The 72,089-nt window shown below is 34.9% G+C and overlaps 2 protein-coding genes across 2 annotated transcripts; both read right to left on the reverse strand.

The window, feature by feature from the left end:
- Nucleotides 1-14,554: 14,554 nt before the first annotated feature.
- LOC131859903 (secreted RxLR effector protein 78-like) lies at nt 14,555-14,953 on the reverse strand. The gene has a single exon (XM_059214165.1). It carries the CDS (start codon nt 14,951-14,953, stop codon nt 14,555-14,557), a length of 399 nt encoding a protein of 132 aa, XP_059070148.1.
- Nucleotides 14,954-20,337: 5,384 nt separating this feature from the next.
- LOC131066118 (uncharacterized protein At4g15970-like) lies at nt 20,338-27,902 on the reverse strand. The gene is made up of 3 exons (XM_059214168.1): nt 27,564-27,902; nt 20,717-21,070; nt 20,338-20,610 (listed from the first exon to the last, which is right to left on the reverse strand). The coding sequence occupies exons 1-3, from the start codon at nt 27,900-27,902 to the stop codon at nt 20,338-20,340; spliced, it is 966 nt and encodes a 321-aa protein (XP_059070151.1).
- Nucleotides 27,903-72,089: the final 44,187 nt, after the last annotated feature.

Below are 72,089 nucleotides of genomic sequence, written 5' to 3' on the forward strand. Positions count from 1 at the left end.
GGGTCTGCAAGCCCCCCCTGTCGCTCCGTGTTATTTTACAACGTATAATTTCTGTAGGTTTTGATGTCCACTACCTACCACCCACCTCGTACAGCTATCACACTCTGTTCTCCGAACCCTATCGCCATTGCAGGCTCGTTCACTGCTCTGGCTCCGGTAGCGCCCCAACCATCCCGACGTTGTTTTCAATCGGTTGGATTTTGCCATTGCTGTCAACCAGTCAAATCCACGGTAGTTCTCACACTTGGCATCCTACCTCACCTCTACAGTGCCCATTCATTTGCTCGGTCACTCACCACACAAGACAACATTGTACACACATGTGTCATCATCTTACTAGGCCACGTAAAAGAATAATTGGTAGTACGACTTGCCATGCAGATCCCACCTAGTCAGCAATCCAGTCAACCATCATACTGTGACATGTCATTGACACATAAGAAACCATACACTACCCAGACACACACTTCAACTTCCGTAGGACACATGGCATAACCGTATTTGTCCATATAATCTGTTTGTACAGTACGGACACCACACTAGTAGGGGAGGTGAAGTTTTTCGATGGTCACACGACCATCAAATTTAATCATGTGATCTATTGATGTGATCATTTTTTGAAATTTTTTGCCCCCCTCACCATTGAGATTTTCAATTTGGCAGTTCAACTTTGGAAGGTGATATCTTACTCATTTTTGCTCCTTTTTGGGTGCAATGTTTTTTCAAATGGGCTAACTTTTCATGTACTTTCATGTGGTGGTGTTATTTTCTGATTTTGGTGGACATATTTTGCAGAAACTTCAGTTTTTGTTGACTGTACCTATCCAATCCTCGATTCTACAATTTCCAAGACTCCGTTCGGGCTCATACGAACTCATTTTCAAGTGTCATTTTTTTTTAAAGTGCATGATTTTTCATCTAATTTCATAATATGCTATCAGTTTGTAGTGATTTTGAGTGGAAATTGTACTTTCAACATATGGTCTTTTTTGGCCAATTTGGCACTTATATTGCATAGATTATCTTGTTGGTCTTTTGCATTGTAGTTCTAAGCCTATTGGGGCAGTTGTAAAACAAAATCAGAAGTCCACCTTGCCATTGTTTGCAAGTGGCCTATAATACACGCACTACATGTAAAGTGCTAAAATCATCATTTGGGGGGAGGGTACTTTGATTGAGTGAAGTCGAGGGGGTGTCTCTTATGCTCTTGTTCTCTTGTGTTCTTTCATTTTTCTACTATGGGTTATCCTAAGTTTCCTCTCTTAACTCCTCATAATTATACTACTTGGAAAATTGATGCATGGAGTAAACTAATGGAGAAAGGGTTAACTCGTTACATTGATAGAACTATTGTTGCTCCCGCTAATCCTAAGGTTGATCCTAATGCACACTTGGATTGGATCACTAAGAACATCATGGAAATTGGTACCTTAAGAGAGTATGTATCAAAGGATCTCATCTTTCATATTGAGAAATGTACTACAATTAAGGATGTTTGACAAAAGTTTCAAGACTTGTATGGTCAAGTTGATGAGATTAGGGAGTATCAAATTGATAGTGATCTCACCATGTTAGATCCCAAGAACTTTGATACAATACAAGATAATGTCACTAAGGAAAAAGAGTTGAGGGCACAACTCAAGGATTGTGGCATTGAAAAGAAGGATACTCAATTGATCTTTAATTTGATGGGAAAACTTCCACAATAATATGCAACATTTGTTTGTAGTTTCTAAACCCATAGGATGACAATGGGTTCAAGCTATACAATGCCTACATTTTATACTTTCACTGACATGTTGATGATGGATAAAACTAAGTTGATAAGCATGGCCATTGTTAATACTTCTAAGTCTCAAGCATATGTGGAAACTCAAGGGAGCAAAGGAAATCAAGGAAAGGACAACTCAAACAAGAAGAAAGGGAAATCAAATCCTAAGGACAAAGCACAACCTTCTCCACAACAGGAGATTCATTCTCTTCCAAGGAAAATTCACCAAAGAAGAGAGACCCAGTTATGGCTATTGTAAAAAGGTTGGTCATGAGGAGCGTCGTTGCCATTCTAAGAAGATTGATGAGCTACTCCATATCCTTAAAAAGCACAACATCGATTTGCCTAATTCCTGCAACGAGGATTCATCACCTTCCACTTCCTCACAATCAAAGAGGAAAGGGAAATAATTCATAGCCTCAACAAGTGGGTAGACTCACTCTTTTGGGACACAAAAAGGACAAGTTCTTTGTGCTACTACAAGTCATGATTCAGGAGCTTCTCATCATATGGCATCTTCACAGTCTATGTTCTCTTCATTTGAGCCTTGCACCATGCCACAGATTTTGATGGGCAATCATACATACATGGATGTGATTGGGAAAGGATATATTGCCATTGGGGATAACTCCTTCAATAATGTGTTGTGTGTACCCCATTTAACAAACAATCTTCTTTCCATCTATCAAATTTCACATGGGGAAATAATGAAAACTGTGGATTTCACACCTGAGCCAATTATCATTAGAGACTTGGAGAGTAGAGCTATCATTGCGACTAGGGTTGTGGATCATGCATCTTGGTTATATTCCTTTTCAAATTTTGTTCCTATTGATGAGGATGATTTTAGATATGATGATCACACTTCTTGTGATGATTCAGATTTTGAGGAGAACTTTGGGTACTTGAACTTGGGGATTATCACATATGACCCCATTCTTGAACCTTGCATTTCATCTCCTCCTCTTGATATCACATCACCTATTTCACCTGATGATGTGGATATCATGACATTTTTTCCTTCTTGTGATTCAGTGAAGTAGGATATATCTTTTCTTCAAGCTTCAGTTCATTGGGATGACTACTTGACAGACATTGCAGGTTTGTTTGTGGAATCCTCCATTTTTTAGATTTGGGAGACATTATTGATGATATTAATCTTCTCATTGATTAAGATGACCCTTCTTTGATTATTGCGAGGGAACACTCTAACCCTCTTATTCATTCTCTACATGATTATTCTTTCGAGGTTGACATGATTATGGATTCTAGATTGAGGGGGGGCTACCTAGTCTCTCTTCTTCTTCTCTCATATGGGGGGGACTTTTTCCTCACATGGGGTTTTATTCCTCGCATGCTTCCTTGGGAGTTCTTTGTATATTTTTCATCTCTTTTTTGGGGGAGGGTTTTTTCCCATTGTGTTTTTCTCTCTTTCCCCGCTTTATGGGAGATTGCATTTACATTTGTACATGGGTACCTAACATGGCCTTGTCGTCGGGACCCATCTTGCATTGCTTAGTTGCATTGTAGACTTAAGTGCATTCCCTTAAGTTGCACTTAACAGGGGGTGGTGTAATTATTTATTCATCTTGTATATAATTACACTTTACTTGAGTTTACATAGGTACATGCATAACATTGTAGTTTGCATATGAGACACTTAGGGAGATGTGCATACATTGGGAGTGTGTATGTAGGAGAATTTTCACCTTTTATGGTGTGAAATTGTTGTTACTTTATCATATCCACTTATTGTGGGATGATAGTTCCACCTTCAGTGGGTGATCCACCTCATTTGGAATATTTTACTATTTCTCCTACCTACCCCTACCTACCCTTGCATCTCATTGAGCCACATGTCATCTTAGCCTTGCCTTTATAAGTAGGCTCATCTACATTGTATGTAACAATATTGATGAGCCAGTTGATCTCTTTTGCATCTTGATAGGAATACAGTTTATTCTTGTCATATTTTATCTCTCTTGTTATTGTGCTATCTATTGGTCTCTTTGATCTTGGTTTCTTCAAGCATAACCTCACAAGAAAGAATTGATTATGATGAAACTTATGCTCCAGTTGTGAGGATTGAAGCACTAAGGCTATTTCTTGCCTATGTTGCACACAAGAACTACAAGGTATATCAAATGGATGTCAAATGTGCATTCCTAAATGGAGATCTTGAAGAAGAAGTCTACGTTGTGGAGCCTGATGGATTTTCACTTTCAGAGGATAAGGACATGGTTTGTAAATTGAAGAAAGATTTATATGGGCTGAAACAAGCCCCTAGAGCCTGGTATGCTAGATTGGATAAATATCTTTCAAAGATCAGATTTAACAAAGGTAATACTGATAGCAATTTATATTATAAGATTGAGCTTGATGAAATATTGATCATTGAAGTCTTTGTTGATGATATCATTTTTTGAGGAGAAGAAAATCTATGCATAATATTTGTTGATGACATGAAGAATAAATTTGAAATGTCTATGATTGGTGAGATGAATTTTTTCTTAGGTCTGCAGATCACTCAAACTGATAAAGGTATTTTCATTTATCAAACTAAATATGTGAAAGAATTATTATAAAAATTTGGACTTGAATACTCAAAACTAGTTGGAGCCCCTATGATAACTAGTTGCAAACTGTCAAAGGAAGATGAATCTCCTAGAGTGAACTTGCCTAGATACAAATCAATGATTGGTGGACTATTGTACTTAACTCAAACTAGACTAGATATAATGAATGTTGTCTATATGTTGCTTCTATATTTCAATATGATCCTAGAAGAAATCATGACATTGTTGTTAAAAGGATATTTAGATATTTGAAAGGAACAACAGATTATGGGTTATGGTATCCAAAGGATGATGATTTCAAATTATGTGCCTATACAAACTCGAATTGGGTAGGAGATGTTGATGATTGGAAGAGCACTACAGGTAGTGCATTCTTTCTTGGGGAGAAATTAGTTTCATGGCTTAGCAAGGAACAATCATGCACCTCATTATCTACTACTGAAGCTAAATATGTAGTTGTTACAACAAATTGTACTAAGATCTTATGGATGAAGAAAATGTTTAAGAATATACGGTAACTTATGATGATCTTATTGTTATTCACTATGATAATATAACTGCTATTGATATGTCAAAGAATCTGGTATTTCATTCCAAATAAAAACACATATCTATAAGATATAATTTCTTGAAGGAAAAGGTAGTAGCAAAGGAAGTCAAATTGGTATATGTGCCCACTAAGGAACAGATTACAGATATTCTAACAAAACATTTGCCTAAAAATACTTTTGAATATCTTAGAGATCAATTGGGGTTCACCACCCCTCTGGAAGAGACTTAGAGATGTAGAGATGCATCAATCCGATGAGCTTATCAAAAATATCTTCTTATCCGGGTTGATGGGATGATGTTGCTACTCAGGGGGAGTAGTTAGGTTTTGGTGGTATCAACTCTTTGTCATTGATGTCAAAGGGGGAGAGGTGTTCATGTGAAAAATAAAAAATCATGTTTTAGTTAAGGGGAGAGATATTTTAGATGTTGTTATCTTGGAGAGAGAGTTTCTTAGAGTTTGTTGGTATTTCTTGGCAATTGGATGTTTTTCACGTTCAGTGTTGCCATGAATGCCAAAGGGGGAGATTGTTAGCAATATGCAAGAATTAGTTATGTGTTGTCATTGATGTCAATAGTGCTCTGGTTGGTTGCTGACTTGTTCTAGTTGGACATGGTTTTGGTAGAGATTATTAGACATTCTTCTTCGGTCTGTTGAGATTGTTAGATTCAGTTTTGGATGGATGTTTAGGATAATTATATGTATTTCATATTTAGTTGGCTCATGATTTGGTGCTCCGGAAGCTATTGTTTATGTTTTAGTCTCCTGATTGATATTCTTGGTCCCGGTTGACAGTATCGGTTGGTGATATTTCATGAAATGGTTAAGTGGTTTTGATCTGGCTTCTATAAATGGTTCTTAACATGCTGAAGGTGTTCTTGATCGTGTCCCAAATGTTTGGTGGCTTCGCATTGGCTGGTGTAAAGATTTGGTGATCCTATTTGGGCCATGTTGGATATTCTATGTTATTGACATTAAGGGTTTCTACCGGTTGGTATATCGTGTTGTAATTGACCTTGGCAAGATTTCTAGTGGATATAATTATTTGGGAATTTGAATTAGGTCTATGCTATGTAATATAAATCATAATATTGGTCTAGTGGTATCGTGTGATGTAATTTTTGTAATTATGAGTTTTGGGTTGATGGTTTAGCTGACCTTGATAACAGGTTGATGGTTTGTATATATAGGTGATATGCTTATGTAATTTGGTATGATCGAGGTTATGTTTGCATTATCATAGAGAGGTTTATGTGTGAAAAAATATATATCTTTCAGCGAAGGGTTGTGAAGAGTTTGGTGTTGCAGGGAAAACATCTGTACTTAATCGAAACTGTAATCAAGCATTAGGAGATGCTATTTGCATAATTCATTTCCTTTAGATTGTAGTCTGATGTTTATGTAAGTCAGTGAGACTCCCCTTTTGTGTTGAGGAGTGTCCTCTAGGCGGTTGGCTTGATTGCAATTGCAATCCCCATTGTAATATTTTCACATACTACTGCAGAAGTATTATCTGACTGTGGGTAGGGTTTCCCACCATGGTTTTTCCCTTAACCGGGTTTTACACATCAAATTTTTTGGTGTTGTGTGTTCTATACTCTCATGCTTTATCTTTCAATGTGCTATTTTCATTTTTTTTTAGTAGAAGGTTTATAATCTGCAATAATTGTTTAACTTGTGGAAAACTAATTCCCCCCCCCCTCTTAGTTTTCCTCTAGTTTATTATAACAATTGGTATCAGAGATTCTAAAAAATACAACTATGGAAAGCTTCTGAAACCCAGCCATAACCAAACACTCCATGTGACCAAACATTAATCCACACATTCCATGCCATGCTTCCTTCACAAATTCTAACTTGGCCAACTGAGCAACCCAAACAACTACCCTTGTGGTTTCTTTTATAAACACAAGATCCCACAAAACGACTAAGTGGTATTACATCAAAACCATGTGCCCAAAACCATGTGAAAATAAAATACAATATCTTTCCTACCTACCCTTGACCCACATTTAGTATTGGGTACTTCATCATAATTACATTCTTTGATATTAGATAAATACAATATAATATTACCAATGTGTCAATACAACTCATGAAGTGGTTACAAGAATATTCCAAGGGGATCTCTACATGTTGCACATCCATCTAGGTGCTCCTAGGTCCAATAATACATATTACAATATAATTCCATGTCCACCTCATAAAATAATAAAATAATGCAACAATGAAACATTATTATGAAAAGTGTACAACACCATTTTCCCAATAAAAAATGCCCTAAGGCCTCAATAATTCTCAACTTAAGTCATCTAAATTTATATAATTTCAAAGTCTAACTATCCTTTCATCTTCATGTCCACCAAAAGACCCTATCATCCCTTTAAATCCTCCATAAGGTTCCTTTGCTCCTCCATCTTCATGTCCTAGTCCTCCATATGAACTCCAAGATCTCATTTCTTTTGATGATCCCATTATTCCTCCCATTCCCTCTTGTGAAGAGCTTATCATTGATCATTATCCCCCTCATGATTCTAACATGTTGGTGCAAGATGTTCATGAACCTAATACATGCACAATGGGTTTGTCTACTTTGGTCTAGTCTGATCCACTTCATGATCCCATCATTTATTTGATATCACATCCACCTCATAATGGACCCACGTCTTCTTCTTGAAGAAAAGAGAAACCTACAGGTTAAAATATTTATAAAGGCAAAGGGGTATATTTTCACAAGTAAGAACCCCTCCATATCAAAGAAAATCTTAATGGCATGTCCTCAGTGACATTCCTCAAGACGTTGGTATCCCTCCATCAAAATCAAAATATACACCTTCCCCATCATCCTTTCCATCCATTTTAGGTCTTTATATCCCTTCGTCCCCTACTCAAGGTCAGCAAAGGCACACATATTTGAGCACCTTCCATCCATCCAAAATACCTTCATATCATTCATATCCATCCATACATTCCTTTCTCTAATCCAAAGGCTTCCAAGAATGATCCAGAACAAGCTAGAAGTGATGAAATTGAAAAATACCAAAAATCAAATTTTTTGACCTATTTTCTACATTTTAGTAAATCGCATTTTCAGAGGTCTTCAGAGTGGAATTTGGGGTTGAAAGTATTGCCATTAAATTTACTTGAAAAGTTGAAAGCCATTATGTTAAGGGACAAAAATTAGTTCTCTTTGAGACCTTTCCAACGGTGTAAGCCTTTTTGAATTTCGAGTTGTGAGCTGAAAGTTATGGCTCTGCCAAGTTGGGGTACCTAAATTCCTTATTTTTTTGAAAATTTGTAATTTGTTTGTTATTTTAATTTTCCTTAGACTCTTCATTTTTGAATTTGTTGGATTCCAGAGATTATTAAAGTTCCATGTGATGTTAAAAACTCAATTTTGGATAATATTATGGGACTTTTGATGCATACAACTCTGACTTTCTAAGTTCTTGCTATTGTCCATTTTATTACACAATATTTGTAGGGTTTTGCTTACTTTGTATTGTTACAAATTCATCATTGAGTTTAGATCATTCCCCCTCCAAGAAATTTGAATTCCAAGCATAAAATTCATAAGTCCAACAATCTAAATGTATTCAAGGACCAACATGTCCCATCTAATAAATGTGTCAAAAAAACCCAAAATATGATCTAAAAAGAAAAAGAAAAATCCAAAAGGCCCACTGATCAAAAGAAAGAAAATTTTAAATCTATATGGGTTCCTAAATCCCTTGTGCAAGCAATGTGTTCCAAGGAACCACAAAAGAATGAAAAATAAAACACAACATGTGGAATCCCAAGTAGCTCATAGAAGCAAAAAAAGAAGCATTCCATCCAAACCTTCCAAATATATTCCTCCATCATCTCCTTCATCCATTTTGGGGCATTATGTGCCTAAATCCCTAGCTATTACTCCATCAAAGTCTCAATATCCATAATCCATTTTTCCTCCACCAATCCCTCACCCCTCAAGGTGTGTGCCAATGTTGATCTTGCCAACATTTCCATCCACTTAAGCATAATTTTTCCAATACCCCATCCATTATCTAATGCATATTTTCCATCCTTCCATCCCTTTGATCTAATACTTTTCATAAATCATTACCTTAGTCCCATCTCATTTCCATGTCATTATCCTACCAACGTCTATGAGCATACTTTTAATAGTCACGATCCATTTTTCAAGGCTACTATCTAGAGAACAAGATGCTTGAGTCTTTCTTCCATTCCATATCATGTGTCCATTTTATGCTAAAAATTCAAAAAAGAAAAAAAAAAGAAAAAAAAAGGTAAAGAAAAATCATTCTTCCACTGGTTAAAACCTGGCAAATAACTACATGGGGCAAGTACCATGATGAAAACCTAGCAAACAGGCATTTGTCATTGTTCTTCATCTTTTTACATTCCACACTTGGGGGTGGGTTCCATTTATGATATCTTATCATATTCTATTTCCCTTCATTGCTCCATTATCATGTCATACCCTATTTCCCTTCATTACCAAGCTATCATGCCCATCATTATCCTATCATCCCTCAAATCTATATTCCCCTTTTCACCTTTGATCTTGACAAGGCTAATGATTTTCATGAATGTCATGCGCCCTATTCACAACTTTTAGTCTTTATCCATTGGCTTATTATAGTCTTTCATCCATTTTTCTTGGCTTATTGCAACCTTTCATCCATATTCCTTTCTTATTGCAACCTTTTTTCACTATCCCTTAGCCTATTGCAACCTTTAGTCTATATCCCTTATCCATTTTTTATCTTGCTTATCCTAGCCATATCCTACCACCATCCATACACTCTTTTCTATCCATTGATCTTGATCTGACATGAGGATGTAAAATGCAAAAGATGGTTTCAAAAACCTCTCAAGACATGTTCCTCATCCCATTGCTTTACATTGTAATATCCAATCCCTTATCCTATCATGTGATAGTCCTTGCAAATTGAATCTCTTTTGTCACTATAATAAATGGCCTTTGTCTTCCCTCTATCCACCAACATTTCAACAAGCTTATTTATCCATTCATCATATTATCATATTCCTTGCCTTGCTAGACACTAGGGGCAAAATCACAAAAATTCTAAAAATTAAATAAAGTCCTGAAAAATTCAATAAAAAGAAAATAATGTCCTAAAATAATTCCAAAAACATTGAAAAACATCCTGAAATAATTCAAAAACATTTTAAAATGACCTAAAATAATCTAAAAACAATTGAAAAATGACTTGAAATAATCTAAAAACATTTGTAAAATGACTTGAAATAAGCTTCAAAAACATTCGAAAAACTGTCGTGAAATAATCCAAAAAAATAGAAAATGTCTCGCAAAAAGAACAAAAAAATCAAATAACTTTAAAACCTCTAAAAATTAGAAAACACCAAAATCCGGAAAACAATCATTCACATTTTCATTTCAGTAATAAACTGTCACTTTTGTACATAAACAAATTGTTGAGAAAACATTCAACAAAAACACGAAAAATGTTGTGCTTACTAAAATCATGTATCAATAGATGAACTATTCAATTGACTTGAGCATTCATACTAACTCATTTGTTGTATCAACTAGTGTTAGAATCAACATTATCATGGGTCTTCTATAGGGTGTGGTATACTCAAAACCAGACTATGTCCTATCTTAGATGAGGTACTGCATTCCCTGAAAAATAGACAACATGGTCATCTTACCAATGACAACATCATCCACTTTAACAATGAAGATCAAAATGACTGTTTGACTTTTTTGAATTTGTGAGTCTCATCTTTTGTTGATTTATCTTTGATCATGTTCCTATGTTGCTTGATGATGTCACCAAGTGATTTAGAGTGGTTGGGATGGTTCATGATATTTTTATTTTGTTTTATGTTTTTGGAGTGTTTTGTAGCATTCTGGGGCAAGTATATCTTGGGTGCCTGTGATGACATGTCCACATCGTAGCTGTCTCACATACCTCGACCTTTGACACACCTAATGTCTTAGGATGTTTGAATCATTCCTTGTCTACAAAGTGTCTTTCTTATGCAAAGGGAGTGCACTATTGCCCTAGCTTTCAATGCCATGGTGCATTGCATTCATTTTTTCCATAACAAATAAAGGTTCTCACCTACTTTTGTGCATTTGTGAAAGCAAGATTTCTTCATCACTAATTTTTCTTTGTCTAATTTCATCTTACTAAAATTTATTTCATCAATCCTTGCAATCCTCTTGGTCTAGTCCTAGCATTATTTTTTTCAATCAATTGGCCTCTTTTCTAGCTTTTTCCAACCAATTCCTCAAGGGGGCATGCATATAACTTTTCATTGTTTGGGGCATTATTCTTATTTGTTCTTTGAAACAATGCTTAGAATTGGATTGTCTCAAAGAGGGGAAAAATGTAGGCATCTAAAAATGGTCAACACTTGTGGCATCATAGTTTAACATGGTCGTGGGACCTTATTTTAGGGTTTTCGTACTTACTAACTCTTTCTTCTATGTCGCACATTCAATCATTATCATTTGTTGATATTTTTTCATTCTTCGTATTTTCTTCTCTATTCGATTTCAATCTCTCACATTTCAATTATGTCTTATCAATATCATTTTCAAATTGCAATCAGTGGTCGTGATCAACTTATGATGTCAATTGGACATCATCAACCCTAATCTATGTCAAATTAGGATTTTTTTCCTAGATCTTTATCATTTTTAATGAATTACCAATCATCCTTGATCAGTTATCAATCAATTTGGATCTTGTTCAATCGTCAATTGTCAATCATCAGTCTCCTTATCAATCTCAATTGGTTTGTCATTAGTCCTTGTCAATCTTTACTAATTCAACCTTCATCAAATCAACCTTTTTATCAATATTTGACCAATTCATCATTTTGTATCTCAATCAATCATCAATCCTCATCAACTTTGGGTCAATTTGTCATTAATCCTTGTTAGTTGTCATATTTGACCAATTTTTCATTGGTCTTTGTCAATCAATATCGGTTCCATATCATTATCAAGTCTTTATCAATTGTCATTTTATTGTGACCATCATGACCCTAATTAATTCCTAGTCCATCTTTTAGGGTTTTATGATTTAATCATTTAAATCCTATTAACACATTTCTAACTTAGGTTAAATAAATTTATTCAGTTATCCTAAGTTTCTTTATGAGTCACAATTAATGAATACTACAATCTCACTATAATGAGGGGTTTCTAACAAAATCTTAGCATATTCATGAAATATGTTTTTTCTGGCCTAAAAAAGGGTTTAATGTATTGTCAAATTGTAAGAGTATACAATTTACAATACTACAAATCTCTAAATCGAAGATGAAAAATATTCCACATGTCCTCTAGTGTTATTGTCATCTCTCTTGTAAGAAAATGGAATTTGTTGAGATCCTTGAGTCCTACATTTTTGTCAATGTCATGAGCATGATAGCATTACAAAATAATGGTAGAAAGTGGACCACAAATCTCACCCTAAAGACTCAATTGATTTCTAATCCTCGTTAATGAGTAGCAAAGATATCGAACTCTAAATTTTTTAGTTCTATGGTCTCTCATGTAACTTTGACTCATTTTATGATTAAAAAAATATCAATAAAAATATATCTTAAAAGCCTTTTTTGTATTGCATATAAGGAAATAAACGTTGTTACAAAAGGAGTGACCAGAATGTCTACTTGGACCATCGGCCCAAATTTACAAAATTGTAAACAGATTGTCTATTGATATATATACATGGAGGAATACAATTTTAGAACATAAAACTATAATGTTTTATACAAAAAGCCACTATTCTCAAAGCTTCCAGCCAATTATCAACACAAAATATTCTCTTGCGATGCATCTACCCACATATTCCATCCCCTGGGGCCCTCCATCCACACCACTTGCTTTCCGTCAAGTAGTTTTGTGAGCAGCTGGATTTGATCTTTAACAGGATCTCTAGCTTTGGCAACCTCTGCTCCCAGGGCCTCCAGTGCTAGGTCTACATCCCGCTTCCCTCTGATTGCCTGTTTCCATTTATATCCATTCTCTATCTCATGGAGATACATCCTTGTGTTTCCATCCTTTATGAACTGAAAGAATTTGTTCTTTTCAATATTCATCGTCACTTATACCTGCAAGAGAATTCGGTGAAGGTTGAGTCCACGAAAAGACTTAGTAATGGCCCTACCTATGCCATGAAAAGACTTGGTAAAGGCCTACCTATGCCCATGAAAAGAGGTTAGTGTCTTTTTTCAGACCCTTAATATACCCAATTATAACATCTAGCATAATAAACTGATTAGGAATAACAATACCAAATAGTAACCAGATTTCTCTAGCAATGCTACATTAAAAAAAAATGCCTAACTGATTCAGGAATCCTACAAATATTGCAAATATCACAGATGTTATGTTCTTTTCTGAGGGGCAACCTATTAATAATCATAAGCCATTTAAAACACTTTTCTTTGGGAACAACAGGGCTACACCACAGTCTTGTAAAAACCTTCTCCCATTGTTTAACTAAAAAATCTGCAAACCATAATTTATTAACATGAAAAATTATTGCTTCATCATATGTTAGTGTCTTATATATAATGCTAGCTTTAATATTAGATATAGAGATGATACTATTCCAAAAAAGTTCCTTACAACAGTCAATATCATTCTTGCACTTTTTGGGTAAGTAGAGTTTCTTGCATGCTTTTTCCAGCATGTTATAAGTCCATTTATGGGAGACTTGAAGGTTAAATCTAGCTCTGAGGGTGTCCTAGTCAAGCAACCTGCCATCCTCAATAATGTCTTTAAGACAAAAAATGCCTTTTACTACCCATGCTTTAGCAGAGCACCCCTGCGTAAGTGCCAATGGTTTGGAGGAGTGCAAGAGATTCCACCAAATGGATCTACCCCCACGAACTAGCTCATTGTTGCCGACTCTAGTATTACTAATTAAGGGCTTAATACTCTCCCAAGCCTTCCAGATAGACTTGAAGACATTCGAGCCCTATACTGAGACCGTGAAGTCTCCAACCACAAGGTCACAAAAAGGTAGGGATTTCCAAGATTTGGCCTTTTTCGGTACAACCCTCAATATGTTATTCCTAATCAGAACCTTCCAAGGTTCATTACCATCTAATGCCTGGAATATTCATTTTGTTGCAAGAGAAATCCCTTGGATTCTCAAGTCTTTTAGTCCTAGCCCTCCCAGAATCTTATCCTTATGACATCATTCCCACTTCACAAAATGCATCCTTTTGTTACCTTTTCCATCAAACCAAAGGAAGTTCCTAATGGCTTTTTGTATCTTTGGGATCTGGTAGTTGAACATCCATACTAAGGAGTAGTATATATTATATGAGGAGAGAATTTTTTGACACACCTGCACTCTCCTGGCGAGCGAGAGATACCTATTATCCCATTTGTTAAGCTTTTTTTCTATCTTGCTTCTAAGCCAATGCCACATCTCTTTGAGGGATGGAGATATGGCAAACAGAATTCCCAGGTATTTGACTATTTTATTGGGCCCTCCCCATTGGATCCCAAACTATTGTAGCCATTCAGGAGGCCGCTCCTCCCACCCAAGCATGGTAGACTTGCTTTGAGAGATTTTAGCCCCTGATATTTCTCCTAGGAATTTGATTTTTCCTTCCAGGGCCTCCATATTTTGTTTAACTGATTTTTATAAAGAGTGTCGTGTCATCAGCAAATTGACCATTGATTAGTTCCTCACCATTTGGAAGTTTGATCCCCTTAACATTAGGAGAGATGGTAGAGTCCCTTAGAATGTAAAACAGAGCACCTGCTGCAATAACGAAGAGAGCAGGGGCTAGGGGGCAACCCTGCCTAATAGATCTACCCAGAGTAATATTCTGTGACAGGGAACCATTAACTTCCACCTGGGCCGAAGCATCTTTGAGGAGAACCATCACCCATTTGCAAAATTCTGGTGGAAAGCCAAATGTTTCTAACATCATCAGAATGAATCCCCATTCTACCCTTTCATATGCTTTCTCGAAGTCTAGGAGAAACATGGCCACATTCTGTCCTGAAGTCTTCACCCATTCCATGGCTTCCCAACTGGTAATTATATTTTCAAGGATATATCTTCCTTTGATAAAGCCTGTTTGCGTGGAGAAAATGAACTTAGGAAGTAAATTCTCTAATCTGATCGCAAGAGTCTTAGCCAATATTTTGTAGGATACTTTAAGAAGTGTTATCGGTCTCCAGTTCTTGATAAGAGACTTGTCTCCATCTTTGGGAAGTAATTTGATAATCCCACTATTAATTCATTCCCCTAAGGAACCATTATCAAAAGCCTCAAAGTAAAGCTCATACAAGTCTTGACAAACCCAATCCTCATTAGCTTTGTAGAACTCTATCGTCAGACCATTCGGGCCTGAAGATTTATCATTATTTAGACTTTTAATGACACCTCTTAGTTCTTACACAGTGATGGGCCCCCTTAAGGCCTGCACATCCTCCACTGAAATCTTGGAGGGGATCATCCTTCTACATTTTTCTCTTGCCTCCTGGGAGTTAGTGGAATCTTCAGATGTGAAGAGACCTTTGTAGAATTGAAAGAATGCTTCCTTGATATCCTCTAGATCCTTTATTTCTTTGTTCTCTATCCAAATCCTACCAATTTGTTCTCTACACTGTTTTGCTTCAACATATTGAAGAAGAACTTAGATCCTTTATCCCCGAATTACATCCAATGAGCCCGAGCCCTAATCATGGCCCCTCTGGTCTTAATCTGTTGAAGATTCTTGAGGTTATCCCTAGCCAGGGTTACTTTTTGAGAAAGCTAAATATTGCAAGGATTGTCTTGGATCTCTGCCTCGCATAAGTGGAGGTTGTCAGATAGTGTTCTCTCTTTCCACCTATAATCCTTAGCTTTCTTTTGTCGTATGGTTTTGACATTCTGATTCCATCTGTCCACACTAGAGTTCAACTTTCTATTACTCTTATTTAACAGCCTAACAATCTTTACTGCATTCAACACATCCGTGTCTTTTAAAAGATTGGAGTTTAGAAAGAATTTATCTTTAGCAATTCCTTGTCCCTCAGAGGAGTCTCTGAGCCTAGTCTATGAAATGATAAGATGGTGGTCTGATAGTGTGGTCGAATAAACTGTCACTAGATTGCCATTCTTGCCAAGGTCAAAGGAGAAGTGCTCTCTGTTAACATAGAATATGTCCAACCTACAATAGATCCTATGTTTTCCTCTCTGATAGTTGCACCAAGTGTACCAAATTTTGGTGTATTCCTTCTTATTGCAGAATAGGGGGTCAAAGAGTTTCTTTCGGCTTTCCATTCTCTCCTAATGTAATTTCTCCATTCTTTTCCATTCTATAGGGATACCTCCACTTTTATCTTCACAAGTTTCGATCATATTAAAGTCATCCCCAACAATCCAAAGAATATCCGACAATGCAGCGATCCAATCCCACATTTCAGTTCTCTCTTTGTAGTCATTGGAGGCATAGACATAACAAATTCCAAATTTGATTCCATTGTATTCTAAGGAAACCCAGACCACTCTGTTACACGACAAGCATCCTTGGTTCACTATGTGCTCCTTCCATTTAGGGTAAATAAGTATTCCAACACCTCCTCTACCTCTATCATGCTTTGAGCAAACCTTGATAGAGTCTTTCCATATAAATTCTAGGTTGACTTCCAAGCTAAACTTGACAGCCTTGAGTTCTTGAAACATAATAAAGTCTGTGTTCTTATGCTGATTGACAAACTTTGTGACAATCTGCTTCCTGTCTAGAGATTCCAGACCCCTAATTTTCCAAGAGATGCACTTCATCTTAACACGATGTATTATTTCTATTCTTTGGATACCTTAAACTTGTTAAAGCATCTCAGGAGATCTTTCCTCTCCTCATTATTCCTTCTATTATTAGAACCCCTATTTTTGGATTCCAGAGGTCTACCTCTTCTTCTTCTAGGAAGTGCCTCAGAGTTTTCATTATTCGTTGTCCATTCTCCTTCCTCTCTTGTGCACTCCTCAACCTGATCCTCATCCTCAATCTCAGACGCCTTCCTATTGTCCCCCTGACTAGGGATCTCTGGGGTCTCAGAGAAAGGATCAAATGCCTTCAACCTATCAAGAGGGTCTAGATTAACTACATCACTAGATATGGAATTAGCTTCACCAGCCTTAGGGTCAGAAACAATGACCTCGATCACACAGGAATCCTCTAATTCAACAAACTTCTTTGGGGGAATGACAGAGATCATGTCAGGGGTGGGTTTAGAAAGGGAGGAAGGATCTGTCTCGAAGACATTTGGTGAGTTAGCCTCAAAGAGGACTTTTGGTGAGTCAATCTCAAAGGAAACATCCATGTCTGTCGAACTTATATGGGGAGCTTTATTCATCACCCCAGATCAGCTCCCTCCCCTACTCATCTCACCATTCACACCATCTCTATCTTTAGGATTTTGATTTCCAAAGTTATTTACACTTGAGGTTAAGTTCGAGAATTTCATCTCTGGGGGGACCTCATGCGCATCGTCATCTATAGGTGATATTAAATTGTTATCCATAGTCATTTTGTTAATCGCATAATTTGAATTATTAGGTAAATTTGCCCTAATTTTATCCAGGGCTAACTGTTGAGCATTTTTCCTCCTTCTTTTCTTAGGGTTTTCCCCCACAATCTAAAACTCATCCTGCAAATTTTCATTCATCTGTTTTAGAGCATTTGAAATCATAGAATGAGGGGTGGGGACAACTCCAGAATTACTCGCATTGAAGATTTTATCAGGTTCCCGGGGTTTAGAATTTTCTCTAGTTAAAAGATTATTAATTTTTTTACTAATGGCATTAAGGTTTTCCATGTTCAGGATATGCTTTGCATGAACAGGTTGCAGGTAATTGGATTGACTTTGGGATCTATCCAAACCCTTGAACTTTTTAATAATCGGGCAATTCTTACGAATATGCCCCTCTTTCCTGCAGAGAAAGCACACATTCACCCCTCCAAGGATTTCAATAGAGCATGTAACAACATCGGAATCTAGGTTAATGTTAACCATTTTAGGGAAATCACATCTAGGGTTGATTGAAATCAAAACCCTAGCATCCAGATGCGGAACTAGTGAGGACAAAACATCCACCCGAATAGCCTCTCCTATCAGTTCAATGATCTGTGGTATAAATCTCCGCAACAAGGGAGGCACATCTCAAATTAAAACCCATCTAGGGCACGAGAGTGCAAGTATTTCCTCATTAACCACTTCTGGCAACCATTCGAGGGCATGAAATGTGCATTTTCCGACAGACCAATATTGTTTATTAAGCACCTGTTTTTGCATTTTATGATCCTTAAAAAAAATTACAAACAACCCTTTTTGAATGAGCCTACAAAATGAGACCAAATAACCTAATTTAATATTCCAAACATTTCTAATCCAATCATCCATAAATTTATGTGCGGGACATTTATCCACATCTACAATTGCAAAGAAATTGTTGTATCTTTAAGCCTATTCTTTTTCATATTAATTTCTTTACACATTAAATCATTAAGGGAAATGGAGATGAAATCTCGAGTAGAGTGAGGGTCCTTACCTTCTCCACAGGAGCTGCCATTAAAGTTTTTAACAAACCTCACACCTTTGTCGATGGAGAGAGAGGAGAGAGTAACCACATCTTTGAGCGTTTTGGTTTTAAATGACGCTTCTTCACTGGGTTTTCCGGCACCTCCAGAAGAGCTCTTCATTGAATAACATTTACTACTCGCACCAAGAAAAGAAAGACGACGAAAAAGGACGCTGGGAGTATAACCTGCACATAAACCGAGGTATTCACTTACCTACGTGGAGGAGAACCAGCGTATTCCCCCATGTCAGTGCCTATGGCCCTGCAACCCAGAGTCCAAACCCTAGGTCTAGTTGGAGTTGCAAAGCGAGCCCCCAAATTCTCTCATAAAATCTTACTTTGAAAATGCAAAACAATGAATACTTGTTTGAAGGAGATTTTCATATCTTAAAACCCTTGAGAATAAATATAATATGAAACACTTTAAATTAAATTCTAAAAACTTATTATTTTTGTTTTGATCATTTTTCAGTCAATTTATTCTCATAGATCAAACCCACAACCATATATTTCATTTATATAGATTTATCTTACAAGTGAAAGTTTGATAAATACCTGAAGGGGTTCAAACCTACACATAGTGCGAAATAAACATATGCTAATTCTATGAAAAAAATAAAAATCTTAAAAGCTAAAACAACCATAATTTTTTTTTTAAATGGATTGAAAGATGAAATATTACCTCTAGATCATCACATTCCATATGTGCATGTATTATATCTACTTAGAACATAAAGTTTCCTTATTTGTGAATCATACTGATTGGATTGCAATATTATCCAATACTCTAAAAATTTACCAAATTACTAGTGAAAATGAAAGTAACTTTTTAATATTCACTTTATTACTCATAGTTAGAGACCCTTTTTTATTCAAGTATCATATTATTAACCATAGATTTCTAAATTCATTAATATTATTGATGATGACAATTTTTTGGTATGATGGTGACATGATAATAAAAATATAACATCATTTGACAAAGAAGCATATTTGAGCCCACTTTTAATTGTTTCTGGATTTAAACTTGTGGGCCTCTACTTTATTCCAAGCTCATTCTACCATTTTAGTTCACTTCCAAACACATCCAAATATTTTATTCTAATTTGTAAATTGTTTAGTTCCATCCCATAATTTATATTTTAAATCTTTCTTGCTAACCTAATATATTTATACGAGTCATTCAATTTAATATTATTTCAGCATCATACTTTCACTAAAAGCTTAAAGATAAACTATATTAAACAAGAAAGAGAACATGGAGATGCAAACCTAGTACCTAACTCGTGATCTTGTAAGAGAGCTTGAAACCTATAGAAATAACGGATATGAATTTGCATCAACCTAAGAAATTCCAAATCAACCATGAAAATGATCGTTTCCAAGTTTTACTCCATGACTATCCCATGGTTTCTTACTCCATGACCATCCCATGGTTTTGCAGGACAAGATTTTTAGACAAAGTTAAAATTGGAGCTTTGAGCATTTAATAAGTTATATCTTAATGATCATTATAAACAAATTTAGAATTTAACCTATAAATTTTCATGTCTCTGGCCTTTCATTAAATATTGTACACGAGATATGAATCACTCAAAAAAAAAATCTCTGAATTTCTGTTGGACAGTATCATTTTATGGCACGTGTTGATTTAAAGAATCTCTACATTTCTCCCTAGCTCTCCAATGCACATTTGTGCTATTCAATCCACTGGACTGAAAGGATGTCCAATCTTCAAGAGCTTCTGTGAGATCATGAACCTTGGCCTTCAAACCTATACAACAGGTTGAATGCATGGTGCACACTACACTTAGATCTCTGCCCGATTCACAAAACCCACTAAAATACTTTGTGTCCAACACGCGTGCTCTCAGACAACTTTATGTCATTCCAGACATCTTGGTCATTGAAGTAAGGCCTACTCTCTGAGGCATTGTTCCACATTTCCATCATCTCAACAGTCCTATTGTTTGAACGGATAAACATGAATCCTGTATTTACCCAAGTTCTTATTTCATGCGGATCACCAAGATATTTATCGGTTGGCATTTCGAAATCTGCATCTGTTGAAAATCTCTGAAATGGGTTTCTAAACCACAGTATATCTGAATCCTGTACAAAAACAGAGCATCATGAAGTTAATTACAAAATCCAAAATGCCAAAACCCAAATACATCAATATATATGGAGATAAAAAGAAAAAAGAAAAAGAACTCACAGAGAAAACAAAATGGTAGCCTCTGCGTAGCACATTGGTGAGCAAGATGACCTTAGACATGGTCATCTTCACGTAATTCCCTCTCATGTAAGCGCTCTCCCCTGAGAAATCAACTCCTGGAGTCTTTAATCGATAACAGTGAGGATGGATTTGTATGCAGGCATTGAATGCCTTTTCATCATGGGCAACAACCAGCAGATTCTTTAGAAATGGTGTTGTTCCTTTTCCGATTTCAAAGCTCTTCATAAACAAGTCAAACATGCCGCCAGGCTCCATCCACGCTGCGTTCACTGTGGTTATTATCACAGTCCTGTTGGGCATGGAAGCCCTGCTCAGAGCTAATGTCAGCTCGTCCTGTTCAATGGAATTCAACAAGATTAATAAGAAAATCACTGTAATTCATTCTTAAGAATATTGCCCCTGTTTCAAAGAATGAAATTTGGACTTACTGTATTGTGATTGTTCAGCTTTCCTTGAAATGTGAAGACATTGGAGATGAGCGGTTCGAAAAGAGGGTTATTGGAGAGCAGTACAAAGAAAAACAAAAGACAGCAGAGGAGACCTAAACTCTTCTCTCTCTTGGTTAGATGAAGATCCATATCGGGCCTCATCCAGGACCAACCAAACCGGAACTTAGTGACAGTGAGACGAGTCATGTTGAACGACTTTTGCAAAGAATTTCTGTGAATGATTTGGTTCACATTGGATTTTTGCTACTTGTATGCATTTTTGGGGGGGGTATTCACGTTAGTTTAATTAAGAAAGTTGTTTATTAATATGTTTATTTTATATTATTAGTTAAAAATGATCTACAATGGTATAAGAATCATGATATGGTGGTGTTAAATTTTTTATTTTTTTTAAAAGACTATAAAATAAGTCTTAAATAAATTGAATAATTCTTTGATAAATAAAAATAGTTCATAAATAATATTAATAAAATAATTATAAATCGATATAATTTTAGAGTGATAAATCATACATAGAAAAAGATATAGATGCAAATTGAAATACAAGACAAATTTTTGTCACAAAAATTTACACATTAATAAATGAAAAGTTTGTATTAATCCTTTAATGAATTATACCAATACATGTTTACTTTTCCATTTTTTTTCTTTTTTAGTCAACTCAAAACAAAAATCATAAAAAAAATATCATAAATCACCAATAGTTTCTAAAACTATATATTAGTAACTAATTTTAGCATTATCATCCATATCTACCCTTTTGGTGATCTTGCTTGATCTTCTTCAAGTCCAATGTAGATACTTCCTCTCATCATGATCTTTCTATTTCAACAACTCTAACATATTTTTAAATTAGTATAGTTTCATTTAAAACTACACTAACAATTAATACAAATTTACAAACTAGTGACAATTAATGCCAAAAGTGTGTATTAACAATTAAATAAATATTCTCTCACTTGTAATACATTTGAATAGAATAAAGAATACTAAAAGAATAATTAAAAATTATATTTCAAACCCTAGAAGAGATATGTCGCTTGGCCTCTTTGCATAACATCAATAAATGATATTTTTTAGTGAAAAAATATTGTTACTTTTTTTCTAATTTATGAAAAATATTAAATTTTTACAAAGTGAATGTCCATTTATGATGCACATTTCATAAAAAGAATTAACTAATTAGTATAATATATTGAATAACATTTCATATTATTAGTATTATGCCTAAGGCATTCTCTATATGACGTAACTTAAGGCGTGGGTATGCTCCCCATGGTCTTGAGTTCGAGTCCCCCACTGTGTTAACTCTATGTGTTGCTACCTTGTGAGCGGGAAGTACACCTACGTATATTTAAAGTAGTTAAACTATAATTATTTATCTTATTAAAATAATAATTGTTGTTGAATAATTATATTTTGAATTCAACATCTTTATTTTATCATTTGATAAGGATATATTTTATGTTATCTTCTTTTATAGATATTCTATCTTTTTCTTTAATTTACTTTGATCCTTCTTTTTCTTTTAAGGATTAAATTATATTAATTAAGTTAAATTTTATTTTAATTATTTATGTCTTCTTATGGAATTAAAAATAACTATTAAAATATATGAGAATTAATTGAATTAATAATTTTTTCTTTACCAAAATTTTAATATTTTAGAATAATATATTTGAATTTTTATTTTAATTTATAAAATAAATAAATTTCAACTCAAAACCTAGATTAAAAGTTTAAAGTGAGAAAGTAAGAGAGAGAGAGAGAAAGAGAGAAAGAGATAAACTAACTTTTGATTACATTTTTGTGTCAATAATTTAAGGATAACATGTGTCCTTAGTGACTTATGGTTCAGGTAACATTTCATTTGATTATTATCTCCATCTCTATCTCTCCTCCCTATCTATATATACTTATCTCTATATCGCTTTCCTCTCTATCCTTCTCACTATATATATCTCTTTATCTCTCCCTATCGCTCCTTCTATATCCTATCTACACCCTCTCTTCCCCTCTCTATCTTTTTATATAAATCTCTCTCTCTCTCTCTCTCTCTCTCTCTCTCTCTCTCTCTCTCTCTCTCTCTCTCTCTCTCTCTCACTACTCCTCTCCCCACCACTCTCTATTTTTTGTATATATCTACTTCTCTCTATGACACTTACACACACTACATCTCTCTCTCTCTCTCTCTCTCTCTCTCTCTTCCTCACTACTCCTCTCCCCACCACTCTCTATTTTTTGTATATATCTACTTCTGTCTATGACACATACACACACTACATATTTCTTCCTCCCCATCTTTATCTTTATCTCTTTATATTTCCCCCTCTTTATCTCTCTAAACCTCTCTCATTACTTGTCTTTATCACCTTTTTCCTCTGTCACTATTTTCCCCTATATCTTTATTTCTACTTGTATCCCTCCCCCTCTCTATCTATATATCATTATTTCCACCCCTCTACATATCTTTTATTCTCTCCATCTCTCTTGTACAATATATCTATCTCTCTCTATTTCTCTCCTTCTCTCTCACACTTCTCTCTCAATCTCTTTGTTTATCTTTCTATATATCTTTGTTAAAATGGTTGAATAGACAAGAATATTGAGAGGGAGGGTGAATCAGTATTCCCACACTAATAAAACTTTTACTGATAATTTAACCTTACCAATTAATCTCATCAACATGAATTAACAAATGCAGAATAAGCAAATAAAATAGCCACAACATGAACATTGAGTTTTTATTCATGGAAAACTCAAATGGGAAAAACCTCAAAGAGGGTTAACTCTCAAGATAATATAATTAGTTATATGGTATTTATAAAAAGGAGTGGCTCAGTCCTAGATGGCTCACTACCAAGATACAAAATGGCTAACTGCTAGAATACAAAGCAACTCACTATCAGAATGCTCTATTACAATAGAAATAAGTGAAATGAAGAAAATTGCATCTCCAAATGCATGAGGTCAGTTCTAATATAAGCTCAAATAAGAAAACAACTCACAATAAATCCGGTGAGGGATCTCTGCACCACTTTCTCCAACCTACTAATCACAACTGCTTGATATAGATCTAGTTAAGGATTACTGTAACACTTTCCTCTGTCTACCAATATAACTGCCAAGAGAAAATCCGATAAAGGATTATTACATCATTTATCTCTGTCCACAACTCTATTACTCGCACACTTCTTACTCTACCATTCACCATGCACACACAAACACCTCATGCATACTCATATATCCCCATATATTCTATATTTGTATATATACCAGTAAGAACATACACCGAGATAATATGTCAGCCAAAAAAAAGTGATTTACACAAAGATACATTGCTCAGATCAATAGGTAAGTGCACCAAGATGGTGTGCAAAAAGGGGGTTATAAGTGGACAATTTTTTTTTTCTGAAATCAAGTAAACCTGATCTTGGAGGAGAAAGTTAAGAGTCATCCACTCAAGATATGAAGATACTCAAAGAACAAGGATTGTAGCACTCTAAATCTAGTTTCCAAAGTTCTATTTTTTTCAAAATTGGATAAGATTAAGGGGGTCAAATCCTTCACGCACAAAAAACAGATCCTGATTTTTTTTTAAAAACATAACATATTGTCTGACGTGCGCATAAAAAAGTCATAGTTAGATTTACTATATTGACAAATCCTTTGGTAGAAATATAGTCAAGAGTGAGCACTACAAGTTGTGTATTTTTTTGTAAATTTTTGTTGAGTATTTTTTTTTTATGATTTTTCAAATTGAGCACATCTTGAAAATCAGGTACCTGTTCATGTGTGAAGCATAACTTGCACCAAAACAATCGAAAATGCAATTTTTTTTTTAAATTGTAAATAATCAAGTGCAATACAATAATATATAAAGTTTTTTAAATTATGATAAGTTTATCAAAAGTTATTTAAAAAATTGTACACATATGTCTCTAAGAACTACAAAGACACAGGTAAAAGAAATTCAAGAATAATATGTTATTGTTGTTCAAATTTTTAAAAAATTATATGGTTAGAAAGCTCAAAAGATGGGTGAAAATAAAAAATTTATGCCCTAAAAGAGGGGTATTTTTTCTTTTGGTCATACGGAGGCACTTTTTATAAAATCTTATATCGTCAGAAAGCTCTTTCCGAGCTCTATCCAGATCTCGAGGTTTGAACTTTTTATTTTGCTTTTTTGATAGTGTTTTTTTCTGTCAAAGCGAGAGGTTCTTTTTTGTACTCCGGGAGACATAACTTGAGCATCCAACTTCCATTTTTTGAAAACTTTATATTGTTGGAAAACTTGTTCTATTTTCTTTCCATTCATATGAATTTTCTTTCCAGATTCTGCTCCAAGTATATTTTATTCATTTTTTTGCTTTTTAGCACTCTAGTGAATATCTTGGATGTTTTAGGTCCTGGGATCTCTTTTTTTGAGTAGGATGTCTTGTCTTTGGTTGTTCTTTCTATATCTCTAGTCTTTTGTCTTTTCTGATCATTGTAGCATTTTATTTATGCAAACACAATGAGATAAAGTATCATCATGCATTGTATACTTGGGATCTTGCACATCTTGTGCCTTATTATACATGCACTACTTATAAAGTGTCATGGGGGGGTTGATGTTTGCCTTTGTTTTCCATATACCTTTGTCACCTGAGTGTTCCATCCACAACATTAGCCTCATGATGTGTGTCAAGTGAGTGTTCCTTCCATGACACTATGTACTTTCTCTACACCTTCTATGTTCTTGGTTCTTCGTCATGCAGTTCTTGCTGGTCGTTCTTTTCAGTGTACCTGTCTCTCTCCCTTTTCAACATTATGGGGAGGCTTTTCCTATTGTTCTAATGCTTCCATGGTTTGATTGATCAGCTCTTCAGGCTTTGGTGTTTCATGCCATCTGTATCTTTGAGTTTAGTTGTTTGTCTTTGTTTGTCATCTGATTCGAGTAGTGTCATTTGAGGGCACTCATGCAGATTATAGTCTTCTCTACCTGGTCATGTTCTATTTCAGAGGAGGTTCTTTAGATCAACAATTACTATTCAATAGTGTTTCCAGCTATTTCATGCTTCAGTGGTGTTCTGCTTGCTCTTTTTTTATTCCTATCTTCTGGAACACTCTTGTTTGGAGGCTTCTTAGTCCTTCACTTGAGCTTTCTTCTCTTCTTAGAGAAGAGTTTTGTTCCCACTGGGTTTTCTCCTTTTTCTCCACTTTACAGAGATTTTATTGTACTTGGGTACCTCATCAGGCCTAATTGTCAGGACCCATTGTTGCTTTCTTGCATTTTTTACATGCTTTTTTAGTCCTTGGTTGTTTTTTAGCTACTCCCTAAGTTCATCTTAAGGGGGGGTGTTAGAGTAATCTTTTATTAGCTAATAATTATTTATTTAATTATTAGTCTATTATACTCTACGCTTAAGCTAAACTTAGGAATCTTATAATTCTTTAGGGTTTTCACCTTTAGGGTTTTGAGTATCATTTTATAAAGATTCTCTCTTTTTTTTTTCATTAAAAACTATAATTATTGAATTGCATTCTTGTTGCACAATCAATATGACTCCTCTTTTCTGGATCTCTGAATTCTAGCCTCCATAACTTTTTTGCTTCTCTCTTTCTGTGACAGGTTTGCATGCAGGTGATCTTTGGGAGTTGTAGAGTTGATTTTTCCTCAACTCCAATATATTCTCTTGTTAGACTGTCTTTATTAATGCCTTTGAGGGAACTCCTATCCAAATCAAAAAATTTAGCTATGGCCTCTTTAGTTATATCCACCAAAACATGATCGCTAGTTGTTTTAACAGTCATGCTCTAAGGGTCCTTTTACCGATCTCTCTAATCAACACTAGTTCCACAAATATGTTTGGAGCCACCAATTTTCCCAAATTGAGTCTCCATGGGTTTGACACTGGGACTGGTTTATCTCTGTTTCCATAGAAGTAATAAAATGTGTCCCATCCATGGTCGTTAGTATACCTATCTATGCATCCTTACTCACGGTCATTGAATGTAGTCTTGAGATTCTCCTACATGGTTGAACCTTGAAACAGTTCAAGGAGATCCTAATGGAGACTCTTCACTTCCCTCTTTTTCCTCTGATCCATCTCTTGTAATTGCTCCTCCACTTCCTTGGCAACTTCCTTTGTTATTTTTGATGGGGCAAGTGGAGTTGAAGCCTATGTGGGCTACTCAAGTTGAGTAGCATCTTGCTCGTCTTCTGCAGAAGTCTATTTAGTCTTCTTAGCAGCCCTAGGGGTAGTTCTCTTGATATGATTCTTTTTCTTTTTGGGTTTTGAGGACTCCTCTTGTGGGTTTGACCCCTAAACTTGTGGATCCTCTATAGGGGAAGCTTCTATGGATGCTTTTTGGGTGATGGATTTAGCACTTACCTCCTTTCTCTTTTGAGTTGGCTTCCTATCCTTTAGGGGAGGGCTAGGGTCATCAGATGATTCATCATCTATCGAAATGACAATTACTTTTTTAGATGCTCTCTTTCTTTTGGGCCAAGGAGGATTTTTCTTGGCTAGAGAACTTGCTTCAGCCTTTGGGAATGCATGAGGAGTGGTTATGGGGGTGGACTCGACAATAGGTGCATTTTCAATTTCTAACATGGTATGGACTATGGTTAACAGGATGGCATGGGTAGTCTTAGGCATGAAGGAACTTGTTCCCGTTTCGAAGGCCTTTGCAACAGACAAGGAGGGAGTATTCTCAGCAAATGATGTCATTGTATTGCTTTTAAATAACTCGAAATAAGACACAATCCAAATAAACAAAACCCTCCCACAACCAGGGCAATAAACACAACCTTTTCTTTTAAAACTCTACCCAACAGCTAAAAATTCCTTACAGAACATAAATAAATGGCTTAGAAATGACTTACTGTCTTTCCAAGGCATAATTCAATCATTCTGGATGCAGTAGTTTGCTCTTAGCTTGCTCTTCAATCACTTTGGTTGCTCTTCGAATGTATGGTGCTCGAGAATGCCCTCAAATTTTGCTTTTATGGTGCACAGGTTGGTCACCATTAATTCCTACATGCATGGCGTATCTGGTTGGTGGCATAGAAATTCAAATTCGGTCGTTGATGAAAATATGAATGGTTAAGATCGCCCTTTGATGACCTTTGAACATGCTAACATGGTGGCTAATAAGCCACCTTTGATTACTTTTGGTTTCAAAAGCTTCATCACCCTTTAGATTTTGCTCCCACGCAATAGCATGGAGACTTTCTCTTCTCATCTTTCATTGCCCCGCATTACCTTCCAGGATTCATTTATTTTCATGGGGGGAAAGTCTCTTTATGTGTCTCAATACATCTTGTTGCCCCGCAAGGTATCATCTTTTCTTACTGGAGGGAGCGATCTTTTGGTTTTTTTTTTTACTCCTATCATCGTGGGATAGCAGGGACTATTATCTCCCCTCCTTCCTTTTATCCTGTGTCGCCCTTCCCATGCTTATGTTACCCCTACAAGATAAACACTTGCTTGTCATTCACATGTTCCTACTATCCCACAGAGGTTTCATTAGCTTTGCATACTCTGGCTTTTCTTTCCTTTGTATTACCCATTCATTTCTAGACGCGAGATGGTGGGGATTACTAAACTCCTTAGCCCTTTTCTCCCTGCACTGCTTCTCTCCTTTTCCTTTGAACCCTGTAGAGTAGAATCTCTTTTAGTTGTCACTGTTCTCGCTAGCCTACATAATATAATCATATGGACATAATAATTCTTCTCTGATCATGTGGGATGGCGGGGACTTCTTATTTCCTCCCGTCTTATTATCTCACAACGCTAAAAAATGCTGCTTGTGACTCTTGTGGGGTAAATTTCTCGATGCAATTACTTAGTTCTCGCTATCCTGCAGGGTGCCTCTGACTTTTTGCCTCCCTCACAAGTATAGATTCATACACCGCCACTTGGAGTAAGTGTCTCAATTCTTGCTGAGCAATTTCTTAGCCCGCATGAGCAATCTTTTGAATGCGAAAGATGTGCAGGGTAAACTTTCCTTTTAGTGATAACACCCGCTATCCCGCACGACTTGAAACCACGACATGTGATCATCGCGAGGTAAGAATCCTCAACACTCAAAGGTTGATCTTGTCATCCTGCACAGCTAGATGCAAGGATCTTCACTTAAGTAAAATTATTTTGCACATGGAGACTTATACAGGGTAGAGGGGGCCATGGCTAGCACATGCACTATGACTTAGAAACTTAGGAATCTTTGGTGCCTACATGCAAAAATAAACCTTGGGATTTTTAATTAAACCGACTGGCCCAATCAGCTAGGATTAACACAAGAGGTCGGTAATCACACAACCTGAAACCATTCCCACGATAACTTAAAACCAACGAACCTGCCACAAGTGATTAACTAAAGAATATAGCAAAGCCAAGGGTTTTAGTTAAAAACACAATCAGAGGCTTAAACTGTGCTAAAACCCTGCCTACCAAACCCATTAAAGAGGCAAAAAGCACACGAAAAAGGCAAAAAATTAAGACTCCCAAAATATAACTCTCTATCTTCTTTGTGAAAATAGATAATATTTTTTCCTTATAAAGAGATTAAGTTTGAAGTTAAGGATACTACTACTGGGGATAGTTTTTCTACAATATGGTAATTTTTCTCAGTGTGGTGCAATAATTATATAAAGGAAGGTGATAAATATTTATTTCTTCTCCCATAAAGATGATAGAGGCTTTAATTTAACTATAAAATGCCTTTGACATGGATACAAGCACCAATGGAGATTCTAAATTTCCTATCAACTTAAATGTGGATGTTGTTAATCAACATTTTAATATTATTTATTTCTCTATGGCTATTTGTGTTGTTCATCTATATTTAGTTACTATTATTTTGTATAACGTTGATATTAATAAGGTTATATGTGTTATCCCTAGAGAGAAAGTCAAATGTTACTCCCAAAAAAGGTATGATGGCACATCTTCTAATATGGATAAAACTATTTTCATGTTCTTATAACCAAGAAGAGGGAAACACCCTAGATCTAGGAAATGAAATACATACAATATAGGGATTGGAAATGAAATTATTGATATTGGTATGGAAAATAAAGGAAGATCTTTTGGAAGGGATTATAGATAAAAATGACTAGATTAAGAAGTATCTATAGAGACATAAAGTACCTAAGTGGACATTTTGGCATAGACAAAAATAATTATAAATAAAGATTGTATCTATAAATGTAAGGTGACTAAATAGTCCCCACAAATATAATTATCTTAAAAGTTGTATTTTTGACAATATAATCAACATTTTGACCATTTACGGAGTTAAGATTATTTAATTTGTTGTTAAGGAAATAGCATCTCATATATGGCCTAGTAATGAGTATTGCATTAGCCCCACTAAGTGCACATGTAGGGGATGTTTTGAAGTTCCTTTAGGTATAGATTGGAGGTTGAGTTTTTTTTGTTCCTTCTCAAATATCTAGTGGATTATCTTTAATGTGTATTCATTGAATACAAAACTTGATAAAAAATTTATCATGGATAGAGCTTTACTCTTCTATTCAAATAACATTGAGAACTCCTTAATGCTAGTTGGTGAACTGATAAAGTGTTCAAGATTACTCAAATAGTACGTACGAATTAATTTATGAAATATATTCTTAATATTGAACTCATGGATGTGGGTCTTAAAGGTCTACAAATAACATTGAGAACTCCTTAATGCTAGTTGGTGAATTGATAAAGTGTTCAAGATTACTCAAATAGTACGTACGATTTAATTTATGAAATATATTCTTAATATTGAACTCATGGATGTGGGTCTTAAAGGTCTACAATTCACTTGGACCAATTTAAGAATAGGGAAAAATAGTTTTCAAGTAAGGCCTGCATATTTCCCATTTTAGGTTTATAGAATATTAAAGTTGATATCTCCCTTACCTCTCTACCAAGATTTTGTTTAGACCACAACCCTTATTCCTTAGTTGTGGTGTTGGGAGGATGAAAGGAACATTTCCTAGATTTTAGTGACTATACAAGATAATGATGGGATATTTTCACTATTATGACAACCATGTTAATATAAGTAACTCAAATATTAAATAATATGAAAACTAATCTTAAAATTTAGAATCAAACTTCTTCTAGACACATTTTTTAGGTGAAAAGAAGACATCTCAAAAATGATACTTGTGTGGAATCTTATGGCTTTGGCCTAATCAAGTGAAAATTATTGTATTTAAAGTGAGTGATCTTTGTAAGGATTAGTATAATGTTTTAAATAAGGAAAAGTTCTTCTAGAAATAAAAATATAGAGTATATAATTATTAAGAAAAATTATAGAAATATGAATTTTTTCCATCAATCCACACTTATGCATAAGAGAAATAATAGAATTTATCAATCTCTATTGAAGATGGGTCAAAAACTTTATTAGGTGAGAAATTTGTGAAATTGGCTTGTCTTCTTTAAGAAACTTTTGTAGGAATACCACCCTTCTAGATGCTAACTTTGAGAATCTTCAGATGCTAACTTTGAGAATCTTCTAAATTTTATACCTCTAGTACTTATTGCAATAGATGTCAAATAAAGGACTAAATAGATTGCAAAAGAAGAGGTCAAGATCACGACTATCTCCTTTGGCGCCTTCAAATCTTCTAGCTTAGATGGCTTTCCTCAAATATATTTTCACAATTTTTACTTAGGCATTGTTGGTGAGGATGTCAATGTTACTTCACATGATTTTTTAACATTTTAAAATTTTCAAGTAACTATAAAATACTTTTATTATGCTCATTAGATAACAAATAGAGAGGTGATTTCTCCAGATAATTGTCGCTTGATCATTTAACTAGCCTCTAACATTTAGAATACAAGATATTTTATAAACTACTAGTCTTCAATATATAACCATTTCTATTGAGACCAACTTTTCCCTAACCATAAAGGATTTGTCCAAAGCTACCAAGTTTTAGATGCTATTGTATCAATGCATCAAGTGATTCACTTTATAGAGAAAACAAAATATTAAAATATGATCTTTAAGCTAAACATCTCTAAGAATTATGATAGGGTATCATAGGAGTTTTTACATGAGGTCTTGAGAAAGATTAATTTTCAAGGAAATTTGTATTAGATGATCAAGGTTTGTGTTACTACTACCAAGTTTTATGTTCTCGTTATTTAGAAATATAGAGGTTTTTCTATTTTAATAGAAGTCTTTGCAAAGGGAACTCATCTCTTTATACCTCTTCATAATCTTCAATGAGACTTTAGGTAGGATCATTTCCAAGATGATAATTGTTTGAACTATCATTGAATTTAGACCTATTTCTTTGATGTCCCCCATATCTCATCAATAGTTCATGAATTATAATGTTATTTTAGAAAAAAATAATAAACACTCAACAAATTATATATATGTTTGGATATTTGTACCACTTCTGTATGCATTTCCTATATTCTATTTCTAAATAATTAAAGCATTCTAAATTTCTAAATAATAGTAATCAAAGCACTTAAACTTATTCTTATCAAATGAATTTCTTGAACATGGCTGAAATATAGATATTTTACGGAAGAAGACTTTTCATTTGGGAAATTATTACCAGCATTTTTTAATTTCATAGAGATGTGGATGCCGCTTCTAGAGTCTTTCTCACGTTATGTCATCTGTAAATATATCTGTGCCCAATTCAAGCTGAAACTTCTCAGCTGCTTCAACATAGCCTTCTGTGACAAGAAAATTCATTATGAGCTTATTCATGTCTTCTTTTCTAATCTTTACATCATTGAGCCTCTTCTCCCATTCATCTTTTTTTATCTCCTTTCTTGCAGATGACTACATCAAGATTATGACTCGGTCAAAAGGCTTACATAAATAGTTTTTTTCTGTTATCATATAAGTATCTTGGGCCAGTTGCTTTAGAGTCTCTATAATGGTTTTTCTCAAGACCATATAATTTTTAAGTAGATACATTGTTACATATGAGTCTAGCATGATTTGATATATCTTATAATTGTTAAATATCATAATTAATAGGATTTTTTAACCAAGTTAGGGATGGTATTGATAAAATAAAATCTAATGACCCATATGCCCAGAACACCATTATTGATCAGAGACAAATGAGGAAATGAGAAGCAACTAAGCAAAACGTACTTTTAACTACAAAGGAGTTTATTGTGTCATATACTCACTGACAGAAATTCCTTCAAATCCACTTGTAATTGCAGGAATAAACCATTTTCTTGTAGCTCTGATCACATATGAGCCTCTGAGACCATAGGAATTGTGCCCTTGCATTTAAGTCGTTTCCGAATTTCATCAATGGATTGCCTATCTGTACATAAAATCAGTGAATCAATGATGAAATTACAATATTAGCTTTCACTAAAAATAAAATCAAATTGTGAAGTGATGGGTTTGGCTTCACATACTGCAACCCCTTTTAGATTGAAGATCTTATATTTTCTGTTGTGCTGTAGCATACATTTTGCTAGCAGAGCAATGTACTGCCCTGTTTTAAACAAAATTCAAAATTGTAAATACTGCCTAGTTTAGATGTCACACAAATCATAAAGTGTGTCTGCTGCAAATTTTGAAATGTATGTTTGAACAAAATTCAAAGTGGTAAATACTGCCCAGTTTAAATGTCACACAAATCAGAAAGTGTGTCTGCTGCAAATTTTGAAATGTAACATCATTTATTTTGTTGAATTTTGTTTATATTGCAAGTTTCTTATTTTTATTTTGTGCTTATGCAGTTTAAGAATATCATTGGTATTCAGCTTAAGGATACCATTGACATAGTTGTCCCTCAGTCCTCTTGTCACTTCTTCCACTACCCCTGCTTTAAAAATTAAGTCTCCAATTCAATTTTTCATTTTCTTCGTTTGATGATATATTGCTGAGTGCAACCCATAATGTCAATAAAAAAATAAGCACAACTGATTTTAGAAACAATCATTTGAAGACTACATAAACTGTGAAAACTTATGCCAACTATCATCTTTAAAAAATAAAATTGCAGAGGTTAATGAACAGGAAACAACATTATAATTTAATTCAATTTGAATTTTTCTATATACATTGTCTTTTAATTATTATTACCTGCATAGCTTTCGCCTGTTAAGTAGAGATCTCTTGTTTTGTAGGCTGGAAACTTCTTAAACCGGTGTATGAAAAAGACAAGATTATCCAGTGCTGTGAACATAACATGAGAGCCGACTTAATTACTGTTTTAGAGGCCTGTAATTAACTACTAGCCATGTTGATTATTTGCATGAATACATAACCCACCTGTTCTTCTGTCATTGACATATTCATAGAATGAAGTTGTGTGAATATGAAAACCCTACTCCTGCCGGTGACTCCAGATAAAGAACATTGGCTTCTGCAAAAACATTGTACAAGTTATAGAAAGGTTGCAGTTTTTAATAATCTCAGTATCTTGTCCTACAAACAAACTATGAGCATGATGTAATAAAATAACTTAAACTTCAATGAATTAAGAAATTTTCAAAATTGGTTCATTCCAACTATAGTCATTAAAAGGGATGAAATGTCGTGGGATTCTTCTATACGCAGAATGCCCATATTCACATCCACAACCATCCAGTCCAGTCCTGGCGCTCTGCCTCAAACACTATCTCCACAGGGCATTTGAACCAACATACAATAGGAAACAGCCAAAAACTAACATAATAAACTATATCTATCCTTTATACTTTGAGGCATTCCATCAAACTGTCCATGTGTGTTGTGTATGTCTCTATATTTTGCATACATTTTTATCAGGGCAGTTGCAACTTTAACATCTGGCAATAATTTCCCTCCCTTTATCTTTGATAGATGTCCATATCATGTTCGAAAGATCGGGCCATTTTTGCACAACCAAGCAGAAAACTGTATTTTATGCATATCCTGCAAACGTGGCGTTCCAGGAGGCTGTGTTTGATTGAGGCATTCTGTCAAACAGGTCACTGCCTTGTCTATGCTTCCACATTTTGTCTTTCATGGTTTTTCACTTCCGTAGACTGTGAATTTTAAAAGTTGAAAAACGGAGTTAAAACAAACTCAAAGCATTGCTGCAAATGCAACAAAGCAAGCAATTTGTGTGTGGATAATAAACACTGTCACACTATTTCTTACTTAGTTTAGCCAAAATAGCTTTCCTTGACAATGCTAAACCATGCAAAGGTGAGAAAGTTATTTTAAATGCACCAACCAGGGGAAGAGCTCCAATAGTCATCGTCATACTTAACTTTGTGCATCCACAGATCTTAAACGGTACATCAGATTGTGATTTTTTATTTTTAGTTGTCTTTGTATGCGACTTAGCTGCTTATAGTTATTGATCTGGCTTTTGGGTAGTAACGATGCACGTTGTGGAATCAGTTATGCACACAAATGTCAAAAAGCACACATTTCAAAGTGTCGCCTGATACCTAACTAAAGATGTTCCAATAACCGTCAACTCAAAATCACTAGTACTTGTTGACAAATGTCCCAATAGTGGCGCACAAATAGGACAAATGTTCCAATAGTTGTGCATAAATGGGCCAATTAATTACAAAAAATGATTGGCTATTGGTACAAAACAAATTTATTAATGGTGTTTTCACTATGATGGCTGGGTCAACATGACAATAAGGTGACACCCATTGGAACTATGTTATCTATGGGTGCTCTTCCCCTAACAAAAAAAATAAAAAATATGAATTTTAATTGATTGGAGGAATTGAATACTATCCTCCTCTGCTATAGTTCTGTTCTCTTTCTATCTCTATTTTATCCATTATCTCCCTCTCTTTCTCTGGTCATCCCTCTTTTAAGACCACTATATCTATAAATATTTGTTCTCTTTATATCTATCTCCCCATATTTCTTCTTTCATCTATCCCTCTATCTTTATCTAGTTATCTCTCTATCTATATCTACCACTGAATCTCCCCCTCTCTATATCACTTCCTATCTCTATCTCTATTTTTTTCTCTATCTTTCTATCTATCCGTCTCTCTCACTATTTATCTCTCTCTCTCTCTCTCTCTCTCTCTCTCTCTCTCTCTCTCTCTCTCTCTCTCTCTCTCTCTCCTTTTGTTCATCTTTGCCCATCTCTATCCCTAGCTCTATCTATATCTTTATCTTGTTTGTATCTATATCTCTTTACCAATCTCTCTTTCTCTTCCCCACTCTATTTCTCCGACTTTCTAGCCCTATCTCTACCCCTCTTTCACTCTCACTATCCATCTTTCATACTTTCTTTTGGTACCATTACATGTATACAAGGATACCACTAACCAATTTTTGTTATGGTTTATTATTCATTGATTATTTTCTCTATTCGACCCATGTTATTTCCAAGCACTATCATGTCATCTTTTCTATATTCTAGAAGCACTTTAACATTTACATATCTCCTACATGTACACCTATACTCTTTTTGTTTATCACCATATTATCTAGCAATTGAGGGTCAAGTTAAACTTATCTGAGTGGTTAACCATCATTATTATTTTTCTTGCACCCATACCATTTAACTAAACCTATCTCATCATAATTTTACACTTAATGCATCTTGGAGTCATATTAGTGATACCATAACCTTCCCCACGTGGTTGGTTACAAGGGTGTACTATATCTAATATCGTATATTTATCTGCCACCAATGACCTATTGATTTATTTTTAATCATGATGTGCATTTGTTTAATATTAATGTTCTATGTACTTGCATAGATTTTTTCTGATATTTAGGGTCACATCACCATTATGCTTTGCCTATTCTAATGTAATTTGTATTTATTTACACCTATGTTTATCCAATGTGCTTACCATACTTATCATTTCATATGCCTTATCTAATTGTCATAAATTACATTCATGACACAAATTTATCTTTTATAGCTTAAATTCTTATATGCTTAGCTTTTGTCACAACTAATTTAGATTAGGAAATTTTTCTTTCATCAAATTTTGGATGTGTTGATTTGGAACTATTAATGTTGAATGCTATTATGAGAAATGAGAAATATTACATAGAATATTTGATTTTGATTTTGATACTAATGATGACTAATTGGATAATGTTGTTTTTATGATTGCAATAGATCGACGCGTCATAAGGGAGAGAATACCATCTCAAGAGAAGGAACCTAACTTTTTGAAAGTGGCGGGTTATGATGGAATAGACACACATAAACATTTAGAAATCATTAAGTGTTTATTAGTTATTTAGATATTTGTGTGTGAATTTCTCATTTCTTTTAAAGTTTGAAAAAAATAAAAAATAAAAAATTAGAATGCATTTTAGTTAGAAATGAAAATTAATAATATTGAGAGAAAAATAGTTTTAAATTATAATTTCAGAAAGAATATATGTATTTATTTAAATCAAATTAATATTTTATTCCTAACTTGAAAAGAGTTAAACTCCGAAATTTAGTATTTTGAGGGAATTTGCCAATAATTAAATATGCTAATAATTAAAATTCTTGACTCGTAACTCGTCTTGGGAGTGGATGGCTAATGCCTTCATGAAATACTCTTAATTGGCATGGATGCTAAAACTAGCCTAATAGAGGAAGGAATCATGTGACGACTTTTAGAAGGGTATTAAGAAAGTTAAAAGAAGACTATTTGAGGAGGAGAGCATGCATGATAAAGGAGGAGAACATAGCTAGTATTCAATAGGAAAGGGAAATATATTTTTGTATATCAAGAGGATGGATGTTTTGCATCTGGTTGGATTTTCACTTGTTACAAGAGATTAAGTGAGAAGGTCTAAAGAGAGAAAGCGGAGACAAGTAATTGCACGAAAGGCAAACCTTACAGCTTGATAGATCATAATATACAAGTTAAATATTTTATTTATTATTTCGATATAAAATTGCTAAGATGCATGCTCTTTGATAAAATCTCTTCATATAAATCCATTTTGTAATCCACCTTATATCTCATGGTGTGGACTCCAACTAATGTTCTTGCCTAGGATGCTACTAACCCGGTTGTTATTGTTAAAGTGAGCTTATGATAGAGAGATGATTATTCGACTCAGTAGAACCAAAGTCTACCAAAGCATTAGTACCAATATCAGGTATTCATGACCTCTTAGTTGATTTAATCATCTTTCCTGGCTTTAGTAATAACGAAAGCTGAAATGAACATTTTCCGTTTCCGTCGCATGCTTTTTCATTTTCCATTTCTTAGAGTCTGTCGTGCGGTGTGGGCCCATTTGTCTTCTAATCTTTTCCGTTTCCGTTGAATGCTTTTCATTTTCCATTCCGCTTTTGTTCTCGCTCACATTGAACGTTTGGAGGATTTGTTTTTGGGTTTATTAAAAAAAAATTTAATCCCACATGCATTGCGTGTGAATCAAAAATAGAGAAGGGGGCTATAAGTTAAGGCTTGACAGTCAAATATGATGAAGAAATATTGACGGAATCACTACAGCTATTAAATAAACTAGCTTACAATATGGAAAACAATAAAAAAATCAAAATAGAATTATATAATATTATATTATTAATGTTTGTTGCAATAATATGTAATATTATTATTGCAATTATTATTATTTTCTATTTGTTTGTGTAATAATATTATAAAATACTATTATTATTAATTTATATTGTTTTGATTATTATGATATTATTTTATAATTTATTGAAAATAATATTCATAATATAAATTTGAAATATTTTAAATCTGTTATATTATTATTTTAATTTATTTTTAGATAATATTTTTTTATAGTTTTATTGGTAATATTATATTAATAGAGTGTTATATGATAAGTATAATACTATTATATTCTTATTTTGAAATTGTAATATCGTTTTATAGTTATTAACTGTATAATATGAGGGTTAGGGTTTAAATCTTGGTTAGAGTTAGGGTTAGGATTATGGTTAGGGGTGGGGCTATGGCAATAGATAAGATTATGATCATGATAGGATAAAAATTATGATGGGCTTTAGTTGAAGATTAGGGTTAGGGTTAAGGCTAATATCATAGTTAGGTTTATGCTTAGGATTAGGTTTTGCATTAGAGATATAATGAGGGTTAGAGTTATAATTATAATGAGGGTTAGTATTATACTTAGGATTAGGGTTAGGGTTGGGGTAAGCGTTAGGATTGGAGTTAAACTTAGTGATTGTAATTATGGTTAAGGTTAAAGATTATAATTATTAATTACAAATAAAATTAGGATTAGGGTTACGGTTAGAATTATAATTAAGATTAGGGTTAGGGTTAGGCTTAAGATTTCAATCAAAGATAGTATGTGATGATAGCTATAAGAGTTAGGGTTTGGGTTATGATTAGGGTTGGGGCTAGAATAGGGTTAGGGTCAGGGTTAGAATTATAAGATTAAGGTTATGGTTTAGGTTAGGGTTTAAGATTAGGATAAGGATTATATATAGGATTTATTCTTAGGATTAGGGATAGGATTCGAGCTATGGTTAGAGTTAGGGTTATGGTTAGGATTATTGTTAGGGTTAGGGTTTATGGCTATGGCTATGGTTAGGTTAGGGTTAAGGTTTAGAATTATGGTTAGGGTTATGGTTTATATCATGGTTGGGGTTGGAGTCAGGGTTAAGTTTATGGTTATGCTTAGGGTTGCAATTATGGCTAGGATTATCGCTAGGGTTAGGGTTAAGGGTTATGATTAGGATTAGGTTTCAGGGTTAAAGTTATGATAATGGTCAGGGTTATATCATGGTTAGGGTTAGCTTCAAGATTAGGGTTTCGTTTAGGTTTAGGATTGTGGTTATGGTTATGGTTAAGGATTACAATTAGGGTTAGGGTTAGGGTTATCGTTAGGGTTTAGTGTTAGGGCTAATTTTATGGTTAGGATTATGTTTTATTATTAGTGTTACAATTATGTGTAGAGTTTATATCAAATTTAGGGTTTAGTGTTAGTGTTAAGTTTATGGTTAGGGTTTATTGTTAGTGTTACAATTATGTTTAGAGTTTATATCAATTTTAGGGTTAGGGTTAGGTTTTAGTGTTAAGGTTAAGCTTATGGCTAGGGTTAGTGTTTATTGTTAGTGTTACAATTATGCTTAGAGATTATATCAAATTTAGGGTTAGTCTTATGGTTAGGGTTTAGTGTTAGGGTTAGGGTTTATTATTAGCGTTACAATTATGTTTAGACTTTATATCAAATTTAGGGTTATGAGTAAGATAATTTGGTTTAGGGTTAAGATTAGCATAATGGTTAGGGTTATGGTTAGCATTAGGATATACATCATGGTTAGGGTTAGGGTTAGGGTTAGTATTATGTTTAAGGTTAGGATTTATGATTATGTTTATGGTTAGGATTTACATTAGGATAAGGGTTAAGATTAGGGTCATGGTTACCTTTTAGTGTTATGGTTAGGACCATGAGGGTAAGGGGCAGGCTTTACAACATGGTCGAGTTAGAGTTTACATCATGGTTAGCGTTATGAGTAAGACAATGGTTTAGGGTTAAGATTAGGATAATGGTTAGGGTTAAAAATATGGTTTGGGCTATGGTTAATGTTAGCATTAGGATATACATCATGGTGAGGTTTATGGTTAGTATAATGTTTGGGGTTAGGGTTTATGATTGTGGTTAGGGTAAGGGTTAGGGTTAGGGTTAGCGTTAGATTTTAGGGTTAGAGTTTAGTGTTATGGTTAATATTATGGCTAGGGTTGAGGTTTATGTCATGACCAAGTTGGCCTTTACATCATGGTTAGGGTCATGAGTAAGATAATGGTTTAGGTTTAGGAATATTTAGGATTAGGGTTAGGATTATTTAGGATTATATGTTTAGAGTTAGAGTTTGCATCATGGTTATGGTTCAAGTTAGGTTTTACACCATGGTTAGAGTTAGGGTAAGGGTTGGGGTTATGATTACAATAATGACTTAAGGTTAGGATTAGGATAATGGTTAGGATAAACATTATGGTTAGGACCTTAGATTTGGGGTTGTGGTTATGGTTAGCATTAGGATATACATCATGGTTATGGTTAGATTTAGTAATATGTTTAGGGTTAGGGTTAGGGTTTACATTAGGATAAGGGTTAGGGTTAGGGTTAGGGTTAGGGTTAGGGTTAGCGATAAAGTTTAGGGTTAGGGTTTAGTGTCAGGGGTTTACATCAAGGTTAGGGTTATGAGTAAGATAATGGTTTAGGGTTAATATTAGCATAATGGTTACGGTTAGGGTTAGTATTATGTTTAAGGTTAGTAAATTTATGATTATGTTTATGGTTAGGATTTACGTTAGGATAAGGGTTAAGATTAGGTTCATGGTTAACCTTTAGTGTTAGGGTTAGGAGCATGGGGGTAAGGGTTAGAGTTAAAGATAAAAATAGGGTTAAGGTTAGGGTTTGAATTATAGGTAGATTCAATTTTATGATTAGGGTTACAATATTATAGAAATAGATTTATGTTATGGTTATAGATAGAATTATGGTTAGGATTAGGGTTAAGTTTAAAGATAAAATTGGGGTTAGGATTTGAATTATAGTTAGAGTTAGCTTTACAATAACTATTATGATTTAGTTAATAAATAGATTCAAGGTCATTGCAATAGGCCTACAAATCTTTGATGTTCTCCTCATAATAACTAAAAATACTTGATGTAAAAGTATTGTAAATCTTTGATTGGCTTCTCATATATGCTTTCTTTTTTTCTTCTCATATATGATTTCATATTTTAAGATGCATAATATGACAATCTTACATTGATTAAAGTTACATTGATTAAAGTGGTTCATAATATAAATCCATATACTCTCTAAGTTCATTGTCAAATATCAAAAGGAAATAATAATACATGACTATTCTAAGTATCGATTATCAATGCTCCCTTTTACTAACTTCTAAAGAAATGAAACCATTAATTTAAGGATCCTAATGTTTTAAAAACAATTAGAGAACATATTATGGTATTTATATTATAATCTATATTTGTTATAAATAACTTTAAAGTAGAATAAAGTAATACTTTTACACTAAATAATAATAGTAAATTAATATTATCAAATACTAATTTGATATTTCTATTTTTTATTATATTTATTCATATAAAATATGTTATTATACATTTTTGAACTGAAGTTAAACTTATGTTGTGTAGGTATTAGCATAAATCAACTAATTTTAAATAGTATCCTTTTACTTGTGAAATTTAAAAAAAATAGAAATTAATCTAGATATATAAGCAACTTTTCTATTCTATTTTTTCTTTATGCATGTAAATCAATTCAATTTCTAGAATTAAACTCAATTATTTTTTTTGATTTTTTAAATTGAATCAACAATTAGTTTTAGAATAAATTTAAAAATAAATCTAGATATAAATAGAATATTTCTAAAAAAATTGTAGATATATAAATAAGATTTCTATTCTATTTTCCTTTTTGCATGCAAATCACTACAAATTCTAAAATAATTTAAAATTTATTTTTAATTTTTTAAAACTAAAATCTAGATTTAAATGGAATTTTTCTATATTTTTCTAAATACATCAACAAAATTTCTATTTTATTTCATCTTTTTACATGCAAGACATTTCAAAATCTAAAATTAAACTAAATCTTAATTTTAGAAAGAAAATTTTAAAAAATAGAAATTAATCTAGATATATAAGTAACATTTCTATTCTATTTTTTCTTTTTTGCATGTAAATCAATTCAATTTCTAAAATTAAACTCAATTATTTTTTTTAATTTTTTAAATTGAATCAACAATTAGTTTTACAATAAATTTAAAAATAAAATCTAGATATAAATAGAATATTTCTAAAAAAATTGTAGATATATAAATAAGATTTCTATTCTATTTTCCTTTTTGCATGCAAATCACTACAAATTTTAAAATAATTTAAAATTTATTTTTAATTTTTTAAAACTAAAATCTAGATTTAAATGGAAATTTTCTATATTTTTCTAAATACATCAACAAAATTTCTATTTTATTTCATCTTTTTACATGCAAATCATTTCAAAATCTAAAATTAAACGAAATCTTAATTTTAGAGAGAAAAAAATTTATAATTGATTTTTGAGATTTACAAAGATTAGTAAGATTCTTATCATCAAATTTAAGACAATCCAAAATTGAATAATTGAATTTAAACAAAATTATAATTTTCTTTTTACCAAATTCAAGACTGTTATATATTTTTATATTCAATTTAGTTAAAGAGAAAAAAATAGAGTTATGATGAGCTACAACATCCATGAATAGTCACACTCTCTATTGAACAACTCGTATTCTTTTTTGATTATTGCACAGGTGATTAAAGAAGAACACAGAGAAGAAGATTCTACTATTGGTAATGCAACGCAGAGGATATCTAGAGGAATTCGAGATAAGGTTAGTATTGGCATTGCTGCATACATATGATAATAAGAAATGCTTGTATTGAGGGATTGATATTGAGATATGTCTATGCAGGGCTAGAAATAAATTGTTGATGATAGATAAGTTTGTACCTGAGGTCTAAGATCAAGTTTCGTTGAGGCCACCAACTCAGGGCGATCTATAGAAATGGTTGTGGAGATTACAGAGCAATCTTCTTTCCGTAGTAGATTATTGGCTGGTGTAAATCCCAATTGTATGCCTTTTTCCTAACATTTCCTTTGCCAATACATATGTGGAATGTTGTAGGAACATTCACAAATGCATTTGCAGTTCTTCTTTCCAATCGTTGCATGTAACTGTTGTTTTCAATTATAATGGTTGAATCATATCTTTGGAGGCATAGACAAGGCATGTGAACAGTTTTACATTATGGTCCATGTAGCTTCAGGTGGTGCTTGGTCTTCCATCACATTTTAGTTTTCTTTAAGGTTTACATAGAATATTCTCATTTTATTCTATCCTTCACTCCCCCTGCTGCGACTGTATAGGAATGTCTCTCGGCATAACAAATCTCTTTACAAATATAATATAAATAAAGGTCAAAAAAATTATATAAATTGAATATAAATTGAACCTAAAGAGTCCTAGCAAACTGAATAGGAATTTAACCTATTGGGCATTCATTGTACGCCCTGAATTTCTTTACTAATGAAAAATTTATGCTCATGAGTGGAATGGACATAAAGTATAAATAATTTAAAAAATATAGGAACAAATGCAACAATGGACTAGAGAAGACCCTGAGAACTTGGATGGCCTACTTTATATGCGCAGAAAAATATATCCTTTTTCTTTTCTTCTTCCTGTGTGCAGTCTGCAACAAAATGGAAGCTTTGGAATGGGATATGGGCAATCAAAAAATAATGATAGTAGCAAGCAGAAACAAAAACAATTGTAGGAAATCACACAGGACATGGCCAAGGTGCTTGAGATACTGCTTCATCCCTCTTTGACCTTGCTCACCTACAAACAACCATAGAAGGACATAGATCATCAAAACAAATGAGCCCATTTGAAGACATCATAACACAAGAGAGAAAAGAATACGACTTTGGGTAAAATAGAAGATAGCAGAAAACAAGAATATGGTAGAAAATTTGCAGTAATCGATCTGGGTAAGCGCTTGTTGAACCCTATTGTTGGCTTCGATTGCCTAGTGCTTTGCTTGATTAACTCTTTCATCAGCCTCATTGATAGCCTCCATAAAGACATTTATGTCATGAAGATAGCAGAGATAGCAAAAATACCCAAATACCCAGACATATAGACATCAATACATGGAAATGTTGGATTAACTGAGCTTATTGCGCTACTACTCATCTAGGTTTTATTCATTCAAAATCGTGCTATTTTGTTGGGCCTATGTTTCACCATTATTGAGGATTAAATCAACTTGTACAGTATACAGACAACACGCAGATACATGAAAGGCAGAGTAAATAACAGATCAAAGTCCAAGAGAACATTGCTCATTATAATTTGAAGACATCTCATATCAGTAACAACTCTCGCCACATGTATGATTTTTATTGTTGCAATTGTGATTTCCTTCATGCCCTGCTAAATCCCCGCATAAGCTTAAGTTGTCTCCTTCTTGAGCACAATAACTGCAATTTAATTTAATCAAATTTTCTCTATAATTGTGTATCAAGCGCATACAATGGTTTTGGTGAAGCAACATCATATATTTCTTCTTCTCCTTTGCTATACACAAATGACCATGCAACATCAAATTCAGAAGGGATTTTCTATAATTTTACAGATTTTTCAATTGATCCCAATGAAATAGTAAGAAGTCCACCATCCATAGATTTGTGAGTATGGGTGATGACAATGATTATCATGTCAGGCTAGAATAAGAGCTCAAAAGAAATACGAATCTGGGAGAAACATGTTTTCTACATAAGGTTTCTAATTGCACGTTAGAAACTTTGATCAATAAGGTATTAAAAACAAAACACATACATTCATTAAGAAGAAAACACATTCGCGGTTCTAATGTAGATTGCTGATGAATTTATAGAAGATGGCTAGCAGAATTCACTCCCTTGCACAGCTCAAATCTAATCCAACTATGCTCCAACTTTTTCAATCTGAGAAGAAATTTGCTCAGACCTTGACGTTTCACCAACAATCATTTCGCTTAGATCTGAAATTGATATATTGAAAATCACTCTTAACATAAGAAATACTAATCGCGCATCAAAGAATGATTGCCTAAATCTCATTTGAAGCGGCAAGATCATTTTTGAATGTAACGTCTCTACAAAGACTCTAGCTATTCTATGGCCATTGTTGACGGTGCATTTGGAACACTTGGAACGGTTACAATGCATGGCCGCAATCAGTTTTCAGTTTTCTTTAGTGTATACACGAATGCCTTCACTCCCCCCTACTGCGACTGTAGGAACGCCTCTCCGCGTAATTATGATATGTTTCTGATATTTTCGAATTAGGTGATTCAAATTAATGTCTTAAGCTGTAAATATAAGTTGGCTTTAAATATAATATGCAATTATATAGGTCGAGTTTAAAAACACAATAATATAGGTTGAGTTTAATTATATATAAATTCGGTTTAAGTTTGATATATAATTATAGGGTAGAAAATTTAGTTAAAATTATTTTATTATTTTTTATAATTTTATTTTTATATCAATTGTAAAGATAAAAATGATTTATTTATTTTTATATAATTATAAGTGTAAATATGTATAACAATGATGTTTTTTGGAAAAATGTTGCATACATAAGTCAATATTGTAATGTAAAGAAAATAATATTTACATTGATGTTATTTCACAAGTTCATATGCTTATTAATATCACAATTCTATATACACGTGTATCCATATGCTTGATGTATTCATCGAATTATCTATAGTTATATATGCATTGTTTCCAAACTCTATGTTTATTACAATCTATTCCATCTACTTTATCCTAGGTAAAATCCATGATCATTAGGTTGTCTCATAACTATGAACTCACCTCACCTAAATTCATTTTGAACAAAACAAATTCAATAATCTCTCATTTTAAGAAGATTTAGAAGGTTAATGAATCATAATATTTTTGGATGTGGTGCTTAAAAATGAGTGAAAAATCTAATTTATAGGAAAATTATCTATTGCAAATAATTAAATTAACATCCGCTTGGCTTGACATAATAAAATATAGCAAGATTATGTCAAATTAGGTTTTTTTTCAAGAGATAAATTATTAAAAATATGAAGTAGAAACAATATAACAATGTACAAAAGAGAAATTTGACAAAAAATTTTGCAAAAGTTTCTTAGATATGTGTGTGTAGAATAATATTAATGAGTCTATTCTCTTGTTCAAAAAATATTTAACATTTTTTTTTTGTTACCTAGGGTATCCCCAATCCCCATGGCCCCATCACCCAAGCCAACTCACCTACCTATTCGAGCTAAAATTTAACAATTTTAAAACATGATTATAATATGTGTTGTTTCATGACACATTTATATACATATTGAACATGTATTTCTATGTCCTCATATACTAAGTTTAGTTTTTTTGTGTGTTTATTTTACATAACTTTTTTTATATAAGTTTAGTTTGAGAGTGTTCTCCTAAGAGTTTTATTATATTTTAAATACATAAATTCATCAATATATACTTCTCTAATCAACATTTTTTTATCAAAATCATTATCTTTCAATGCATGTGTTCTTAAATATTATTAAAATAAATTAGATTGTGTACATTTAATTTTAAAATCACACAATTTTTGGAAGTTCAACTATAATATTCTTTGTAATTGAAGAGATAATAGTGCATAATTTAGAATTTACACCTTTTTTATATTATTTTTACAAGCATCATAAATACTTAGTCCTAACATGAACTTTTACCCATTTAGTGCACAACACATTTTAGTAATCTACCATTACAAACCACCTTAATATTTTCTATTACCAAATTTAAATTTACATTTCCCATGTCCAAAAGTCAAAACTTTCACATAATATTCATTTGCATTGTATCTCATGTCACATATTTCCAATTAATGACCATGTACATGTATTTATGAAACCATCTACCAACCAATCAATCACAAAAGATAAATCTAATTTATGAAAAAAAAATGTCAATTCTATATACTACACTAGTTTACTAGTCAACTAGCACATTATATTTTGCAATCAAATACCTTGTTTGACATTTTTGAGACACCTTATTCTCTTTTGTGTGCTTGAATTTAATCAATGAAGTAAGTCCTACCACACTTCTAAGCATGACCAAAAATCAAAATAAGTACAAAAGGTAGAGGTAAGTGAGGTCTAAAGGCATAATCAAACAAAGGAGAAAATCACAAGTGACATTCAAAATAGAGAATTTATCATCTATTTCCTTTGCTTCTCCAAATTTTTCTCTTCATTCCTTGAATGGATTTCTCATAATTTAATTCAATTGGAAAAAGATTCAACATATCTTTATCTAGTGTGTTCAATTTCTTACTTTAACAAAGTTGTCCCCTTCATTCCCTTTTTTTCACAGTCTTAGTTTCATGCTCTTTGATTTTTGTCTTTGGTCATTTCCTTGACATTATGTTGAATTGTAAATCAATGATGAGTGATGCATGGAGATTAGTTGTATAATGGCATGTTAAATCATCAAACCACAACAAAAAATGATAATGCACAATTAAAACCACCAACATGACACCACAAGATCACAAAAGTTAACCACAAAGATGTATATGAAAACTAAAGCACTTACATTTGAAACATGAGATATAAGAATTATTATCAATATAAACACACCTAAAAGAGCCCTAATGTCATCTCTGTCTGTTGATGCCCTAATGTCGTCTACCGTTGTCTTCCTACCTCCTGCTTGTTCCCTTGGTGTTGTTGTCGTCCACCCTGTGGCTCCCACTCACTCCCCTCGTGCTTCTCGCCCGCTAGGGTTTTTTGAATCCCCTTGATGTGTTGAAAATGGGGGATATGTGGGGGCTTCTGACCATGCCAAGGTGGGTGGTTCAGAGGGTTCTAGTTCTTCTCAACTGGCTTCTCCTCCCACTTCGGATGCTCGACAACTGCCTTCAGCATTGGCTATTCCCTCTTCAGGTGTGGGTGTTGTGTCTGCTCCACCTCCTGGGGGTACCAATGCTGAGGTGAAGAAGAAGTTTTCCCATGTGGCTGAACCTTTTCCTATCTACAGGTCCATTTCCATTTCCGTGGAGGAGGATACTAAGGTTGAGATTGATCATGTTGCCTCTATTTTTGTTGCTCATGGTATTATTTGCAAATTTAGGGGTTTTGGGCCCAGTCTCCCAAAACTTCATGCGTGGATATCCACGCATTGGGAGCCCATTTTGTTTGCTCCAGTTTATATTTTCCCTTTGGCTAAAGGGTTTTTCATACCAAAATTTGAGAATGTGGAGGACAAAAAATGTATTCTGTGTGATCACTTATTCAGCTAGGATGATCGTTTTGTGTTAATGGTTAAGCCTTGGCACAAAGATTTCAATCCCTCTTCTAAGAGTAATGATGATTTGAAAGTCATGGAAAGTTCAGAAAGTGTTGTGGGAGTGACCTTGAGTATTGGGACTCATGATACAAGTGTCAAGAATGAGGATTGCATGGGAATTTTGGCTCATAAGAGTTCTGATCTACATGACAACAGTGATGAAATTTTGCATCAACATGAGAGAGAAGTGACTACACATGTGCAAGATGCTTCTATTAAGTTGCCACATGAAGGTACTCAAGATTTGGGTACTAATGGTGTAATGTGTGATGTGGATTCATGTCATTTTGAGTCTGATTTTTCAGATCAGACCTAGAACCATGAGTTGGATGGCCATGTAGTTACATTGGAAGTGGAAGTGTGTGAAGATATTGTCATAACAATAACTTCTACCTTGCCAGTTGAGCTATCCTATGAGATACATAGCAACAGTACCTTAGATATTTATGTGTGCACAATTGATTGCACACATGATGTTGTTGATCATGAGGTGAGTGATGTTGATTCAGCTTCATACCATAGTGCATATTTGGGTGGAAAGAATGAGTCACAAGAGTATCATCATCTAGCTGGGCAGTTGAAGGTTAATGATGATATGATTGCTATAGATTTGGAGCATTTTGATGTTGCTCGACAGATGTTGGCGACCTTTGGTTGGAGTACTCTTGAGACATATGAGCACGATGATAGTAGTGTTTCCCTAACAGAGTTCCATGCACTCCAAGCAGCTATTGGGATAATGAAACATAATTACTTGCAGTTACTTACTGATAGGGATTATCTTCTCGAGTGGGATTGCACTTGCTACGATACACTGAAGGGAAAGGAGGAGGAGGTTGATGAGCTCACCCATGACCTGGTGACTATGGAATTGTTGGAGAGCACTCAGTCAGCCCTTCATGAGTCACAGTCATAGGTTGAGGAACTTACCGTGGCATTGAGTTTAGCACAGTCTTCACCATCTATGGATATAGTTGAGTTTCCCATAGTAACACTTGGTGATGAGTTTACACCCACGTGTTGTAGTGATGGGTGTGTTGAGGATGTGATTACATCCATCACTGATGCAAGTACAGGTGACTTAGCTGGGATGATTATTTGGGTTGAGAGCAGCAAAGAACCACTTGTTGCATCAGGTTCTCTTGAGGTTAGTGCTATGACAGATGATACAGGTCAAATTGTTGATACCTCTTGTGTGGTAGTGGTTGACTCTCTAGAGAGTTGTGTGTTAGTACACGACGTTACTCCATCCACTTCACATGGAACTCACATAGTGTCATTTGGTTGGAAGTATGGCTCTCATGTAGATTTGTTTCCCTCTCCTAGTAACAAATCTATTACTTCATCCCATGTAGCTAATTTTGGACGCCAGCTTGTTGTTTCTCAGAGTCAGAGTGATCAGCTACAGGTCTTAGAGAATAAGGTTGACTCAACCTTTTATTCTTTTTACTACACAAATTCATTTGTTGAGTACCTTCTTGAGAGTCCTGAGTTTTGAGAGGATCCGTTTGGAGCCACCAACGATACTCTCATTCGAGGTTCTCTCGCCATCAAGCATGGTGTGGGAGTAATTGTAGATACTTTGACTATAATGCTTTCTGATAGAGATTTTGTGATTGGGTTTGCAGAGAAGGTTACCAGAGCCCCTACCCAAGTAGCTATTCAGGATTAGAGATTGGAGTCATCTCTTGATTTCAGTATTGTTAGAGATGAACCCTTGACCGAGGTTGGATCATTTTATTGCAACTTTATAGTGAGGAACACTCATTATTTTCCTTTTGATCCACACGTGGATGACCTGATGATGCGTAGGTGTGGACTGGCTCAGGAATTAAATAATCTATTATGGGATGGAGGGTTGCCATCTATAGAATATGCATCTAGAGGCTGCAAGTACTTGATTCAGATGGTCACAGGAAATTATTTGCAGGGGCACCAGTCAGTTTTCCATCTTACTGATGTGTATCTAACAGGGTTGGTCACTCTTATATCACTGAGATTTCATACGAATACATGTTTATAGGGTGATTATGGTGTTAGTAGTTGCAAGATGGATTACTTGCCGAGCCAGCACATCCATGGGAGTCTAGAAGAGGTGAGAGATAGTTGTGGAGTTGCAAATACCTTTAGCAATTTGTATCTCTTCATAGCATATGGATGTGAATGTAGTTTTCTTTGGGACCCAAGTGATGACAGGGTTAGCACTATAGTTTGCATGGGTTCCATTGATTGGCTTCACCACTACTGGCATGGTGAAGATGAGATCAACGTTGAGCAGCAAGATTCTGAGGGTCTACGTGGTAGGCTTCTATTCGAGGTTTGGGATCTTTTGGGTGCATCGAGATTTTAGATAGAGCTTGCAAAGGAGTTTATGGGTGCACACATGATGTTGAACACATACATTTTTACTTTTGACCCTCATGTGTGTGACCTTTTTCAGATGCACAGTTCAGTGGCGCATGTGTTGGACAATGTGTATGACATCTTACTTTCAGTAGTTTTGGGAAGCGAGTTTGGTCAACCTTCCGAGTTGCTTACTTTTAAGATGTCCATTCCTGTGACATCTATTGTTGGGTTCCTCCACCATTTTTAGCATGGTGACATGATCGTGTCAGTTTGGCAGGGTATATACGTTCTATTGATGGTATTGTTACAGGAACTGATCACTGATGATAGGGACAATACACGGTTCTACTCGTGGGATCCTAGTGGATTTGTGGGATCTCTTCAGATTGTGTATAGTGAGTCTTTTGTTGAGAGATTGCTTGGGGACATGCAATTTCAGGGAGGGTGGACTGTAATGTCCCCATTTTTGTGAGTATCAGACTCACAGTGAGATTAGCCTATTATATTGACCCTCATAGGCTAATAAGGTTGGATAGAGGGTCCTTTGAGGGATGCAACTTTTTCAGTAGTCAGAGCTATGAGGATTGGTATCATCTCTAATGTTCAGAGTGCTTCAGTTTGGTCTTCGTTTGGCATCATTTGGACCTCATTTGCTCTACTTGCTATTTTTAGTAAGTTTTGGGATGTTAGAGATAGATCCCTACTATTTTTAGTAAAGGGGGTATGATCATATGCAGTCTCCTTATGTTAGCTCCTAGTTTAGATGGCATTAAAAAATATAGAGTATTCATGGAGATATTAATGTTTAATTGGTTCGATTAAACATTAATTATTTGGAGTTATATTATTAAGTTATAAAATAACTTTATATTACAAAGCACTTAAAGTTGAGGGTCAAGTCATCATCGAAAGGGGGCTATTATTACAGTTTATTATGGGGTCCAATATTAATGAGAAAATTAAATGATTTCCTAAGTTTAAATGTAATAACATTTTAAATGTTATTTAAAAATGCTTTTTGGAGGAAATCAAACTTCACGAGGCAATATAAGGCTTTGCAAAAGAAATGGAACTCATTATGTGATTGGAATTTTTGATTGAAGTTTCTCTAGAGATTGAAGTGTATAATACCAAGGGTTTTTGCAGGATTCAAGGCTTGTCAGTATTGGAGAGCGTGGCTTCTTCATTGTAACAACATATAGAGGGTGTGCAATATCATCTGATTATGCTTGTGAGAGTTGGATTCATTCAGGAGTCAATATTGAGTTGATTGGAGAGTTTATTTCAGAGTTTGTTTGCCGATTGAAAGGGATTATATTCAGAGGTTTATTTGCTGCTACAGTGCCCGTGAACAGTGTGCTACAGAACCTGTGAATAGTAAATCGCTATAGTACCTGTGAATAGTAAACACTATTGTACTAATGCATTTTAGAAGAGTTAATCTACATAAATTCAAAGGGGTTTGAAGAGCGATTTTTCAGATTGTTGGAGGCTACATTTATTGTTGTTAGTACCACTCATTGGCACATGGGAATTACATGTATGTATGAAAAGTGTTTGTGTTAATGACAATATTTTGTAAGTGCATTTTGGTCTCTTAGAATGCATGCCAAATATTCATAGAAATGTCTAACATTTGTAGATACATATTTCATACTATTTCAATCACATGTTGTCATTGAAAGGTTAGTGGTAGGTGTTACATTGCATTCTCATTTAGTTTTAGACTTTGATATATGTTCTTTTGAGTTAAATGAATGCATATTATCATCTCATAAATCAGAATATCAAAAAGAAACCACAATCAACAAATACAAAAGTTTCATGACAAGTGTTTGACAATATTCCTTGAGCATTTAAATCAGAAATTTTCAATCAGATTTGGCAAGGGATATTACATAAGAGAAGAAGCAGAGTCAAGGAGAAAACTCAACAAATTATAGAATAAAATCATGCAATATTCGTCATGATTATTGTAAGTCGTGTTTAAACAAATTTCCCCATCATAAAATCTATTACTCGTGTAAGCCATCAATCCACCCAATGTGACTTAGTCGAGCCTAGCTATTGCCTTCATCACCACCAATGACATTCGTCTGGATGATAAATAGAAAATTGCCTTTCCTGATATCGGTACTACGCCAATAAGTATCATCATTATTTAAACCCCCTTGAGACTGATGACAAGGCCATATGCAGCTACATGGCAACCCCAACCCATGATGGGCGAGTTTCCCCTCCAAATTCAAATTTTGAAAATTGATGCTCTTCATCCGATAATAATTAGAAAGACTTGTCATTAAGAATTAGTTTTTTCTTTCTCCAAGATCTCCTTGGTGATCATTGGTAGCAGACCAGTGCTCCTTCAACATCGTAAGTTGTCTTGTAGCCTTCCAACAACAACCATAGAGTCAGCAGCCACATTCCCTTCTCTAAAAATGTAGCGGATAGTGAAATAGTCAAGGTTAGCCAGAAACATTCTTGTATCCCTCAAAATAGATTCCACTTTCCAACCCGCTACAGATCTACAACTGACAACTTCTACAATTACTTTAGAATCACCTTCAATTTCTAGTTGTCTAATACATATACCAGTGGGAAACTTCAGGTCCCATAGGACAGTCATTCCCTCAGCTTGAGTGACAGTATGATTATTCAGGCTACCCACATAAGCAGCAATAGTAGTCCCTTGATGATCACGAATAACACCACCTCTCGCTTGCTAGGTATTTTGAGCTGACCCATCAAAATTTAGTTTATGCCAAGAGGGGTTTGGGGCTAACCATTTGGTCCTTTTTCTGGTTATTTTTGAAGTGTTATTAAAGAGTTTAAACTTTGGGGGGAGATTCCAGAGTCCCGCGATTCTTCTATCAGTCGGGTTAGGAGGATTGGAGGGGGTTTTCCACCTAGTCACTGATATATTATCTATAAGCATGTTGAAACAACTAGAAAAAACATTATTAGGGGAGGTTTCAACATCTCTGAAGATTCTATTATTTCTTTCTTTCCAAACACTCCAGCAGATATGAGGAGGGATCTGCCTCCATAGATGAATAACCAGGGGGTGGTGGGTAGGAGGTGACCATCCATTAACAAATTGATGAATGTTATCATGAAAAACCCATTATATACCACATTTTTCAAGGGTAATGGCCCACAAGTGCACTGCGAAAGGGTAGTGGATGAAAAGATGGCCAATAGATTCCTCCTCATCTTTACATAAGATATATTTGTTGGGAAATTGGAATCCCCTCCTTTTCAAATTGTCCCGAGTCAATATTTTTTCATGCATAAGGGACCACCAAAAGAAGTTAATTTTTGGAATAAGTTGTGGGTTCCATATCTTTTTCCAACATTCAACATCATCAATGGGTCTCAAGAGTTGTCAGTAAGAAGAATTGGCCAAGATTTCCCCTGACTGGGTCCCTTTCCAGATGAATTTGTCCTCATGGGGAGATAAAGGTATCCTGCACGCAAGCATAAGATCCTGAAGATCAAGGGTAGTAGGCAACAGGTTAGGTCGATCAGTAAAGATCAGAGAGATATTCTTCCACCTTCCTCTTCCCGACATAATGTAGTCAACAATATAATCACCAAAGTGATCCTTTAGGGAATTCAGTATTTGGCAGAATCGAGATTCAACCATAGGTTTGTCATCCAGCCAAGAGTCCTCCCAGAACATAATATTCCTACCATTTCCAATCTACCACTTCAGTCCTTCTCTGATAATAGGTCTAAGTTTCAAGATGTTGTTCCATAATTTTGACCCATGAGGTAAGCCACTAGAACTTAAATTAAAGCAAAATTGTTCCCTTTCCAAATACTTAGCCCAGATAATGCTACACCAATTCGCCTCACCTTTAGTTAAGGTCCAACCCACTTTAGCAATTAAGGCCTTGTTCAAGGCATTGATCTTTCTGATACCAAGACCCCCCATGGTTTTGGGTAAGCAAACAGTATCCCAGTTGACCAAAGAGGCGTTTCTTTTCCTTCATACCCGTCCAGAGGAAAGTTATTTGGATCTTCTCAAGCTTGTCCCCCATAGCACCAGAGTTTTTGAACAGGGAAAGGAAGTACACAAGGATGCCTTGGAGGGAAGCAGCAAGGAGTTGGAGCTTCCCCGCACTACTAAGGAATTTTCCCTTCCACCTAGCAAGTTTCTTCTATACTGTTTCAAGGATAGTATTCTAGAAGGCAAGGGTAACATCTTTGATAGTGAGGGGGAGGCCCATGTAAGTCCAAGGAAGAGTAGCAGACTTACACCCAAGGATATTAAGGATTTTAGTCTGAAGGTCCAAGGGGGTATTGAAGAAGAAGAGATTACTTTTATCATAGTTGATACATTTCCCTAAAGCAGAGGCATAGTCAACAAGAAAATTCTTTGAGTATTTAGCCTCAATCATAGAGGATATACCAAAAAGAAAGGTATCATCCACAAATTGTTGAATCACCGAGGTGGGAATAGTAGAAGCCACTTTAAACCCCTGCAGTCTTCCATTGACCATCAAATCCACCACATTCCTACCCAAAACTTCTACAATCATAATAAAAAGATAAGGGGACATGGGATCTCCCCGTCGAATACCTTTTCTAGCTTTAAAGTGGCCCCTAGGAATCCCATTGATCAAGATAGAGAACTGAACCGTAGAAACAAATTCTCGTATCATATCGATAATTTTTTGATTGAAGCCCAGTTTTGAGAGAGTTTTAAATAGGAAGCACTAGTTGACTTTATCATAAACTTTTGAGATATCGAGTTTAAAAGCCATACCTGGAATTATGCTCCTGTCCATGAAATAAATAATTTTATGAGTAGCAATGGACACATCCAAGATTTGACTACTAGGGACAAAGCCTTTTTCAGAGGGTCTGATAAACTTAGATAGAAGCAACTTAATTCTATTCACCAAGACCTTGGAGATGATCTTGTATATAGAATTGCAGAGGCTTATAGGCAGAAAATCCTTCATGCAATTGGGGTCTGGAGACTTGGGGATGATAACAAAGTAGGTGTTATTCAACTTTTTCAGTAATTTACCAGTCCTGAAGAAATCCTTCACCACTTTAGTGACATCATAACTAACAATGTCCTAGTAATCTTGGAAGAAAGCCGAGGGGAAGCCATATGGGCCCGGGGTCTTGAAAGCACCCATCACAAAGATAGCCAAATGGACCTCCTCCGAGGATATGGGAGAAAGGAGTTGATAGTTATCCTCCACCCCAATGGCATTAAGGAGCTTGTTCAGGACCCTGTCCTAGAGGGCCTCATTACCTCTTCTAGACTCAGTATACATATGGATGTAGAAGTCGGTAGCAATTTGACCAATTTTGGATTCACCAGTGATCTCCTAACTAGTGTCATCTTTTAGGCATTTGATAAAGTTTCTCCTTTTGTGAATGCTAGCTGAGCGGTGAAAGAAATTCGAGTTTCTGTCACCCCCCTTCAGCCACTGAATTTTGGATCTTTTCTTCCAATATATTTCTTCCTTAGAAAGGATTTCCTTCCAAATCTTAATTTCGACATTATTCCTCATCAATAAGGAGAGAGTGAGGGGTGTCACCTGAGGCCATGCTACTTTGGAATTGTTCAAGTTTGGAGCACAAATCCTTCTTCTTTTTGAAGATTTCACCAAAGGTCGTCGGGTAAGTGCACCAAGATGGTGAACAAAAAAGTGGCCACATGCCAAAAAAAAACTAAAATTTTCATAACTCGTGCGGGTTCTAAAAATTCAAAAATGTGCTAGGCTTGGTAACACCAAGCCTAGAGAAAAAACAATTTGAAAAACCAAAATTTGAACATTTTTTTCTTAATAAAAAATCAAAAGTTTCTCAAAACCCGTACAAGTTTTGAGAAACATATTTCTTTTGTGTAGGCCACGGGTTTTGGCCATTTTCAATGCCAAAACCCATGGAACAACAACAAGGAGAAGAAAAAAAATATAGAACCCGCGCGGGTTTGCAACTATTTTGGGTTTTCCCAACATCGAGAGCAATTTTCAACAATGACACCTCGTCAAACAAGTAAGATTTGATTTGTTTGATTTTTTTTGTTTGCATTTTAATTAAAATAGGGTTTTTTAATTGATTTAAGTTTTTTTTTTATTAATTTGATGTCAGATTCTTCAAGCAATCCCCAAAAACAAAATAGACAATAATGACCTCCTCCTACACAAGCAACACAAGAAAACCCTGTTAACATTGCACAAGAGCAACAAGAAAACCCTCAAAATCCTAAAAATGCTACTCCTCAACAACCACCACCACCTCAAAACCCTCCATGTCCTCCATTAGATCATGTAGATGCCACACAAGAGGATCTCATCAATTGCCTTACACAAAATAGTGCCAAAATTTCTATATTGGTGAATAGGTTGAGGACCTCTAGACTTGAGCACCACTCAACTGTCGCCAAAACACAAGAAACAATGGCTAATAGTGCAAATGGGGTTCATGGAGGGATAGATGTCAAACATTTTATGCAGATGGGTTTTCATATGATCAAGTGAAGAAAAAAGGGCATAGGTAAAGCTGACATATGTGCTCTTTTTACCGATCCTGTTACCAGTAACAACCTAGAACTAAATACGACTCGATTTCCTATACATTGGTGTGTTCATGATAGGTTGAAAGTATTTTTGGGATAGGTGGTATATGGTCTTCGACCAACCACCTTGTAATAATTGGGAGGTGCCTCTATATTTTTTGAGAAAGTTGTATTATGAGTTTATCCTCGGCGAGAAGCCAAATTACTTTGGCATCTGACAATTTCAGGGTAGAGGGAGAGGCTTTGCACAGGATAGACCTGGGGCCCATAGGGTGGTAGACCCACAACATAGGAGTCATACAGCTCCTAAACCCATGGTTCATGTCATTGTCCATATATCCTTGAAGGAGTCTATGGAATTACAGACTCTTCAAGAAGTTGCATCATTGACTGATGTCATTGTTCAACATGGCACACAGTTGGTCAGAGCAGAGGATGTACTAGCACCTATAGCACCTCCTTCATCAATGACACTTCCTTCATCAGCAACACCTCCTTCCTCAGTGGCACCTCCTTCCTCAGCGGCACCTCATGCATCATTTGGCATGAGCCAACCCATTCAACATATGTGCCCCACCTACTAGGGTGTATGTTCTGGTGTAGACACTAACGCAGACGAGGATGGTTGGACATCTCATTCGTGTACATGTTGCGGGAGTAGATGCCATGCTTCCACTGCAAAGGATGTGGCCCTCACCGATGAACTTCTCAATATGTTGTACCCTCTATATTAGACATAGGTGCGTTTAATTCTGTTTATGACATGTTATCAATTAAGTGACTAAATCTTATAAAAAGAAATGAATTTTTATTTTTAGAACAATTTAAAGTGACATATAAATAAAATGCATTGCAGGGTGCAGCAGGTGGTGGGAGTACACCACATACTATTCAGTCAACTCCACAGTCATGAGTAGTTTCACCACCAGAGATAAAGATTTGTAAATTTGTTAAAAATATAATAAAACATTGGTTTCAAAATATCTTTTGTTAATTATATGTATCATTACTTGGTATTTTGTAGGGCTTATGAATGGCTGAGATGTCCCAACTTAATGATATCACGCTTTCGGCCATTGACTTTGGCCAAGATAGCTATGTGGTACCATTTAGATTTATATATTTTTTACTTAAGTGATATATTAAATATATGCTCTTTTCCCTTATGTTAATTTTTTTCCGTTAGTTTACCACACCCGCCTCAAGGACATCTCGTGTGAGAAAGCCATCCTCTAGCACTCCAAGGAAGAAAAAGATATCCTCTCGAACACCCAAACGACATAAGGTAATTCACTACAATTTAAATTCAATTGTTGAAATGTATTATGATTAAACATGTATATGTAGATATTGATAAATGCACTTAATTTATTTGTTCTATATACAGAAACATATGGAGTTTACAGAATTAATGAATGCACCTAATGTCGATGAGGTTCAGCGGAGGGAAGAGGTGATATCTTCATATTCACTATGGATAGCATTCTTGCTTGTTCGAAATAACTAAATCATTTTATGTCTATATCATATGTTATCATTTTTCATACAAGAAATGGTAATAACTGCATCAGATTCGACTAGGCCTCCTGAGGTTACAGAGAACTATACGATTCTTCAATGTGCATTTTTTCTACATATGTTAAAAATATTTGTTTTATCTAGTTTGTCAACAACTTTGGGTTATTAACTTGTATGATTGTCTTTAAACTATTACAGGCCCCTTCCAAACTTCCTACTGTTATTCTACCATTCCATTTCAGTAGAAGTCCTACATGTATATTATGGGATCCAACACGATGAAGAGAAAAGGTATGTCTATCTCAGATCAACTCCTTTTCACTAAGTGCACAACAGAGTTGAAACCATCTAGTTAACTCCTTTTGGATCACTTACCATGGATGTAGGAAATGGTCATAATTGATTCATCTATGACTTTGCCTCCTATGACCACAACACATCCATCTGAGGCTCCGATATGCTTTAGTTTTATAGTCTATTCATTTTTAGTTATTATGTTTTATTTGACATATATGTTATTAACATGTATTAATGTTGTTTTACCAGTTACAACCTCCTTCAGGACATCCCATAGATCCTCAACCTCACCCAATTGCAGAAGACAAAGATGAGGTAATCAACATTTCATCTTCAAACAATTTAGAGTTCAGTATGTAGTTATTTTGATGTTATATTGAGAAAATATATCTGATTCGACATTTGAATTGTCCTTGTGCAGCCACCTACAGAGCGACGTGCTGCTTTAAAGAGGATCAATTTTGATGATCCATCATAGTCATAGATACCGATGGAGACATATAGTTATAGTTGTGGTCATTGAAGGACCAAATTTTTTACATATTCGACATTTGCATATGCATATATTGACTTTGACAGACATGATACATGCCACATCTTTGTAACTATTATTGATTTGGCATCTATGCCATTTTTTGATATGTACACAATTATTGTTCATTTTGATATATATGAAACTTGATATTTGATCCAATTTGTTAATTGATATATATGAAACATGATATTCTTGAAACTTAGTTATTTTCTATTGAAATGTGATCAAATTTGTTCATTGTGTATATGTCTTGAAATGTGATCCAATTTATTCATTACTTGTAACTCATATGGCATATACTTTTAAACTATCTATTGCTCATATTGTGTATACCCAAGTACTGATACTGGTAATGCTGATATTGTGTATTTTGGTTGAGTGATTTTTCTTTGAGTCCTTCGTGAATCAAGAGATTGGAGTGAATTTATCTAAGGATGAGTCGGCTTAGGTAAGGTTTTCATTTAAATTTTATTCCATAACAAGTCGGCCTTAGGGTAAGAGACGCACCTATTCATCCAAATTGCTTATAAAAGAAGAATTGAAGCACTTATGGAAAATCTGTGTGAACTAATGGGGTTGTGTTGTTGCTACCTAAAAAATCCTCTTTCAGTTTCGGGCAACTTGATTCCGTTTTCTTGTGGTGATATTTTTTCTGTCGCATACAAAATCGTCAAAAACCATTAGTGAGAGGTGGCAAAATAGTGCATCTTTCGTTCTTCTTGTCGTGGTAACAAACCGTCAGTGCGAGTGCATTTGGGTGGCTAGGTTTACGCTAGGTGTGCCATTGTCTCGCTCCCCAATACTTCCAATCGTTACCAACCACCTCGTAGCGATATTTTCCCTTGAGCACTCAAAGTGGAAAAAATAGTCAAACTTTGACGTCGCATAACTCGGAGACCGTGGCACTTATGGGTGATCCATTTGAACCAATGGGGTCATGTTGTCGCTACCTAAAAAATCCTCTCTCAGTTTTGGGCAACTTGATTCCATTTTTTCTTGTGGTGAGATTTTTTCTGTCGCATCAAAAACTGTCAAAAACCATCAGTGAGAGGTGGTAAAATAGTGCATCTTTTGTTCTTCTTGTTGTGGGAACGAATCGTCAGCTCCCTAAGATGTCTGATCGTTATGAGCCACCTCGTAGCAACATTTTCCCTTGAGCGCTCAAAGTGGAAAAAATGGTCAAACTTTGACGTCACGTAACTCGGAGATCGTGGCACTTATGGATGATCCATGTGAACCAATGGGGTCGTGTTTTTTCTGCCTAAAAAATTCTCTCTCAGTTTCGGAAACTCGATTCCATTTTCTTGTGGTGAGATTTTTTCTATCGCATCAAAAACTATCAAAAACCGTCAGTAAGAGGTGGCAAAATAGTTCATCTTTTGTTCTACTTATCATGGGAATGAACTGTCAGCACAAGTGCATCTGGGTGGCCAGGTTTATGCTAGGTGTGCCCTTATCTTGCTCCCCAAGATGTCAGATTGTTACGAGACACCTCGTAGTGACATTTTCCCTTGAGCACTCAAAGTGGAAAAATGGTCAAACTTTGATGTTGCGTATCTCGGAGACCGTGGCACTTATGGACAATCCATGTCAACCAATGGGGTCATTTTGTCACTTTCTAAAAAAGCCTCTCTCGGTTTTGGGCAACTCGATTCCATTTTCTTGTGGTGAGATTTTTTCTGTCACATCAAAAACCGTCAAAAACTGTCAGTGAGAGGTGGCAAAATAGTGCATCTTTCGTTCTGCTTATCGTGGGAATGAATCATCAGTGTGAGAACTTCCAGGTGGCCGGTTTTATGCTAGGTGTTCCCTCGTCTCTCTCCCCAAGATGTCCAATCATTACGAGCCACCTCGTAGCGACGTTTTCTCTTGAGCGCTCAAAGTGGAAAAAATGGTCAAACTTTGATGTCGCGTAACTCAGATACCATGGCACTTATGGACAATCTGTTTGAACCTATGGGGTTGTGTTGTTTTTGCCTAAAACTTCCTCTCTTAGTTTCAGGCAACTCGATTCCGTTTTCTTCTGGTGATATTTTTTCTGTCGCATCAAAAACCGTAAAAAATGGTTAGTGAGAGGTGGCAAAATAGTGCATCTTTTGTTTTGCTTGTTGTGGGAATGAACCATCAGTGTGAGAGCATCTAGGTGGCTGGGTTTATGCTAGGTGTTCCCTTCTCTTACTCCCCAAGACATCTGATCGTTATGAGCCACCTCGTAGTGATGTTTTCCCTTGAGCGCTCAAAGTGGAAAAACAGTCAAAATTTGACATCGCGTAACTTGGAGACCATGGTGCTTATGGATGATTCATTTGAACCTTTCGGATTGTGTTGTTTCTACCTAAAACATCCTCTCTTGGTTTTAACCAACTCGATTCCATTTTCTTGTGGTGAGATTTTTTCTGTTGCATAAAAAACCGTTAAAAACCGTCAGTGAGAGGTGGCAAAATAGTACATCTTTCATTTTTCTTGTCGTGGGAATGAACTGTCAGCACGAGTGCATCTAGGTGGCTGGTTTTACACTAGGTGTTCCCTTGTCTCTCTCCCCAAGATGTTCGATCGTTATGAGCCACCTCGTAGCGACCTTTTCCCTTGAGTGCTCAAAGTGGGAAAAATGGTCAAACTTTGACGTCGCGTAACTCGTAGACTGTGGCACTTATAGATGATCCATTTGAACCTATGGGGTCCTATTGTTTCTACCTAAAACATCCTCTCTCGGTTTTGGGCAACTTGATTCTATTTTCTTGTGGTGATATTTTTGCTGTCACATCAAAAACCGTCAAAAATTGTCAGTGAGAGGTGGCAAAATAGTGCATCTTTTGTTCTACTTGTCATGGGAACAAATCATTAGTGCAAGTGTGTACCGGTGGCTGAGTTTAATCTAGGTGTTCCCTTGTCTCATTCCCCAAGACATCCGATCATTATGAGCCACCTCGTAACAACATTTTCCCTTGAGTGCTCAAAGTGGAAAAAATGGTCAAACTTTGACGTCACGTAACTCGGAGACCGTGGCACTTATGGATGATCTGTTTGAACCTATGGGGTCATTTTGTCGCTACCTAAAACAATTTCTCTTGGTTTTGGCCAACTCAATTCCATTTTCTTGTGATGAGATTTTTTTGTCACATCAAAAACTATCAAAAACCGTCAGTGAGAGGTGGCAAAATAGTGCTTCTTTCATTCTGCTTGTCGTAGGAACGAACCATTAGCACGAGCGCGTCTGGGTCACCAGTTTTACACTAGGTGTTCCCTTGTCTCACTCCCCAAGATGTCTGATCATTACGAGCCACCTCGTAGCAATGTTTTCCCTTGAGCGCTCAAAGTGGAAAAAATGGTCAAAATTTGATGTAGCGTAACTCGAAGACCGTGGCACTTATGAATGATCCGTTTGAACTTATGGGGTCATATTGTCGCTGCGTAAAAAGTCCTCTCTCGATTTCAGACTATTCCTACTAGCCCTTCAAATTGGGTAATTCAATAATAACTCAAAACTTTCCCAAAACACTTGGAAAAAATTGCATATTCAGATACCCATTTGCAAGTTATTTAACATATGTCAGAATTAGACTCAGTTATTTATAATCAAATAGTACAAATTTATAATCAAATGGTACAAATTTGGGCTCTCAAAATTTGCAAATCAGCCCCATGGACACTTTCATATATAAAATTTGGCATCTTCTATAAACGATCAAGCTCAATATTGTTTATATTTATAAAATTTTGCATCTAAATATGCAAATTACAACTCGTTGTTATTTTTTTATACAAAAATTAGCATCTAGATATGCACATTACAACTCATTGTTATTTTTTTATACAAAATTTAGCATCTAGATATGCACATTACAACTCATTGATGTTTTTATATACAAAATTTGGCATCTACATATGCACATCACAACTCATATGCATATTACAGCTCATAAGCATGTAGAGCACATCCAAAAAAGCGAAGTTACAATGTTTCACAAAAGATATATACAAAATTGTCAAAATTGTTCTACCATATTGTAGAATTATTCTTCAAGATGACCCAAAATCAATCATGTGAACCTTCTGGATCAGCTCTAACCCTTAGTGTCTCAAGTATTGCCTTGTGGTCTGATTCACAAACTTTCCACAAATCCTTGTTAATAGGTCTACCACGATATTTAATCAAATGAATATTTGTTGCAACAAGAAGGTTTGAGTAATGAAGAATATGTCTATGTGTTTCAAAGTCCTCAAACAACCAGGTATTAGAATTTTTGATAGGGTACCTGCATTTTATAGAAGGATAAGTTAATGCCAAAATCAATACAATGACTGCTAAATAAATGAGTTTTAGAGGTCTCAATAAAACTCGACACAACAACGATACCTTCTAAGCTATGTCCCTGTCACAACAATGGATCCTATTGGGTACTCAATACCCTCTCCATCAACTACTGTAGAAGTTAATTTCTTTTTGGCCTCAATACAATGACACAAAAAGTAATATGTTCCTTCTTCATTGTTCTCATCTACAATAACTTCATATACATGACCTGCATTTAATAGAAGGATATAAGTTAATACCAAAATCAGCATAAGTTAATACTAATAAATTAAGCTTAAAATTGTAGCAAATTGCAACCCTTTACCTGGTTCAACTATGTCTGATACATGGTCAAAATCCACTGATGCTTCAATTTGGTTCATTTGCAGTGCTCTAGGAAGTTGATATGTATCTAGGGTTTGCAAAGGTCTACAAGACCATTGGTCAACCCACTCTTTTGATTCACATTCATCCCACAAAAAATGTATACATGAAGAGAAAAAGCATGCAATCTATTTAGTATAAATAACTAGTGATGTTGCATTTGAACATCTAAATGAATGCATGTCACTTGATCTAGTAAGTGTACAACAATCTAGATAGTTTTCAATGTTAGAATCACTTATTAACCAAAAATATCTAGAAACCATAGACTTACCTGCATTACCTGGTCCCATCGTAGAGTTACACCATTGCACAATTGTTTTTGCATCTATTAACATTGCACCACCTTCATACTTCAATTCCTCTTTGGTAAGAGTTGTTTTCACACATGCTCTTGCACCATCATGCTCTCCCTTTCTATGCCCTGCCTCAATGAAATTCCAAAAATGTTGCACACCACTTGTCACATGCATCCTAGTCAACCACTAGAACATCCTTGCATTGTTGAATTGTGCAACGCAATTGTCCGACCATATTAAGTGTTGGTTGTATCTTATATCTCTTTCCCTTAAAGTATCATAGAAGAATGTAAAGCATCCTTGCACAAACTCTGAGGAATGAGTACTATCATCACTGATATAGAAGTGGTATTCTCTTATAACCTTTCCATCCTCCTCGGTGCTATCATGTGCATGCATGAATGCTATGTGTACACAAATTGTAACTTGTGTAGAGTGGTAATACATAGATTGTACTTCATTTTGTGGCTTTAGTGTATAATTCTCAGCAAAATCAACGACAAAGACAATAGTGTCGAGGGGGAAAGTGTCCTTACACAACTTGAATTGCTCATCTAACCACCTAGCTCTATGTGTGTAACCTATGTACTCATACACTAGTTTCTCTTGAAACATCTTCATAAAATCAGCTACACATATATCCCTTTTCACTAACTCACACCTCTTTAATTCTTTTCCATCTTTAACACCATATGTGACTGACTTATATTTTCCAATAGAAACTAGTGCCTTACCAATTTCATGTCTGCTATCCAAATGCAGGCATCTATGCAACTGTTGCAAACCACCACATGTAGGACAAAAACCTCTCGAACACATCATCTTATAGTAAATGCACCCGTCATCTTGCCTACATAGTACACTTGAAATAAATTCTCTCGATGACTTAGGAGGTGCTTGTAGACCACATTCCTGCAAAACATCGTTAGTGTGAAAAGTACAATAGATATAGCGATAAATATCATAATGCATGGAAAATTCAACATGGACCCTACAATAACATGTAGTACATGCATGATTAATCTTAACATAAAATGGTTTTTTCATCTCAAAAAATCTTTGACTAATTTTAATCTGAGGAAAGCTTTGAAGAAACCTTTCATAAAATTGTGTTTGAGTGGTATCTAAATAGTGTTTTGGATGTGGCTCGCGATTACTAATTCCAATTCGCCTTCTAACAACATCTCTTTGGTTGGGTGAAACCCTTGTTTTGTCATGCCAATATTTCTCAATTAACATTATTAGTGCATCAACAACAACCTTGTCCTTGTGTGGGAGTCTACTCAAGAATGCCCAAAGAGAATTATTGTTAAGATCCTCGATTTTCTCTCGCCTCTCTAAGGCGTAGTGTAATGTGGTTCTACTTATCCTTAATGACTTTCTTGTTTTTCTTATTAAACAAGATTTTTTCATTTCCTTTCCCATTATGGTTGATGTGAGGACACGACGAGTAACATTAGCATCTTTAGTGCGTTATTTCAAACCAATGGCTTGGTATGCATCAAAAAGATTTCTCACAATGGTTCTTTCACTATTATTTTCGGATGTTCTTGACCCCAAAATTTTCATTCTCTCTAAATTTTAGATTTTTAATCATTTCAACAACTAATTGGTATCTTCCACTTTGATTTAAGTTTTCAAAATGGTTATTCCAAATTCTTCTAACCGTTCTTCTACAAGTTCTTTAGGGTATTTTATCATGTATTGGCTTCACAATATTTTCATCAATATCTATTAGGAACTTTGGTTTTCTATGAATTATTCTAAGAGGTGTTAAGATTGGTGCATGCTCTTCATTTTCATTAGGTGCATTATGTGCATTGATCACATCAAATTCAAATGGTATATGGGTTAGTGCAGGATCAAGGGGGGCCAAAAAGTGGCGATGTGAAAAAAATAGCCTTCCTCACTCGCCTAAAAACGCGAAAATCCGTGTTGACTTTTTGCTTGGCCTGGGTGTCAGTACACCTTGGCCTGGTAATTACCTATGCAAATCGGATATCGGATAAAATCAGATATCCGATTTTTATTTGTAATTTTAATTTAAAATATATATTATATGTTACGTATTATATAATACGTATTATATTATATATAATATAATATTATATTATATAATATAATATTAAATTATATTATATATTATATAATATTGTATTATATTATATATTATAATATAATATTATATTATATTATATTATATTATATTATAATATAATATAACATAATATTATATTATATAATATTATATTATATTATATTATATAATATTATATTATATTATATTATATATTATATAATATTGTATTATATTATATTATATATAATATTGTATATATTATATATAATATAATATAATAATATAATATAATATAATATAATATAATATAATATAATATTATATTATATTATATTATATTATAATATATATAATATAATATAATATTATATTATAATATATATAATATAATACAATACGTATTATATAATATATTATTATATTATATAATATATTATTATATTATATATGTTATTTAAAAATAATTTAAGTGTTGAAATCGGATATCCGATTTTCTGAGACTTTTATATTAAGATAGCGACAGTCCCATGAGTCATTTTTAACTCACGGGTCGCGTGAATTTGTCAAAATCCGATATCCGCTCCATCCGATATCTGGTTTTTTGACAAAAAATTGCTAAAAAATTGATTTAGAGGTAAGAATTTTGTCGTTTGAATCATTTTCATTCATTTTTTGTATTTTTTGTGAATGTTTATTTGATTTTTCATTGAAAATATGGTTTTTTTTCATGAAAACTAGGTTTTTTTAAAATCAAATACCTAATTGTTTAAATTTGTTAACTAAATTTAATTGTTTACATTCAATTAGGTTAAAAATGGGAGATAACAATGAAAACACTGACCAACCACAATTGCAACAACCAAACCCTCATTTGCCAAACCCCCCCTCAATTCAAGATTTGATTGCACAAAATTTGAATGAATTGAGGGGGATTGTAGAAGTATATTGTAGGATCCCTTGTCTAAACCCATTGTTTGATCCTCTCACGTCGATCGTAAAAAGTATCGAAACCATGACTGAGGAGCATGATGCCGCCCTTTTGTGGCGAGATTCTATGAAGGAAAAATATGCAGATGGCTTGTTGTATAAGGATATCAAGGATCTTGAGATATCCAAAGCCAAAATTGCCTCATTGTTTGTCAATCCCCATACTGGTCAGCCTGTAGATCCCAAAAAAACAAAACTTTCTATCAAATGGTGCACAAATGATGGGATTGTGAAAAACTTTTGGGATCGTTGGTGGATGGTTTTTGACAAACCACCCAACAACAATCTTGATATCCCCTTCTATTTCATAAAAAAATTGTATGCTGAGTTTGTTTTACAGAAACATGTGAACTACTTTGACATCCAACCTTTCCAGGGTGTAGGTTTAGGTATGCCCCAAAATAGACCTGGGGCAGTCAAAGTAGTCCAGGGCCCATATGTCCCCCCTCCTCTTGTTGATCCCCCACCTGTAGTTTAGCATCCTGATATCATTTGTGAGGCGGCTTCACGGACCATATTGGCTATTCACTCTTTGAGTAGCCTTTTGGTTTCTCAGGCTACGTCAGTAGCTCAGCCTACTTTTGATGGTAGCAGTGCATCGGGTGGTACTGACACGTCATCCTTGGCTCCACACATATGCGTGCCACATAGTTGTGTCATGTGTGGGCACGTATGCTTGGGTCCAGTTGGACAGCCCATTGATCCTGCTGTGGACAATGCAGATTACGAGGTGCATGAGATGCATGATGCACCAGAGGTTATTACACAGACTGGAGGATACCTTGGGGAGTCCTCACATGCTAGAGGCGAGGAGGCACCATCATCATACATTGATGATGTATTGGTAAGATTTGTGTTTTCACAGTTCATGTTATATTTTAATTAAATATTTATAAATTAGATAATATTAAGTACTAATTTTTATTTACATGGTCTATTTAACAGTTGATGACCGAGGATGAGTTCAGACAGATTCAGGAGGGCACCTTGTCGGCCATTTCGTTTGGCTTTGATAGCTTGACGGTACATATATTATTGCACCTAGTCGTTTGTATTTTATTGTACATACATGCTCATCATTTATATTTGTATTAATTAGATTATGTAGTAACTTGCATGTATATCTTATTTTACTCTTGTAGGGCACAAGCAGCATGAGTGCGGTGCAGTGTGATTAGGATTTGGTAGTGCAATTGGAGACAAGGGAAAGGTAATTGAATGCAAATATGATTGAATGAATAGTTTAAATAACTTATAGTGATTATACATGTCTAGACATAGATTGATGGCTTCATATACTTGTTGTGTATATATACAGAGAATCCTTGGCTTCACATCCTTGATGACTACACCCAGTATACCTGAAGAAGAAGAAGAAGAGATGCCTCGAGTAGATGTGTGTTTATTTTATTTTTTGATTAGTAGATATAATTTGTTATTATCAATGACAATTATATGCTAACTTGTATCAATGTCATGTTTCTAAACATATGTAGGTTGTTTATGAAAATATTCAAAACATACCTCCTCTACCGAAGACATACATCAAGAGTCCTGCAAAGCTGAAGAGAAAACGTGGAGATGAGGTAAACATGAATAGTTCAATTAAATAGTTCATTTTTATGTTAACTTTTCGAATGTGAATTATATAATATAACTAATATTAATCATGGTTTGTTTTTCTTGTGCAGGATCCTTCAAAGCTGAGCAGTGCGGCAAAGAGGATCGATTTTGATGATCCATCAGCAACTTAGGATGTTATAGATAGTTTTGGGATGCTTACATGTCTAGTTGGCATGTATATTTTGTATATGGACATACATTCACGTATTTAGACATACATTTTGTTTCAGTTGGTGTTTATGCCATATTTGTGTATGGACATACATTTGTAATCATTCGACATTTTTATATATATAGAAGTTGATATTCGATCATATAAATTGTTGCTCATCTGTGTGTGGTGTTATCATGGAAATCTTTAATCTTCATTCCAATAATTAACAATGGTTAATAATGGCTATTTAATGAACAATACAATTCATTTCATTTCATCGTAGGTGTTGTTTTTATAATGAACAATATAATTCATTTAATGAACAATACAATACAATTTATTTAATGAACAATATAATTCATTTAATCAACAATACAATAAAATTCATTCAATGAACAATACAATTCATTTAATGAACAATACCCTACGCATACTCCTGTTTTGCCCCCCACTCGATCGAACGCTCGAGGTCATACCCTACTGGCATCGTCCCTTGAGCACCCTAAGTGCTCAAAATTATCAAACTTTGATGGGCCCTAACTCAGAATCTATGGCACCTGTGAACAATCTGTTTGAACCTATGGGGCCACGAGAGGGGTCCCTACAAAAGCCTATCTCGGTTTTTCAAGTTTCCCTATTGTTTTATTAGGGCAACAATTTTTCGGTTGGTGAAAAATCGTCAGTCTCACTCAATGGAATGTTGTCGCGTGGCCAATTTCTCGTTCAGCTCATTGCAATGACGAACCGTCAGCTCCGACATGTCCAGTTAGGCATAATTACCCTATGCATGCTCTTGTTTTCCCCCCCCACTCGATCAAATGCTCGGGGTCATACCCTACTGGTGTCGTCCCTTAAGCGCCCTAAGTACTCAAAATTGTCAAACTTTGATGGGCCCTAACTCAGAATCTGTGGCACCTGCGAATGATCCATTTGAACCTACGGGGCCATGAGAGGGGTCCCTACAAAATCCTATCTCGGTATTTCAAGTTTCCCTACAGTTTTATTAGGGCAGCAATTTTTTGGTTGGCGAAAAAATCGTCAGTCTCACTCAATGGAATGTTGTCGCCTGGTCGATTTCTTGTTCAGCTCGTCGCGATGATGAACCGTCAGCTTTGACATGTCCAGTTAGGCATAATTACCCTACACATGCTCCTTTTTTGCCTCCCCACTCGATCGAACGCTTGGGGTCATACCCTACTAGCGTTGTCCCTTGAGCGCCCTAAGTGCTCAAAATTGTCAAAATTTGATGGGCCTTAACTCAGAATCTGTGGCACCTGCGAATGATCCATTTGAACCTACGAGGCTACAAGAGGGGTCCCTACAAAAGCCTATCTCGGTATTTCAAGTTGCCCTACAGTTTTATTAGGGCAGCAATTTTTCGATTAGCAAAAAAATTGTCAATCTCACTCAATGGAATGTTGTCGCCTGGTCGATTTCTCGTTCAGCTCATCGCGATAATGAACCATCAGCTCTGACATGTCCAGCTAGGCATAATTACCCTACACATGCTCCTATTTTTCCCCCCCACTCGATCGAACACTCGGGGTCATACCCTACCAACATCGTCCCTTGAGCGCCCTAAGTGCTCAAAATTGTCAAACTTTGACGGGCCCTAACTCGGAATCTGTGGCACTTGCGAATGATCTGTTTGAACCTACAAGGCCACGAGAGGGGTCCCTACAAAAGCCTATCTCAGTATTTCAATTTTCCCTACGGTTTTATTAGGGCAGCAATTTTTCGGTTGGCGAAAAAATCGTCAGTCTCACTCAATGGAATGTTGTCGCCTGGTCGATTTCTCGTTCAGCTCATCGTGATGATGAACCATCGGCTTCGACATGTCCAGTTAGGCATAATTATCGTACGCATGCTCTTGTTTCCCCCCCCACTCAATCGAACGCTCGGGGTCATACCCTACCGACGTCGTCCCTTGAGCGCCCTAAGTGCTCAAAATTGTCAAACTTTGACAGGCCCTAACTTGGAA

The sequence above is a fragment of the Cryptomeria japonica genome, chromosome 2, assembly GCF_030272615.1.
Source record: "Cryptomeria japonica chromosome 2, Sugi_1.0, whole genome shotgun sequence".
Lineage (NCBI taxonomy): Eukaryota > Viridiplantae > Streptophyta > Pinopsida > Cupressales > Cupressaceae > Cryptomeria > Cryptomeria japonica.

What these genes read in the sequence shown, in the direction of transcription:
- LOC131859903 (XM_059214165.1), bottom strand. Translation starts at nt 14,953, where the DNA reads ATGGAATGGGTGAAGACTTCAGGACAGAATGTGGCCATGTTTCTCCTA.
- LOC131066118 (XM_059214168.1), bottom strand. Translation starts at nt 27,902, where the DNA reads ATGACATCATTTGCTGAGAATACTCCCTCCTTGTCTGTTGCAAAGGCC. An exon ending in CAACTCAAAAGAGAAAGGAG is followed by an intron (nt 21,071 to 27,563) that starts GTAAGTGCTAAA and finishes TCCATTGAACAG; the next exon opens with GACGAGCTGACATTAGCTCT. An exon ending in GCTACCATTTTGTTTTCTCT is followed by an intron (nt 20,611 to 20,716) that starts GTGAGTTCTTTT and finishes GTTTTTGTACAG; the next exon opens with GATTCAGATATACTGTGGTT.